The 70,625-nt window shown below is 40.0% G+C and overlaps 3 protein-coding genes and 1 non-coding gene across 8 annotated transcripts; 3 read left to right on the top strand and 1 right to left on the bottom strand.

Moving 5' to 3' along the window:
• Positions 1–20,931: 20,931 nt before the first annotated feature.
• Positions 20,932–30,499, top strand: LOC130914259 (nuclear inhibitor of protein phosphatase 1-like). Its single transcript, XM_057833275.1, has 7 exons — positions 20,932–21,064; positions 21,445–21,505; positions 25,730–25,883; positions 26,987–27,201; positions 27,268–27,412; positions 29,755–29,819; positions 29,956–30,499. The coding sequence occupies exons 1-7, from the start codon at positions 21,012–21,014 to the stop codon at positions 30,307–30,309; spliced, it is 1,047 nt and encodes a 348-aa protein (XP_057689258.1). The 5' UTR covers positions 20,932–21,011; the 3' UTR covers positions 30,310–30,499.
• Positions 25,510–25,677, top strand: LOC130915493 (small Cajal body-specific RNA 1). The gene has a single exon (XR_009063101.1). It is a non-coding gene; the product is annotated as a small Cajal body-specific RNA 1 (non-coding RNA).
• A 2,792-nt stretch (positions 30,500–33,291) lies between the features above and the next one.
• On the top strand, positions 33,292–53,782 carry LOC130914257 (NADH dehydrogenase [ubiquinone] flavoprotein 1, mitochondrial-like). The gene is made up of 10 exons (XM_057833272.1): positions 33,292–33,497; positions 33,662–33,738; positions 35,467–35,637; positions 35,699–35,882; positions 40,938–41,127; positions 43,212–43,424; positions 44,632–44,798; positions 46,851–46,932; positions 46,997–47,142; positions 47,206–53,782. Exons 1-10 carry the CDS (start codon positions 33,426–33,428, stop codon positions 47,299–47,301), a joined length of 1,398 nt encoding a protein of 465 aa, XP_057689255.1. The 5' UTR covers positions 33,292–33,425; the 3' UTR covers positions 47,302–53,782.
• On the bottom strand, positions 48,974–59,304 carry khdc4 (KH domain containing 4, pre-mRNA splicing factor). Of its 5 annotated transcripts, none has more exons than XM_057833263.1 (14): positions 59,134–59,304; positions 58,711–58,891; positions 58,486–58,614; positions 56,762–56,841; positions 56,624–56,676; positions 56,382–56,548; positions 56,104–56,315; positions 54,228–54,288; positions 54,102–54,162; positions 53,682–54,013; positions 53,473–53,619; positions 53,091–53,200; positions 49,949–50,034; positions 48,974–49,433 (listed from the first exon to the last, which is right to left on the bottom strand). In XM_057833263.1, the coding sequence occupies exons 1-14, from the start codon at positions 59,160–59,162 to the stop codon at positions 49,207–49,209; spliced, it is 1,875 nt and encodes a 624-aa protein (XP_057689246.1). In that variant the 5' UTR covers positions 59,163–59,304; the 3' UTR covers positions 48,974–49,206. The 5 variants fall into 5 exon arrangements, 3 of the variants coding, with proteins under 3 accessions (XP_057689246.1, XP_057689247.1, XP_057689248.1); XM_057833264.1 differs by having other exon boundaries at positions 48,974–49,430; XR_009062870.1 differs by having other exon boundaries at positions 49,371–49,433; positions 53,091–53,172.
• Between the last annotated feature and the right edge of the window lie 11,321 nt (positions 59,305–70,625).

The raw sequence follows: 70,625 nt of genomic DNA, 5'->3' as shown, positions 1-70,625 counted from the left end.
ACTGGGAATAAACTCTGGCTTGTACAGACGTTGGATCACGAGACGAAACTGAATGCCCAGGTAGTACTCTTCCGGGATGTATAAGCAAGAGTGTTGTTCTTGACTCGGGTGGCCGACTCTACATCCATAACATTCTTGTTTAATAAAGCTAGTTAGCACCCTTTCAAACAGGTAGAATATGGTATTTTTAATACAATCATATTCATCGGGGGTCAACCAACCTTCTCTAATTTCCCGGAAAAATACTCCAGCCCAACGGGGTGTTCTAGCCTTCTTTAGAGAATGATAGGGTGTGTCAACCACCACGTAGTCCTCAGAATTTGTGGAGGACTCGTCATTCTCAGCAGGTTTCTCTGGAGGGGAGGGGTTCACAGTGATCCGGGGAGATGGTGGTGGTGACGTATCCTTTTCCTTTGGGAAGATCGGTGATGCCGGTGACGCGGGCGTCCTGGGCTCCTCCGACGGGAACACAGGTGATACGCAGCCCCCCGTCAGCGCCGCCTCCAGACCTGCGCGCCTTTTTCCAAGTCTCACAGGGCGTGTGGGTGGGGGGTGCTCTTCAGGCCAAAAAGATGGTGAACCAGGCATGGTCACTGCAGCGTTTGAGCCCCCACCCTCAGGCTCGGTGGCAGGGTGGCTAATGGCGACCTCTGGACCGTTAAAAACCGAAGGCGCTGTAGATGGTGTAACAACGCCATCCTCAAAGGGAGTCCATGTTGTTTGTATGCGTCTCAGCGTGCGTGCTTCCATCTCCACAGGTCTCTGCTCAGAAGGTGATGTGATTGGCTCTCTCGTGGTTACTTGGTATACTCACAGTCAGGCTGTGGCCGTTTATAAAAACTGTTGAGGTGGGCGGGTCTGTAGGTGGGTCTTTTTCTCAGGGGGCCTGGTTTAAACATACGTCAGCGTTTTTTTCACACCTATAATGTTATGCCACAACCTCGCATTTTGGAAAAGGGCGGAGATTCGTGTCGCATACCGGCCCATGGTAGCACTCCAGTCAGATAGAGGCAATGATAGGATGGGTTCAAATACACCGCATTCGCTGCTAAACGAGTCCAGTTGGAAATCCAAATCGTCGTGGTCAATGGCTTCGCCATCCTCCTTGTCCAACTCAGGCTGCTGAGTGATCATCACACGGAAAAACCAACGCCCGCCATTGGAGGATCTGGATAGCCACACAAAACTCAAGTCGTCCCAACCCTCAGCTGAGTTCATGGAATTCTCCACTACCCCAGGTATGACATCACACAACACACCCCAATCATTTGAATTTACGTTGGCTGTTTCTGAAGACACCATCTGACCATCCTCGCCTTCACGCCGTGAAAAAAAGCGTAACTCTCCCATAGCATAGTTGAATTTGAAGCCCCACGAACCTGTGTCAGAAATGGGCTTCTCCACTGACAACTCCTCGTTTGGGGGTCGTTGTACACGGCGTAGGTACATCTGAGTCTTGCGTGGGGCTTCTCCATTCACGTTAGGACGCCCACGGGTAATATTCACACATGTCTCGTTGATCATGGTCGGTCCTGTCCTCACGTTGAAAAGACTTTTAAAACTTTTAGCTCAACAAAACCGTGAAAGTCAGGAAATTTGGTCCACAGCCGGGGAGGAAAGATGCTTCGCAGCGCGCTCTTAAGGTAGGCTAACCAGAAATGACTTTTTAACATTGCATGGCTAAACTAACCTAATCGCTGGGACCACCCCACGCCGATCACGTGGTCCTACATAGGTGGGGCTGTCTGGACATGTCTCAACTATTCTTCTCATCAAAGACGCCCCACAACACCTGCATGGCGGACCCCCCGCCGAACGCAGACGCAGTGTCTCACCACGAACACACAGCCCGCTTCCTCCTAAACCCCTCGCCACGTTGGGAGACCCCAAATAACAAAAGACTACCAGACACCCTGGCGCCTCAGCTCCACAGGTTTCCTCTCACACCTACACACGAACCAGACTTCAGAGACACCCAATAACCATAGTTCTTTAACAGGTGTCAAAAGGAACACCTAACAATACCATATTTTTGACTGTTGCACAAAAGGGACGTTGCTTACGTCATCCATCAAAGGTCATTTGCATAAATTTGACAGGTGCTGGCCACGTTGGGAGACCCCAAATAACAAAAGACTACCAGACACCCTGGCGCCTCAGCTCCACAGGTTTCCTCTCACACCTACACACGAACCAGACTTCAGAGACACCCAATAACCATAGTTCTTTAACAGGTGTCAAAAGGAACACCTAACAATACCATATTTTTGACTGTTGCACAAAAGGGACGTTGCTTACGTCATCCATCAAAGGTCATTTGCATAAATTTGACAGGTGCTGGCCAATTATCTTTTTTGGCAGTTTACATGGCGACTCTGCGACACAAAGACGCAATGACTGAGTTGCGGACTCGCCTCGCGTGCATATGGTTTTGGACAAGACGGAAGGCGAAGACGAAAAATTCTGAATCCTACCTCCAAAGTGGAAGAATCCGATAGCGGGGGGTTGAGGGGGGCTTCCCCGGCATGCATATCAAAGGCTCCTGCGGCGCGAGACCGCGTCGTTAACGTCAGCACTCGTACATGTCACATTGGGCGTGCGCAGCAGTGCTGCTAAACATTAAAAACAGCAAATATGGCGGAATGTCGGCTTTATTTTACTGTTTTAATAATATTTTTAAATTAAATATGTTGAACGTTTCAATTTTTGTGCCTTTTTGAGCAAAAGAAAAATGACATTGCTTCGAGTGGGCGGGCATATTTTTTTTCCAGGCTGAGGGAGCTTGGTGGGGTCAAAGTGCATCATTCTCTGTCGCTCAGTAAATACAGTGCCTTGCAAAAGTATTCGGCCCCCTTGAATCTTGCAACCTTTCGCCACATTTCAGGCTTCAAACATAAAGATATGAAATTTAATTTTTTTGTCAAGAATCAACAACAAGTGGGACACAATCGTGAAGTGGAACAACATTTATTGGATAATTTAAACTTTTTTAACAAATAAAAAACTGAAAAGTGGGGCGTGCAATATTATTCGGCCCCTTTACTTTCAGTGCAGCAAACTCACTCCAGAAGTTCAGTGAGGATCTCTGAATGATCCAATGTTGTCCTAAATGACTGATGATGATAAATAGAATCCACCTGTGTGTAATCAAGTCTCCGTATAAATGCACCTGCTCTGTGATAGTCTCAGGGTTCTGTTTAAAGTGCAGAGAGCATTATGAAAACCAAGGAACACACCAGGCAGGTCTGAGATACTGTTGTGGAGAAGTTTAAAGCCGGATTTGGATACAAAAAGATTTCCCAAGCTTTAAACACAAAACTATTGAAATGGAAGGAGCATCAGACCACTGCAAATCTACCAAGACCCGGCCGTCCTCCCAAACTTTCTTCTCAAGCAAGGAGAAAACTGATCAGAGATGCAGCCAAGAGGCCCATGATCACTCTGGATGAACTGCAGAGATCTACAGCTGAGGTGGGAGAGTCTGTCCATAGGACAATAATCAGTCGTACACTGCACAAATCTGGCCTTTATGGAAGAGTGGCAAGAAGAAAGCCATTTCTCAAAGACATCCATAAAAAGTCTTGTTTAAAGTTTGCCACAAGCCACCTGGGAGACACATCAAACATGTGGAAGAAGGTGCTCTGGTCAGATGAAAGCAAAATTGAACTTTTTGGCCACAATGCAAAACGATATGTTTGGCGTAAAAGCAACACAGCTCATCACCCTGAACACACCATCCCCACTGTCAAACATGGTGGTGGCAGCATCATGGTTTGGGCCTGCTTTTCTTCAGCAGGGACAGGGAAGATGGTTAAAATTGACGGGAAGATGGATGCAGCCAAATACAGGAACATTCTGGAAGAAAACCTGTTGGTATCTGCACAAGACCTGAGACTGGGACGGAGATTTATCTTCCAACAGGATAATGATCCAAAACATAAAGCCAAATCTACAATGGAATGGTTCAAAAATAAACGTATCCAGGTGTTAGAATGGCCAAGTCAAAGTCCAGACCTGAATCCAATCGAGAATCTGTGGAAAGAGCTGAAGACTGCTGTTCACAAACACTCTCCATCCAACCTCACTGAGCTGGAGCTGTTTTGCAAGGAAGAATGGGCAAGAATGTCAGTCTCTCGATGTGCAAAACTGATAGAAACATACCCCAAGCGACTTGCAGCTGTAATTGGAGCAAAAGGAGGCGCTACAAAGTATTAACGCAAGGGGGCCGAATAATATTGCACGCCCCACTTTTCAGTTTTTTATTTGTTAGAAAAGTTTAAATTATCCAATAAATTTTGTTCCACTTCACGATCGTGTCCCACTTGTTGTTGATTCTTGACAAAAAATTAAAATTTTATATCTTTATGTTTGAAGCCTGAAATGTGGCGAAAGGTTGCAAGGTTCAAGGGGGCCGAATACTTTTGCAAGGCACTGTATGCACTGCCCCCTAGGGCCTGGCATGAATACTACATCGTTTTCATGTGGAATCGCGACATTGTTCAAATGGAGACGCAAATGCAAATGCAAATTTGACATTTTTCGTATTCTCGGAGAGTCACCATGTAAACGGCCCCTTAATCCACATTTTGAAGCCCAAAAGACAAAAAAATCCCAAAACCTTTTTTCAAAATTTTTAATATTGATGTCCCACTGACAACCAAACATGCTCGACCAACCGTTTTGAAGCTTGATAATATTTATTTAACTTGTTAGGATAAACATTCAATAGAAAAAATAAGATTGAATAGTTTTTTGTTTGACAATTCAACACAAACACCAGGTGTGGCCATAGGCGTTTTTGGCCTTTACACATTGTATGGTCAAAACATGTTATATACAATGCAAAATAGTGAGGGAAAAAAATTATATATATCATCCAACACAAAAAGGGTTTGGACGATATCTCTTTGTGAAGTTAAGTATTGTACCCATCACCTTATCAAAGGTATATATGTATATGCAATTAAGCTTCTCGAACACACATCTATATAAAAATTGAAAAGATTCATAGTGAACAAAAAAATTTATAATAACATTGAAAAAAAGTATTTTCAAAAATATTGACAAGTAGTTCAGTTTAATTCAATTTTTTTCAGGCATGCGGCCCAATAAAGTTTTGTTTTTTTTGCGCACTCAATAAAGTTTGTTTTTGAACAGGTCACTGAGCTGCGTTACATACAACGTCACACAGCCTACTCTTCTGCCGTTTGCGCGCTGCTGTCACTTCTACTCGCCGAGACGCCGACTAATCCGAGGAAAACAATGACAAATACAGCTCATCCTATTCATTGAGTTAATGAAATAATGCATTAGCTTGCGCTATATTTAGTTTTCGATTCATTCTGCACGTTTCAAAGTCACTCGCTCAATCCAACCGGCCGTTGCTTGCTTTGCGTGTCTCCTTTTCCTTAGTTGGCGCCTTGCTCGTCAATTTATTAAAAATGTTCACATTAGGTTCGTCATTCTTGACATCACAACGGCTCTTGGGATATGTAGTCTTTTGTGCTGCTTTCGGTTTTGAAAAATGAAGAAATGTTGGAAATATGGAGATAGACACATGTTCCATGCAGCGTTTTAGTGCATATTTATGATTGCAATAAAACTATAAAACTCAAATACATTATCTCCCGTTTTACTTGGTCGATTGACTTCAAATAAAAACTGGTGTGGACATCAACTTCCGTACTTTCAAATGAGAGCAACCAGGGGCACGTGGGTGACGTAATTACAGCGTTACGAGGCTTCAAAGATGATATGCGTAAACGTGTCGCATTCGACCTGTTCGGTGTTAAAGGGTTAAAGCAGACACTGTTTTTTCATCTGTGTGATTTTGACAAAGATCAGATCACATTTGATGGTGATTTTATGCAGAAATGTTAGAAATTCCAAAAGGTTCAAATATTGCTATTGATCCTGAAAATATAGGTGATTATCTCTGCATTTGGTGATTTTTGTGCATCTAGCGTAAAATCTGAGAATTTTTTTAGCCATTTTAAGTTTTGTTATACTTGTATAAAATATAATTAATTGGGATTTTATTCGGGAACAACTTTGAACTTTTTGATGCCGCTGCTCATGGAGACTCATATGTGCCTAAGGGAGGTGCCTGTTTTGATTGTAGGTTGCTAGCGGCTTTGGTTTTTAAAATATTTGAAGTTTTTGAAAATAGGCCCCCTACGGAGCTGCCCTGCGCGCCATTTTCTGTCAAGTGATAGTGAAGTCTCTGGTCCGGGTTATAAAATCCCGTCCCCCGCCCTCCCGGCACAGAGAGCGCCGAATCACCAACACGGCACAAGTCTGAAAATGTCCAACTCGGGTAATTCCCAGTTAAGCCTGAATGATATATCGTTTAAACATCGCCATCGCGATGTGCGCGTGCGCGATAGTCACATCGCATGCACGTGCGATAGTTTTTAAAAAAAAATTTTATCCACATACGCCTTGCTTTCTGCTCTGCCCACAGTCTCACACCCTCCCTCTCCCAGCCCTTAGTCACTGCGGCACTTGCTTATTAAAGTTAACAATGGCTTTGATCTGGCCAAAGAAGCAGACTTCACACGGGCATCTGTCAATCATCGTTTAACCCTTGAGAGTCGAAGGACGCGCCGGCGCGTCCTCAGCGCACGTCGTCTTTGAAGCGCCCTCACGTTTTAATTACGTCACCCACATGCCGTTGGTTGGTCTCGTTTTAAAGTGCGGAAGTTGCGGTTTCGTCTCGTTATTATTTGAAGTCAATCGACCAACTAGAACGTGAGATATTGTCATTTAAGTTTTATAGTTTTATTGTCCTCTCAAAAAAACATTAAAACGCTGCATGGATCATTTGTTTATGTCTATATTTCCATCATTTCTTGTCCTTTTTCAAAACGGAAGCTCCATGAAAAAACACAAATCAAACGAACCCTTTCGAAGTCACAGTGGAAGCACAAAATGCGTTTTTTTTTTTTTTATAAATATAACTGCCGTGCGAGGTTCTACCGAACGAGAGGGAGGAGTGTTCTGAAGCAGCGAAGTGGCGAGCGACGGCCGTTTGGATCGAGCAGCGACTTTGTGTGACTTTGAGAATGAACGGAAAACTAAATTTAGCGCAAGCAATTGTTCTTTTTGATCAACTTGAGGAAGAGGATGGTCCAAATTCGTCATCATCGTCTTCATCGGAAGAGTCCTCGAGTGAAGATAGTGACGGATTTGAACACGTGGGTGACGCCATCGACGAGCAGAGGTAAGCCAACTCACTTTTTTTTTTTTTTTTATGCTGAAAAAGTTTCTTTTTAACGTTTCTTTTGATATTGCAAGACAAAGTTAATTTTGATGCAATATAAGTGTGTGTTTGTGTATATAATAATAAAATGTGCATATCAGATCGAAGTCATACATGCACTGTGTGTATCCCAGGCAGGAATTTATAATTTGTGGTGTTCTTCTTTCTATATGAAGATTAGGGATGTAGCACATATTCAGCTATGGTGTTCTTTCTATTGTCATACATATAGATTTCCATTATTATTTATTGCTGTATATATTTTTATTTTATACTTTATTATTTTCATAAATACTGACTTTTTTCATGTACATTTGTAGTGACAATGAAAGTAAAGTGAAATGAAAATGGAAGGGTGGAAAGAGGACCGACACCCCATGGAAGTGTGGGCTGTGTGATGTAGCCCTGTGTCTAATTCCAGGACGAAACTGCTTTTGGGAGTGGCATGCCTGAAAAAAATTTAACTTGTTTATTGTAAATATTTTTGAAAATACTTTTTTTCCCAATGTTATATATATTTTTTTCCCCCCACAATCAGTCTTCTCAATTTGTGTATATAAATGTGTGTTCAAGAAGCTTGATTGTGTGTACATAGTTTTCATCAGGTGATGGGCCGCAATACCTAAACTCATATAGAGCACAAAAAACACACCAAAAAAAAAAAAAAATTGAGGGGGTGCGCTAATTCGCGGTTTTTCACTTATCGCGGCGGGTTCTGGTCCCTATTAACCACGAAAAACGAGGGATCACTGTACACTGTGGTGATGGTGAGTCATCCACAGTCTTTCCAGACAGCTATTCAGGTCATCTAGTGAAAATGTATTTTTAAAATATATATATATATATAATTTTTAAAAATAATATCGCAATATATCGCAAACCCCAAAAAAATCGTAACAATAGTTTTTTCCAATATCGTTCAGGCCTATTCCCGGTACATCTCCCTATGTCTGAAAGCCATGACACGGTTAAATCCAGAGTTTCATTACATGAGAAAATTAGTCTGAAAGGGGCTACTACTATGCGACTAAAATAATAATAATAATAATAATAATAATGAAAATAATTATACGATAATGCCTTCATTTCCTGGGACAATAGAGGTATTTGCAGGCTTAGAGACCTTTACATACAGTTGTGGTCAAAAGTTTACATACACTTGTGAAGAACATAATGTCATGGCTCTCTTGAGTTTCCAGTTATTTCTACAACTCTGATTTTTCTTCGATAGAGTGATTGGAACAGATACTTCTTTGTCACAAAAAAACATTCATGAAGTTTGGTTCTTTTATGACTTTATTATGGGTTAACAGAAAAAGTGATCAAATCTGCTGGGTCAAAAATATACATACAGCAACATGAATTAGCAATTTCTTGTGAGTTATTATTGACTTGAACAAGTCAGGAAAGTCACTTGGAGCCATTTCAAAGCAGCTGCAGGTCCCAAGAGCAACAGTGCAAACAATTGTTTGTAAGTATAAAGTGCATGGCACTGTTTTGTCACTGCCACGATCAGGAAGAAAACGCAAGCTATCACCTGTTGCTGAGAGAAAATTGGTCAGGAGGGAGAAGATTCAACCGAGAATCACCAAAAAGCAGATCTGCCAAGAAGTAGAAGCTGCTGGAACACAGGTGTCAGTGTCCACAGTCAAGCGTGTTTTGCATCTCCATGGACTGAGAGGCTGCCGTGCAAGAAGGAAGCCCTTGCTCCAAAAGTGGCACCTTAAGGCTCGGCTCAGTTTGCTGCTGATCACATGGACAAAGATAAGACCTTCTGGAGGAAAATTCTGTGGTCAGACGAAACAAAAATTGAGCTGTTTGGCCATAATGCCCAGCAATATGTTTGGAGGAGAAAAGGTGAGGCCTTTAACCCCAAGTACACCATGCCTACCGTCAAGCACGGTGGTGGTAGTATTATGCTGTGGGGCTGTTTTGCTGCCAATGGAACTGGTGCTTTACAGAGAGTAAATGGGATAATGAAGAAGGAGGATTACCTTAAAATTCTTCAAGATAACCTAACGTCATCAGCCCGAAGATTGGGTCTTGGGCGCAGTTGGGTGTTCCAACAGGACAATGACCCCAAACACACATCAAAAGTGGTAATGGAATGGCTAAATCAGGCTAGAATTAAGGTTTTCGAATGGCCTTCCCAAAGTCCTGACTGAAACCTCATTGAGAACTTGTGGACAATGCTGAAGAAACAAGTCCATGTCAGAAAGCCATCAAATTTAACTGAACTGCACCAATTCTGTCAAGAGGAGTGGTCAAAGATTCAACCAGAAGCTTGCCAGAAGCTTGTGGATGGCTACCAAAAGCGCCTAATTGGAGTGAAAATGGCCAAGGGACATGTTACCAAATATTAGCGCAGCTGTATGTATATTTTTGACCCTGCAGATTTGATCACTTTTTTCTGTTCACCCAAAATAAAGTCATAAAAGAACCAAACTTCATGAATGTTTTTTGTGACAAAGAAGTATCTTTTCCAATCACTCTATCAGAGAAAAATCAGAGTTGTAGAAATAACTGGAAACTCAAGAGAGCCATGACATTATGTTCTTCACAAGTGTATGTAGACTTTTGACCACAACTGTAGATAACACATTTGTGACATTTGAACAATTTGTGACAAAATTTGGTATTCCTCGGAATAATTTCTTTAGATTTTTGCAAGTGCGCAGTTTTGTTCGCAGTTTAAACACATTATTCCTTGCTTTACCAGAGGAAAATTGCTTTAGATACTTTTCTAACGCCTCTGCTTTCACTTAAGAGCAGTCTATCGACTATTTACGGCCAAATTTGTAGCTTACAAAAATGTCTCATTGGCACCAATTAAAGCACTGTGGGAACAGGAACTTGGTGTGATGATTTCGGAGGAAGTATGGGAGGCGGCACTGAAAAGAGTTCATTCTTTATCCATTTGTGCACGGCACGGTCTTATTCAGTGCAAAATTATTCATTATTCAAGGACAAGTTGTCCAGGAGTTATAAAGATGTTGCCCCTACCTGTGCACGATGTAACGGTTCACCAGCTAATCATACCCACATGTTCTGGTCCTGCCCGTCTTTATATAACTTTTGGCTGGAGGTATTTAACACAATTTCAGGAATATGCGGTGTACGAATAAGTCCGGACGCAGATCTTTTCAAGTAGGAGAACTCGCACAATTGGTGGTTGACTAAATACTTATTTGCCCCACTGTAAATTTAATTTTCACAAAAAACATAAGGTTGGTGCTGAAATTTTGCAGCCACACAAAATGACATGTCTGGCCCCCAAAGCCGCAAGTTTGACACCTATTTTTTTTTTTAGGAATCTGGCATAACATTGTGCTTGACCTTTAAATGTTCCAACATTTTTGTTTTCAGGGCATTGAATCGATCACAATGGCACGTTTCTATAGACACTACTCACCTACGTCACAAAATGACGTGTCGCTGTATCCGGCCGCCATATTGTCCGTAATTTTTTAGCCCTATTCCTAATGGTTTCAATTAGTCGTGCAATTTATAGAGCAATTCATGGAAGCCCCGGTGTTATCTGACGCTGTAAACTCATTGGATGCGTTGCATAAAAGGCGTTATGTGGAAAAGCTTCAGTTTATCCATCCGCCAGATCCATATTTGATGCCTAAATCGATGTTTTTCGACCTGCTGTCTTCGCCGTCTCTGCCTGACATATGCTACCCTGATATTTACAACTATCTTGTCCACACAAAATCAGCCTATTCTCACGAAAGTTTGAAAAACTTTAAGAGCTTGGAGGCTTATAAATACTTTGTTGCTGGTTGGGTGAAACAGGTCCTTGTCCACGAAAATTCGGCAGGAATCTATCTTGTGCTCAGGAAGGCGAGTTACGAAATTTTCAATTTAAAATCTTTTGTTCTTGCAAACATCCACTGTCAAGTCTAATGTATTTCATGTCATTTGTCAATGGAGCTAGGGCTTTTAATGTTTATATGGTTTAGCGATAGCACTCTCACTACATACATATATAATATGTTATAATTCAATTCAATTCAATTTTATTTGTATAGCCCTCAATCACAACAGATGTCTCAAAGGACTTTACAGAGGCAATATGATACACAATTAGAAATGAAGCAACAAAGATGAATAGATACAGTTCAAGTCCTGGGTATCCCCTATCCTTAAGACCCTCCATGCCGGCAAGGAAAAACTCCAAAAACTCCAGAGTCAATTGGGAGAAAAATGAGAAACCTCGGGGAGTACCACAGTCAAGAGAGATCCACTCCCAGGACGGATAGACAGGAACCCCAGAACTGCTAATGGGAATTAGCAGGCGAAATTACAGTCCGTAAAAATGCAGTGGAGTAAAGGAGCAAGAAGAGGTCCATCTAGCCAGATGAGACGGGGGTAGCAGCGAGGACGTCTATCCAGCCAGGGGTCCGAAATTACAGTCCGTAAAAATGCAGTGGAGTAAAGGAGCAAGAAGAGGTCCATCTAGCCAGATGAGACGGGGGTAGCAGCGAGGACGTCTATCCAGCCAGGGGTCCGGACAGTCAGGAGGCTGCAGCTGAAACATGGGAAGGGGGAAAGGGGACACCGGGTGACTAGTGATGAAGAGACTAGACAACTAGATATTAACATTGGAAAATAGAAATAAAGTAAGACAAGTGGTAGGTAGATTAAGAAAAGAAGATAGAACTCAGCGGCTGTACTTCCCCCAGCATTATAGCTTCTAGTGCAGCTTAGACTAAACTGTGTGTCTACTCCGACTTCAACTAGCCTAACCATAAGCTTTGTCGAATAGGAACGTTTTTAATCTAATCTTAAATGTGCAAACTGTCTTGGCTTCTTTAATACTAGCTGGAAGCTGATTCCATAAAACAGGGGCTTGGTGGCTAAAGGCTCTAGCTCCGACAGTACTTTTATAAACCCTGGGAACTACCAGTAGACCTGCATTCTGAGATCGGAGTGTTCTGTTGGGGCGGTATGGAACCAGAGCATCGGTGAGATAAGATGGCCCCAACCCATTAATGGTCTTAAATGTAAGAAGGAGTATTTTAAATTTAATTCTAAACTCGACTGGAAGCCAGTGAAGTGCCTGGAGCACAGGGGTGATGTGCTCTCTTCTATTGGTTCCTGTTAAAAGTCTTGCTGCTGCCTTTTGGACTAGCTGAAGACCTTTTAGAGAACTTTTAGGACAAGCTGCAAGTAGGGAGTTACAGTAATCCAATCTTGATGTAACGAACGCGTGAATTAATTTTTCTGCATCGCTTTTAGATAAAATATTCCTAATTTTGGCGATGTTGCGCAGGTGAAAGAAAGCCGTTCTACAGGTTTGTTTAATGTGTGCTAAGTCAGTGTCAAATAAAACTCCTAGGTTTTTAACTGTGGTGCTGGAGGCTACACTTACATTGTCCAGAGTGACTATCTGGGCAGCTAAAGAGTCTCTCACACTTTTCGGGCCTATTATAAGGACTTCTGTCTTTTCAGGGTTAAGTAGAAGATGGTTAGTGCTCATTCAGGTATTTATATCTCGGACGCAGGTGCTTAGTTCTTCCACTTGCCTGACCTGCTCAGGTTTAATTGATAAATACAGTTGTGTGTCGTCAGCGTAACAATGAAAGTTAATGCTATGTTTTCTGATGATATTACCTAGAGGAAGCATATACAGCGTAAACAAGATGGGCCCGAGGACCGATCCTTGCGGCACACCATAACTAACTCTAGAGTACGATGATGATTGCTGGTTTACATTGACAAACTGGTTCCTATTAGATAGATATGATTTAAACCAGCAGAGGGCTGCTCCTCTAATGCCTATGTCACATTCTAGTCTCTGCAATAAGATATTATGGTCGATTGTGTCAAAGGCTGCACTCAGGTCCAACAGAACCAGGATCGAGACTAGTCCAACGTCAGCAGCAAGTAACAAGTCATTAGTTACTTTAACTAATGCAGTTTCAGTGCTATGATGAGCTCGAAAGCCAGACTGGAAATGTTCAAATAAACTATTGTCCTGTAGGTGCTGACAGAGCTGTTTAATATATATGAAGTGCGATAGCACTACTCCAGATTGTCCCTAGTTGAATTTATTTTTTGGCTTTTGACCTCAGTAGTGAAATTGTAAATTAATTGAATGACAACTGTCTTATTATCCCCTTATAATTATATATTTTCAGGTAGTTCATTCACAACGTCTGAGTGTATGTTGTCGGCGATTAGCCTAGCAATGATCTTAATTGTGGTTGTCAGCCCAAATCCCTCTAAATATATATTAAATGCATCTTACCAGATATAAAATGACTACTACATAATCTGTGGTAATCGTTTGGAGCCCAGTTTTCTTGTCGAATTGCAGCAGCCCATCTCGCTCTCCTCTCCGGGTCTCTCGGAATCCGGTAGAACTTCAAGTCTCTCCGTCTATCTTCTCTGTTATTGTAACCGACCGCCACACGCCTTCACCATTTTGATTACTAATGTTGACGAGCAGAAAAACACGCCATAATAGAAGGAATTTACGTAGCGGTAATGCATCAACAGTGACGAGTTGACGGACAATATGGCGCGGGGGCGTGGTTGTGACGTCATGTGAGTAGGGTCTATTGCACATGCACAGAAATGAAAATGCTGTTCAATGAATCCCCAAAAATGATCATCAGTGTCTCGGCAGGCATAATTTATGTTTGGGTTCATTGAAAGAATGTCAGCATATGTCACACTTTGAACGTCTCGACGGAATTCTTTTCATACATAATTCCTTCGTATGTCCACCCACTTTTCCCAAAGCAGTCACTCGAAAGTCATCCACATCTTTGATTGACAGGAAAGGGCAAGCAAGATAAAAACGGGATGTGAAGCCTTCACTTTTTGTGATCTGGGCTGGAAAATTTACTCCCCAAAGGTAGTGATGCTTTGGCTACACAATTCTTTGGAAAAGTTGACAGTAATAAAGTTGCGAGTCGGCAGTGACCTTTTATGCTGCTGGTGCAGGTCGATACAGCATGACGTTCATTCACGTTGCATCACATGGGATCACGTACAAACGGAAGGATATCAAAATCAACGGCGAGGAGCTTCGGGAGGGTTCCTTCATTGTTGCAACCTCGCACGTTATTTAGCTTTTTTTGTTTTTGTCAACTGACATTTTGAGATGTCAAGCCTGAGGTTTTCATCTTGTAGGTCACGACTGCAAAGGTAGAAAAAAATTGGAATAATGTTGATCCTTTTTGAGGGAAAAAAATATTTTGGCCAGCAGTATCACACAGAAGTAATGTTGTATCAAATAATGTCATTATGAAATCCCTTTTGTTTCTCATTTTTTAACAATGTCGGTAAAGGAATATTAATCCAATTTATTTTTATATTCATGTGATTAATTCTGAAAATAAGATACCGATCGATCGGGTCCGATCCCGTCATTTTCAAAGTATTGGCAAAAAAATATCGGACGTGCCTTTTTAAAAAAATTTTTTTAATTAAATAGTTTTCTAATTGTATTTAACGTTACAGACATAATATGTTACACTCATCCAGGGTCTTTAGTTTAGGCTTAAGGTAGGGTTATCAAATTTATCCCGATATTAATTTTTTAAAAAATGTATCACGTTAAAATATTTAACGCAATTAATGCATGCGCTGCACGACCCATTCACGCATTGTCGCGCTTAATCTGTAATGGCGCCGTTTAACCTATATAGAGAGCTAAAAGACAGCGTAAAATAAGTATAGTGAATTTTGGCAGCCTTTACAGCCTTATTTTAATTGGCTAAAGCCTTGCAATCCCTCTCCCTACGATTAGAAATAGCGTGGGAAGCAATGTGGGGAAGCAAGGTTGTAATTGATCTTTTTCTTAACACCCTAAGTTATTTCCCAGAAGATATATGAATTGGTAGCACTACGCACAGTCATGGTTGCACTTCCCATCATGCATTTGGGGAGAAGTTAAATGGCTGAATTATCATTTACTGAAAGCTCATAAAAATCCACTAGATGGCAATATTTAGTCACAATATACAAAGTCACATTTGTCCTTTAAGAATTACAAGTCTTTCTATCCGTGGATCCCTCTCACAGAAAGAATGTTAATAATGTAAATGCCATCTTGAGGATTTATTGTCATGATAAACAAATACAGTACTCATGTACTGTATGTTGAATGTATATATTTGTCCGAGTTTTATTCATTTTTTTCTTAATGCATTGCCAAAATGTATATGATCGGGAAAAATTATCAGGAATGATTGGAATTGAATCAGGAGCAAAAAAAAAGCAATCGGATCGGGAAATATCGGGATCGGCAGATACTCAAACTAAAACGATCGGGATCGTATCGGGAGCAAAAAAACATGATCGGAACAACCCTAAAGATAACACTAATGTTGAAATTCCTGAAGTTGGTAATTTGTCATTTTATGTCTTTTCTAAACAAATCACATTTTTTTAAATCTAATTTGCTAAATTAATTTTTAAGTTTAGTCTCATCGCAACTTTTATGAAAAAAAAGAAAAATAGTTTCAATCTTGTTGTGATTTTTATCACTGAAAATACAACTTTGTTGAAGTGATGTCCCTGATCCAATCATGTCATTTTTAAAAGATCAGAATCGGGTGTAAAATATTGTTCTTTTAAGTTTTTATTTTTTTTATTTTTTTTTTATTTAAGGGCTACAAGGCAACAAAATAAGATGTACGAAGATATAATCAAAACAAAAAACAAAATAATTATGCTTTGGACGGCGCAACATTTTTACAAGATTGGAATCAGGTGAAATAGATTGGATTGTTAAACTGAACTTTGGACTTAAAGACTTGAAGACTTTAATAAGCCATAATTTTTCTGTTTTGCTAAAATATGTTATTAGAAACACATATTATTGTCATTGATTTAAAAATCTGTAATATTTAGTACATTTTATGACTATGGAGGGCGCCATGTTTTACGCGCACAACGCACGCTGGGGGTGATGACCCGGTTGGCCTGGACGGGGAGAATAGCTTTGCTAGCTAGCAAGTGAAGCTAGTATGACGACTGGCATTATTTTGTCACATTCTGCTGCTGGTCAGATGGTTTTGTTACAGAGCTGTGGGATGAGTTCCCAACGACATACCTGCATCCAATTCCAGCTCATCAGCAGTGTCTTTAAACCGATCCTAGGCAGCTTGCCGAGATATTGACCTGCTGCCGTTTGACAGTTTGCATATCCTTTCGTTTGCTAGTTGCATCATTGCCTTGTTTTTTTCATTTGTCTGCCTCTCACCGCCGTTTTCAGTTTTTTTTTTTTTTTTTCAATTGATCCCAACCTTCTGTTACGGACCCTTTTTGTGTCTCCCTTTTCGTTTTTGTGTGTTCAATAAACGCTTTTACACAATCCCTATCTTATTTCTGTCTGCTTGCTGTCTGAAGTAAGCCGTGTTTTCTAATTCGTGGTCAAGACAGCCGCACTTTCTTTTCAGTTGCGTTTCCCTTTCAGGTTTTACCGCACAAATCATGCACAGTGGGGCAAAAAAGTATTTAGTCAACCACTAATTATGCAAGTTCTTCCACTTGAAAATATTAGAGAGGCCTGTAATTGTCAACATGGGTAAACCTTAACCATGAGAGACAGAATGTGGAAAAAACAAAACAAAAATCACATTGTTTGATTTTTAAAGAATTTATTTGCAAATCATGGTGGAAAATAAGTATTTGGTCAATACCAGTAGTTCATCTCAATACTTTGTTATGTACCCTTTGTTGGCAATAACGGAGGCCAAACGTTTTCTGTAACTCTTCACAAGCTTTTCACACACTGTTGCTGGTATTTTGGCCCATTCCTTCATGCAGATCTCCTCTAGAGCAGTGATGTTTTGGGGCTGTCGTTGGGCAACACGGACTTTCAACTCCCTCCACAGATTTTCTCTGGGGTTGAGATCTGGAGACTGGCTAGGCCACTCCAGGACCTTGAAATGCTTCTTACGAAGCCACTCCTTTGTTGCCCTGGCTGTGTGTTTGGGATCATTGTCATGCTGAAAGACCCAGCCACGTTTCATCTTCAATGCCCTTGCTGATGAAAGGAGATTTTCACTCAAAATCTCTCGATACATGGCCCCATTCATTCTTTCCTTTACACATATCAGTCGTCCTGGTCCCTTTGCAGAAAAACAGCCCCAAAGCATGATGATTCCACCCCCATGCTTCACAGTGGGCATGGTGTTCTTCAGATGCATTTCAGTATTGTTTCTCCTCCAAACATGAGAACTTGAGTTTCTACCAAAAAGTTCTATTTTGGTTTCATCTGACCTTAACACATTCTCCCAGTCCTCTTCTGGATCATCCAAATACTCTCTCGCGAACCGCAGACGGGCCTGGACGTGTACTGGCTTCTGCAGGGAGACACGTCTGGCAGTGCAGGATTTGAGTCCCTGGCTGCACATTGTGTTACTGATAGTAGCCTTTGTTAATGTGGTCCCAGCTCTCTGTAGGTCATTCACTAGGTCCCCCCGTGTGGTTCTGGGATTTTTGCTCACCGTTCTTGTTGTCATTTTGACGCCATGGGGCGAGATCTTGCATGGAGCCCCAGATGGAGGGAGATTATCAGTGGTCTTGTATGTCTTCCATTTTGTAATAATTGCTCCCACAGTTGATTTCTTTACACCAAGCGTTTTACCGATCTTCCCAGCCTGGTGCAGGTCTACAATTTTGTCTCTAGTGTCCTTTGACAGCTATTTGGTCTTGGCCATAGTGGAGTTTGGAGTGTGACTGACTGAAGTTGTGGAAAGGTGTCTTTTATACTGATAGTGAGTTAAAACAGGTGCCATTAATACAGGTAACGAGTGGAGCCCCGTTAGAAGACGTCTTTGATAGCCAGAAATCTTGCTTGTTTGTAGGTGACCAAATACTTATTTTCCACTCTAATTTGGAAATGAATTCTTTAAAAATCAAACAATTTTACTTTCTAGGTGTTTTTTCCACATTCTGTCTCTCATGGTTGAGGTTTACCCATGTTGACAACTACAGGCCTCTCTAATCTTTTCAAGTAGGAGAACTTGCACAATTAGTTGTTGACTAAATACTTATTTGCCCCACTGTATATGGGTTGCGATTGCTTTATAATGAAAATCATGACTATGACGTCACACAGATGTATAGTCCTGTGGTTTACGTGCTCCTCTGTCACACTGGAAATGGGGGTTCAAATCCTGCTGGAGACCTTCATATATTTGCTTTTGCCTCTTGTTTTGTGAAATATCGACAATGCTGTCCTGCTCATCACTTTCCCGCTCGGGTTCAAATTGGAAAGGCAGACCCGAAGACATGTTTACGTGACTAACGAGTGACACTGTGGATGTACCGCAGCACTGCCCAGTGATGTCACCACATAGCATCATCAACAACATTGGCGACCTACTAGGTAGACTAATTTTTCAAATTCTATAAAAACGAAAACATTTAGAGGGGTTTGAACATCAAATTATTATAACTCATTCTAACATTTATCTTTTAAGAACTACCGTATTTTTCGGACTACAAGTCGCACCAGCCCAAAAATGCGTAATGAAGAGGAAAAAAAACATACACACAAAACACACAAAAAAAACCCATTTTCATTATAAAACAATCGCAACCCATATACAGTGGGGCAAATAAGTATTTAGTCAACCACTAATTGTGCAAGTTCTCCCACTTGAAAATATTAGAGAGGCCTGTAATTGTCAACATGGAGGTCCGTGTTGCCCAACGACAGCCCCAAAACATCACTGCTCTAGAGGAGATCTGCATGGAGGAATGGGCCAAAATACCAGCAACAGTGTGTGAAAAGCTTGTGAAGAGTTACAGAAAACGTGTGGCCTCCGTTATTGCCAAGAAAGGGTACATAACAAAGTATTGATATGAACTTTTGGTATTGACCAAATACTTATTTTTCACCATGATTTGCAAATAAATTATTTAAAAATCAAACAATGTGATTTTCTGTTTTTTTTTCCACATTTTGTCTCTCATGGTTGAGGTTTAACCATGTTGACAATTGCAGGCCTCTCTAATATTTTCAAGTGGGAGAACTTGCACAATTAGTGGTTGACTAAATACTTATTTGCCCCACTGTATTGTATTCTTGTGTTATAAAGTATTTCATATAAAGAAATAGGCCCTTTATTCTCATCTTCCTCCGTTTCTTTGTTTGTTTTTTACAACTTTAAACTCATTATGTTGCCCTTTTATCATGAAAATAGCTTCTTGATTCTCTGAAATCTCACATCAAAAAACAGATTCACATTCTTCTACAATTTTGATCTGTTGAGCAGGGGCGGAACTCAACGGGGTCCTGAGGGTGCGACCGCACACGGGCTGAGGGGCCCGGTTTGCGGGCGTAAAGTGAATGTTGTTGGGCGAGGGGAGGGTCAAACAGAAAGGTAAGATGATGCTGGGAGCTGTAATATAGTGTTTTAAGTGTTAAAATATTTGATTATGAGTTTGTTGCAACAATATGCATCTCTTTAAAAACATTCTTGTAATTATTTTTTTAAATTAATCACGTTAAAATATTTGACGCAATTAACGCACATGCCCCGCTCAAACAAATTAAAATGACAGCACAGTGTCATGTCCACTTGCTACTTGTGTTTTTTGTCTCCCTCTGCTGGCACTTTGGTGCGACTGATTTTATGGGTTTAAGCACCATGAGCATTGTGTAATTATTGACATCAACAATGGCAAGCTACTAGTTTATTTTTATTAAAATGAAACATTAAGAGGGGTTTTAATATAAAATTTCTAAAACTTGTACTAACATTTATCTTTTAAGAACTAAAAGTCTTTCTATTCATGGATCGCTTTAACAGAATGTTAATGTTAATGCCATCTTGTCGATTTATTGTTATAATAAACAAACACAGTAATTATGTACAGTATGTTGAATGTATATATCCGTCTTGGGTCTTATCTTTCCATTTCAACAATAATTTACAGAAAAATATGGCATATTTTATAGATGGTTTGAATTGCGATTAATTACCATTAATTAATTTTTAAACTGTGATTAACTCGATTAAAAATTTTAATCGTTTGACAGCCCTAGTAAAAAGATGTCAACGTTGTGAAGGTGGGGAACACACCACTATTTTTTCTACTGAAAGTCCGACCTGCATCAGAGTTAGTGTGACATTAATCTGTGTGAATTTTTCGAATAAACTCATTCCAATTCACAGAGAGTGTGAAAGTTCGTATGAGCCAATTCAGATTTATTTTGCATTAATTATTTACCTATTATTTAGTTCAGTTCATATTGGTGAGAAATGTAGCCCTGACCCCCGTTCACCCAATCTGTTTGGTCTTATTAATGTCCCGTCCCCAGAAAAAAGTGTACATGCAGGTTATGCTGTTATATCGCCCCTACCAATATTGAGACCAAACCTATGCCCTTGCTTGTAATATCAAAAAAGAAAGAAGTTCCACACATTCCATTGTTTTTCTTTTTTTTTTTTTAATGCAGGTTTACTCTTATTTTATGCATTTCCCACATTTGAAACATTGGCCTAGTAGGAAAAAATGTCTTTTTAACTTTAACTGGATAAACGGATACAAATTAACTTAACTAAAATATTATTTAAAATGAGTAATAAACAGTCTCGTGAAATTAACCTGATTTTCCTTGACAAGCTACTACAAAAAAGTTTGCCAAACCATTTAAAATGTGTCAACACGAGCTACGACGAGCCCCTGTCTCTTGGTAGAACTCCAATTCCCAGCATTCCCGCGTTCTGGCTTTCCCCAGCAAACACCGCGGCTCCGGCAAGATGAGGCCAAGATGGCGACGAAAACTAGCACTGAGAGCGCTCCTCCATTTGATTGTCCAACATGGTGAGAAAATGCACTTGTTTATCGACGAAAATTGGGCCGTCGTGCAATTGGCGATTACCTCTCATACCGTCAACATTGACAAAGTTAGACAAACCTTTTTTCAACGAGACTTTTTGGTCCACTTCGCCCGCGTCAGCGATGCTAAAGCTAAGTGGCTAACGATGTTAGCGGCGAGGGTAGCTACTAGTCAATGACTCGTACGTGGAAAAGATGGGTGCTCTTTAATTACTCTCAATTTGCTACATAACGTTGACCTTCAATTCGTGTGCTTCCGTCTTGTTGAATAAAGTATTTTTTTTTATTGTACAACCTAGGTCGAAAAAAATTTAATGAATACTGTCAATAAAAAATGTCAAATTTGAAAATGCGCTCAATTTCAGGGGAGGCAAGCCACCGGTCGGGCTCCACTTGGATGTGATGAAGGGAGACAAACTGATAGAGGTAAGTTTCGTGTGATAACAGCCGTCCAGCAATTATCGATGCATGGGAGAGGAAATCACTCGAGGATATTCTGCAAAACAAAAGAGAAAAACAAGCTATTTTCATCCATCTGCTGTGAATTGGAGTGAGTTTATATCTAGTAGACGTCTAATCCTGGGGTCCCCAACCTTTTTTGCACCACGGACCGGTGTGATTTGGGTCTTTTTTTCACGGACCGCTGTTCTGTCAAATTTTGCTCCCAAAGCTTTTGTGGCGGTGAAGAAAGCCCTCTTTTATATTCAGTTGAACTCTCAATGTTATCCAACGGTGCTAAAAAACTACCGTATTGGCCCGAATATTAGACGGCCCTGATTATAAGACGACCCCCTCTTTTTCAAGACTCAAGTTTGAAAAAACGTTTTGAACACCAAATTAATTTTTATACAGAAAATAATTACAGTACATCTGAAACAAATGATTTTGGGCGACGACTTACGTCATACGTTATTATCGAGGCCAAGCGCACATAGATATACAAAACCAGATATACTGCTAACAGTTCAATCAATGCATTTCTATGACGACCTCCCATTCTGTAGTTTTATATCTAGAGTAGACAGGGATATTGGTGTGTTAAGCAGCACAGGCCAAGGTCAATCGGCCAGAACGCAGTCGTTAATGAATTATTATTAGTGCTGCAACGATTAATCGATTAACTCGAGTATTCGATTAGAAAAAAATATTCGAATTCAATTTTGTTGACTCGAGTATTCGTTTAGTTAAATTAGGGTTTGAATGGTTTATTTCGAAATTGTTGCATTTAGTTTTATTGATTAGGCTGGATACACTGCCCTCTGGTCTGCCTCTTTTCACATGGCTGAATCCAACCGCTCCCTGTTAAGACCAACGTAAGTTACGTTTTTGTTTGAGCTAATATTTTTTAATGCATTCGTAAATCGTAATTTAGTTTATAGGCATATTTGGCCATTTTTTGTGGGAATATGTGTCTGAACCATTTGTTTAGAGCATTGTAAAAAAAAAAACTTTAGTATTTTGTAGCATTTAAGCTAGCGGACTTTTTCTATGTAAGTTAGCCAATTGTTCTTTTGTTTTACATAGATCCTCATTTTTTAAAATAAACTTATACCGTTTGGGGTTCAGCTATGGTATTTTAATTTTACATGTTCAATTCAGGGTGTCCCCTGCCTACTGCCCGAAGTTAGCTGGGATAGGCTCCAGCACCTCCGCGACCCTCGTGAGGAATAAGCGGCATGGAAAATGAATGAATGAATGTTCCTTATCCGATTACTCGATTATTCGAACTAACTAGTCCATCGATTAATCGACTACTAAAATATTCGATAGCTGCAGCCCTAATTATTATTTCTGCGCGGCCCGGTACCAAATGCATCACGGACCGGTACCGGTCCACAGCCCGGTCGTTGGGGACCCTTGGTCTAATCCATTTGAACTGCAAGAGTGGCAGTGAATGGACATTCAATGCCAACTTCAAACGGCTTGGACATCTCTGGCTGTCATTGGCAGACAATGAGTTAATTTTAGGGCATTTTATGTCATTTCCTGTTAATTTTTGGTCGCTTCTTGTTCCTTTTAGGGCATTTACAGGTCACTTACTGTTGATTTCGGGGCATTTACGGGTCATTTCCTGTTGATTTTGATTAATTGATTAACTTGAGCAATTCAATTAGAAAAAAGCTTCGAATCAAATTTTCCTGCTTCGGGGATTTGAGGAGAGTGGCTTTGTAATGGTTGGTTTCAGAAGTCTTTGCATTTAGTTTTATTGATTTGCGTGGGTACACTGCCCTCTAGTGGCAACAGTGAATATGACAACTTATCCAACATGGCATGATCCAGCTCCCTGTTCAGACCAACATAAGGTTGTCAGTTTTTGTTTGCACTAATGTTTGTTCATGTGTTTGTAAATTTGTTTAGGAGTGTCCCTACAGTGGGGCAAATAAGTATTTAGTCAACCACTAACTGTGCAAGTTCACCCACTTGAAAATAATGAGAGACAGAATGTGGGGAAAAAAACAGAAAATCACATTGTTTGATTTTTGAAGAATTTGCAAATCATGGTGGAAAATAAGTATTTGGTCAATACTAAAAGTTCATCTCAATATTTTGTTATGTACCCTTTGTTGGCAATAATGGAGGCCAAACGTTTTCTGTAACTCTTCACAAGCTTTTCACACACTGTTGCTGGTATTTTGGCCCATTCCTCCATGCAGATCTCCTCTAGAGCAGTGATGTTTTGGGGCTGTCGTTGGGCAACACGGACTTTCAACTCCCTCCACAGATTTTCCATGGGGTTGAGATCTGGAGACTGGCTTGGCCACTCCAGGACCTTGAAATGCTTCTTACGAAGCCACTCCTTTGTTGCCCTGGCTGTGTGTTTGGGATCATTGTCATGCTGAAAGACCCAGCCACGTCTCATCTTCAATGCCCTTGCTGATGGAAGGAGATTTTCACCCAAAATCTCTCGATACATGGCGCTATTCATTCTTTCCTTTACACAGATCAGTCGTCTTGGTCCCTTTGCAGAAAAATAGCCCCAAAGCATGTTTCCACCCCCATGCTTTACAGTGGGTATGGCATTCTTCGGATGCAATTCAGTATTCTTTCTCCTCCAAACACTAGAACCTGTGTTTCTACCAAAAAGTTCTATTTTGGTTTCATCTGACCATACCACATTCTCCCAGTTCTCTTCTGGATCATCCAAATGCTCTCTAGCGAACCGCAGACAGGCCTGGATGTGTACTATCTTCAGCAGGGGGACACGTCTGACAGTGCAGGATTTGAGTCCCTGGCGGCGCATTTTGTTACTGATAGTAGCCTTTGTTACTGTGGTCCCAGCTCTCTGTAGGTCATTCACTAGGTCCCCCGTGTGGTTCTGGGATTTTTGCTCACCATTCTTATCATTTTGACGCCACGGCGTTAGATCTTGCATGGAGCCCCAGATTGAGGGAAATTATCAGTGGTCTTGTATGTCTTCCATTTTCTAATAATTGCTCCCACAGTTGATTTCTTTACCTATTGCAGATGTTTTACCTATTGCAGATTCAGTCTTCCCAGCCTGGTGCAGGTCTACAATTTTGTCTCTGGTGTCCTTCGACAGCTCTTTGGTCTTGGCCATAGTGGAGTTTGGAGTGTGACTGACTGTTGTGGACAGATGTCTTTTATACCGATAATTAGTTAAAACAGGTGCCATTAATACAGGTAACGAGTGGAGCCTCGTTAGACCTCGTTTGAAGAAGTTAGACCTCTTTGACAGCCTGAAATCTTGCTTGTTTGTAAGTGACCAAATACTTATTTTCCACTCTAATTTGGAAATAAATTCTTTAAGAATCAAACAATGTGATTTTCTTTTTTTTTTTCACATTCTGTCTCTCATGGTTGAGGTTTACCCATGTTGACAATTACAGGACTCTCTAATCTTTTCAAGTAGGAGAATTTGCACAATTGGTGGTTGACTAAATTCTTATTTGCCCAACTGTATATTTTTGGAAGGGGTGAATATGTGTTTGAACAATTTGCATTGTTAAAAAAAAAAAGTCTGCATCTTGTAGCATTTAAGCTAGCAGACCTTTGCTATGCAAGTTAGCCAATTGTTCTTTTGTTGTACTTTGATTGTCGTTTATTTTTATATACCGTTTGAGGTTAAGCACAGGTATTTATTTTTAAATGCATTTATTGCTCGTTTGACGTTAAGCTCAGGTATTTTAATTTATTTCTAAATGCATTTTTCTCTTGCGAAATGAAAGTGCAATTCTTCTTTGTTTGATAAAAGTCAGGAAATTTATTTTGTATTCCCATTTGATGCTTTTTTGAAAGTGCAATATTAGCAAGCCTTTGTTTTACATCTCCTGAAATTTATTCTGCAACACATGAAATGTTCCGAATGCAATTATTCGATTTTTCCTAACTAATTAATAGATTAATCGTTTACTTAAATAATTGATAGCAGCAGCTCTAAAATATAACACTATCTCTGTGAAACACTGTAATGGCACATGATACAAGCTGGGCAAGCCAGAGAGTGCCAGTTGTTGTACACTGGCCTCCATCTCCATGGCTGCACGGCTCTTTAAAGGTGCCAGAGCAACAAAAAGCCCTGATATTTAAGCTTCTCAGTAGGGAGTGGCGCTGTTGAGTTATGGCTCAGAGGCACAGCACATACAGTTTAAATGTTCGAGTCGGAAGCTGCATTTTCTCTGTACTCCACAGAAACTGATCATAGACGAAAAGAAGTTCTACTTGTTCGGAAGGAATCCGGACTGGTGCGACTTTACTATCGACCATCAGTCCTGTTCACGCGTCCACGCCGCCCTTGTGTACCACAAACACCTCAAGAGGCTCTTTCTCATCGACCTCAACAGCAGTAAGACATGGTTAAAACTAGAGCTGTCCCGACTAGTCGACATAGTCGACGTCATCGATGACGTAAATCCGTCGACGAGCACAACATCCCGTCGACGGTTAATGAAGGGTTAAAAAAATATATGCGTGGAAAGTTAAAATGTCGGATGCTCTGTTTGCAAGCGGGGGAAGCGGCACAAAGCCAAAAAAAGCGCACCAGAGTGTCCAAAACATTGCCTTATTTCAAAGAAACAAAGGAGAGTACACTCTTCTGTCCTGTCTCTTCAATGCCAAGCTTGGCTGCACGTCGGCCGTGAATAAACACCTCAAGCGCCTTCACGCAGTTTGTAATTTTTTTTTTTTTTTCATTTTTTGTACACCAGAGGGTGCTGTCGCCTTACTAAATAATAATGTTTCATTGACAATGGGCCTATAAGTGCTATTAGTATTGTTCTTAATGCTAATTGAAAGGTTTATTTCATGTTATGGTTTATTTTATGGTATAGAAAATTAGGTTAAAATAAGGTTAAAAGGTTATAAATATATACAGTATATAGAGTGATTGCACTCAAGGGAGAGATTGTCAGTGATAAGGTAATAAGGTAAAGGCAATTCATATAGGCAATTCATTGATATATAAATAAGGTTTAAAAGGAAAAAGGTGAAAAGTTTTTGTTAATTTCTAATTGTGTTGCTTTATTTGTGTGTACCGTAGCTCTTACAGTGTGTTTACATCAAGGATGGAATAAAAGTTGTAAACCATCAGTTTAAGAGACCATCTTTTCAATCAGGATGCTACACTAGTTAATTCTATCAGCATTTGAACTCATTGTTTATTTGTGATTTATTATTGTTATTTACGTGTTTATTTGTACTTTAATAAGTAATTTGAGTGTTCCAATATGTTTTTTGTGAATTGATAAGCGTCAACAAAAATTTCATTGCTAAATTAGTTTAAAAAAAAAAAAAAAAAAAAAATTAATTATTAGATTAGTCGACTAATCGTAAAAATAGTCGGCTGACTAATCGGGAGAAAATTAGTCGTTTGGGACAGCCCTAGTTAAAACACATTTGTCATATCAAGGCTTTCTTTTTGAGGAAATAAAGTCATTTTTATATTTCTAGCGCACGGGACTTTCCTCGGGCACATCCGCCTGGAGCCTCACAAACCTCAGCAGGTTCCCATCGACTCCACTTTGTCTTTTGGGGCGTCCACGCGCACATACACCATTCGAGAGAAGCCCCAAAGCCAGTCGGGCGCCAGCGCAGAAATTAAAGTTGGCGACGAAGACGAGCTGAAAGGACTTCTCGGGCTGCCTGAAGAGGAGACTGAACTAGAGGTGCGGTTGACTTGAACGGCGTGATGTTACGTCATGAATTGATGTTGTATTCGTCGATCCCGTTAGAACCTGACTGAGTTCAACACTGCACACAACAAGCGCATCTCCACGCTGACCATAGAAGAAGGTAACCTGGATATCCAGAGGCCTAAGAGGAAGAGGAGGAATTCCCGAGTAACCTTCAATGATGAGGACTCCATCATCAATCCTGGTACATTACGTCAATCTCCCGTAGTCGCGTAAACTCCCTGGCTGTTACTCGTCATTTTGTGACATGAAATCTTTTTGAGTTTTTGTAAAAAAAAAAATTTAAAAAAAGAAAGACTAAAACTGTTAGCTACTAGTGTTGCACCGATACGATTTTTCTTGCCTACCAATACCATGCAGGGTTTCCCCTAGGATTTTTTGAAGCTGTGGTGGTAGTGTGCTGCATCAAAGTCGGACAGCCCCACATGTTGTGCTGCGGTGAAATTGCTTCATATCACGACTGATGAGATTTTTTTTTTTTTTTTTTTTTAAACAATATTTTTTCGAAGAAGAACCATAACAAAGATCTATTTGAAATATTTCATTAGCCAGGTAAATAAAATACTTCGAATGTGACGGTCTACATTTATGATGGAGTATTGGGCCAAATACAAAATAAGTCAATAAAATGACTACGAGATTTTTAATTATTTATTTGCTATGGGGGGGGGGATTATTACATAGAGGTAATGTAGCTGTAAACTGCTACGCACCTTATGTACATATAACTTAGCTGGGAGCTACGATGAAGCATTGGCATAAATCATTCTATGGATAATAATTTGATGTAGATGAGGCACGAGAAAAAAAGTTGAACTACTACGGGAATGCATGCTGAATTAATGGTATGAGAATAAAAATCTATTACGTAGAGCTAATGTAGCTGAAAAAGCTGCTACATACTTCACGTAGCGCATTGCCGCCTCTGTTAAAATTAACAATATTGAAATCATCTTGTGTTTTAGAATCGGTTTGACAAATAAGGAAATCCTTACCTCATCTACATCAAATTATAATTGATTGAAGGATTTATACTAATGCTTCGTCGTAGTCTCAGCTACAGTACATGTATGTGAAATGCGTAGCTGATTACAGCTAATTACCCCTACTTAATAACTCGACTGTTTTTCCTCATAGCAATAGTACGACTTAATCTCTTTATTTGGTTCTAATATGCAATACATTACCACAATTACCACTCTAAATACTTCAAAAATACTCATCTGAAATTACTACCAATGACATCAGCAACGGACAAATGCTATGCTAGGACATGACGATTCGGGTCACGCCAAAAAGAACCTAAACGTCATGTCAATGTCAATATTAAGGTCGTTTTCACAGGTTTAAACCAGAATTACATTCATTAACTTGAAATACCTTTCTGTGGATTTTTCTCCCGACTCTGCGCCAAAGTAGGTAGACTCACGCCTGCAACAGGAGAACGGATGTGATTTTCAAAATAAAGTGTGTGATTGAACGATTTGTATTTGACGTGCTATTACAGAGGACTTCTGGCAAATAGTGCGTAAATAACGAGCTATAGATATTCAGTTAGATGTATTATTAAATAACACAAATTATAAATTAGAATGTATCTTTTAAAAAAAGCATACACAAAATGTAAATTAGAATGTATCTTTAAAAGAAAAAAAAAATCTAGTTTGCAAGGGGTTGCGGTGCGCCACATGCTTTTATATCTAGGGGAAACCCTGCCATGCGCTGTGGTACCAGCCGATGCCGACAAGTATTTCAAACAGATACACTAAATTTTCCATGTCCCGAGCATATATTTTTGCATGTGGTAAATATCGGATCTGCCAATAATGAGTCTGATCCCATACATTGGAAATGTATTGAGAGGAATAAAAAGCATATCAAAATGTCTTTTTTTTTTTTCCCCCAATCTGAACAAAGCTATCCTAAAATTATAGCCATAAAAAAGGCTTATTAATACAGCAGTGGTCTCAATAAATTGAAAAAGACAATGAAGCGAGAGAAAAAAATCCACAAATCCTTTATGAAGCAAACAAATAAGGCTGCAAACAAATTACCTTTAAATATTTCGTTTAAATACACTAAAACAAAAATGAAGTTGGTGATCGAATGTGATAAATGTAGCTATTTTGGTTGTGATTTTCATGACTTTTTTTTTTTTTTTTTTTTTTTTTTTTTTTAATGTGGTTGCTGAAATTTTTCTTCTATGAAGTTTGTTTCATGTCTCCAAACCCGGGAAAACTGGCTGTGAATGCTCTGGTTTCAGTGCCATTGACGCCACTAGACGTCCAATTCATTTTAACTGGGAGGGGACGAATGATCGAACGACTGAGTTGACATAGAGGCTATTCTAGTGGAAAATTTTGCTAGCAACCTGTCAACAGACACCTTTTTAAACGATATGTCGATTCTCGGCGGAAGTGTATCGATAACCTTTTAGAATACCAAGTATCGCAATATACCACAATTTCAATATATTGTCACACCCCTAATCACGAGTGAATTCTCACCACCGTGTTGTTGTTGCAGAGGACATCGACCCTTCGGTGGGGCGTTTTAGGAATATGGTGCAGACGGCCGTCGTCCCCATCAAGGTAAGAAGCTTCTTATCAACTGCCCCTGACAGTGCTAGATCAAGCCATTTTAACATTAAAATGGATTGGTTGTCTAGCGCCGTCGTATTAGCCAGGAGTGAGGGGATAGAAAACATTCTCTTTTTTCTCGGAGCAGAAACGTCGCTCTGAAGGCCACAACACATTAGGTCTGGACGACTTCACCGCCAAGCGTATGCACGGTTACTCCATGAGCGGCGGTCTTTACGGCGACCTGCCCCCAACCAGCCACGAAAACCAACCCACGGGCGCTCCGGGCGGCGCCTCCATGCAGGGCGGCCTCCCGTTGCCCTTCCCCAACCCCGCGCCAGAGGTGGACCTGGCCCCCGAGGCTCCTCGCCGCCCCGTCACTCTCAACCCCACCCCGGTGTCCGTGCCCTTCCTCCAAGAGACCCTCAATGAGCCGCGCAAAAAGAAGTACGCCAAAGAAGCGTGGCCGGGCAAGAAACCCACGCCATCGTTACTTATCTGACCGCGGACTGAGTCTTATTTTAGCGCTTGTGACGCAAAATGGCGAACAAAGAAAATAAGACTATATTTCCAGCCACTGTTAGAATCGTTTGTGTCACAGACTCCAATGAGTTTTTTTTTTTTCTTTTGTTTTCCACTCTTTTCAATGTTTTTTGCAAACGCTATTAATAAATGGCAAAAGAGTATTTTTATATCCGATATTTTACTGTGGAAGGAAAGCGATGTTGTTGTGATAGCAGATACTCTGAAGAAAAGTTGAGTTTATTTGGTTTTTGAGTGGAATTTTAGGATTAAACTGAAATGCTTTAAAAATCAACTTTTCACAAATGTCAACATGCATTTTTTATCCCCATAACGTAGTTAAGAAGTTTGTATGCGTCATGCTAGAAGCTAGCATATAGCTACTAGCTGCATGGTGTTCTAGCTAGCATCTATAACATTTACAAACTTAATTTGACCTGTTTAATAATGTCCTAATACTTTTTCCGTTACATGCTGTTATCTAACAAGGTGATTTAGCGAAGTAGTTAAAAAAAAAAAAAGCATCAAGGATTTTTATTTCTATGCCATTCTTCTAGTCTGTGTGTCTTTGCTACAACCTACATACGACTCTGTAAGGTCAATGGCCATTTAAGAAGGTCAAATTATGTTTGCCTACATGAATTCTAGTGCATTTTAGCTTTGTCAAGGGAAAAATGTTGGCCTGGTACAACAGAAAAGAGTCGATATAAAACATTTTCTAAGCCCTGAGAAATGTGTTTTTCTCACATTTTATCGAGAAATTTCACTCAAAAACTGAATTCCCCTAAAGCAGGGGTCTCCAAATCGGTCCTCAAGGGCCGCTGTGGATCCTGGTTTTTGTTCCGACTGCAAAGGTGTCTTGTTTTTTTGGAATGAAATCCTGCGCCCACTGCAGCCTTATGTGGAATAGTTTGGAGACCACTGCCGTAAAGGTTTAAGGTAGTATGAACTGTATGCTCATAATATTGTACGTGTATGTGCTGTGTTGACTATTCTAATAAATATCTTGCAGTTATCATTGCAGCTACAAGACGGTGAGATACTTTTACCGTTATAGTGAATTTTTGTACAAAACGTTGGGCAAACTTAAACCATTTGTACTATGGGATATTTACAACAAAAGATATTAACCGGTAACGCTTTATTTGACAGCAGTATCATACGACTGTTATAAGACCAAATGAACTACCATGAAGCTTTGTACCAATTGGCTGCCAAGCTTTATTGCTTCAAGAAGCTTCATTTGGCCATCACTGCTCCCTTGGGGGAGACACTCAACCTCTTCTGCCACCTGCTGTCAACACTTGTCGTCCAACATGCCTCCTAGCATGCATTGCAGTGCCACAGATGTAAATAACAAAATTCATGTTCTGTTCTAATCAATTACTGTTCCCGTTTCATTCATTATTTGCTAGTTAGGGTATTTGGTAACACTATTTGACATTGGCGCCATAAAACTGTCATTACACAATCATAACTATAACATGATACTGTCATTAGCGTTAATGAATGCTTATAACAGATGTAATTTAGTGTTATCTGGCAAATTATCTCACTTTTGAATGGATGTCAAAGAGCCAAACTGGACATAAATGGAGTTAGTAGCAAAATTTGCCGGATGACTCATAATGACATCTGTCATAAGCATTCAGTAATGCCCATGCATAAACTTCATAATGCATTATGAAGTCTATGGCCCATGATAGTGTCATGTCATAATTATGACAGTCTTATGACGCCACTGTCAAAGTGTTGCCAAATACCATAACAAGCCATTAACGAAACAACGAACAGTAACTGAATAAATAATTAGCACAGAACATGAATGTTGATTGTTACTTACATCTGTAGCGCTGGAATGCATACTAGGAGGCATGTGTTGCCTATTAACCCAAATCAGCAAATAAGCCACAGGATTCAAAATGAAGGGAAAAAGTAGCAGCTTACAGTCAGGAAATTACGGTTGTTGAATGACAAAGCCGATAAAAACTCGGAAGGTAGTTTATGTGTTACGTTAGTTTGAGTTTTAGTTGTGAAGCCAAAATTATGTGATTAATATGAAAACAGTTCAGTTTTAGAGCAGCAGGTTCGCCTTGAACCGTTAAGGCAATACTAGGTAACTTTAGCGGTAGTGTTTTGCCGGAAGGAAAACTGTGTTTTCCATGAGGACCAACGCATGAGCGCACAGTGTTGTAAAATCCTCATCTAATGGTTGCCTGCAGATGAATTAAATGACATTTCTGACGATGTTGGAAATAGAAACATTTGATTTTTTACTGTATTACCCCACCTGCCTCCAACCCCCTACATCCGAACACGTCAGCGCTGACGCTGGGGGGGTTCTCGCCAGCAAGTGAAAACCGGGCCAATGTCAATTCTTGACTCATCCTAGCAGCTTCTCTTTTTTAGTCTCCTCGGACATAACTTTTTGTCTCTATTGTTGCTGTGCCAGCGTTCGCATCGGCTTAACGAATGGGGAAAAGCGTATGCCGTAAAGCAGCCAGCACATTTGTAGATTTTTTTTCTGTGGCAGGGTTCCTGCCACCCTCCTCAAAGTTAACTAGTGCCGGTGGTGTCATTCAACTAGTTGTCAGTCGACATACCATAAATGTGAAAATATTTAATGAGGGTTGAGAAGTTACCTAGTGTTGCTTTAATGTCAGCCATCTAGATAAAAATAAAATAAAATGATGGAATACATTTAAATAAACGAATTTAGGGGGGATACTGGCTAAATTATTTGACAGCTACGGCTGTAACCGCTTGAAAATTTTGTTTTGAATGCGCAATGTATGACTTCACTAGTTTTATTACTGCATTAGTAATACACCAAGGAAGGAGATTAATCGTATGAAATATGGAACTTTTGGTCAAACTAAGAAAAGAATAGTCTTTGAGATTCTAACGCGTTGCGTTACACCGTTGTCTTGGTGAAGACCGTGAAGTGGTCCGTGACCGGAAGTGACGTAAACGCCTTTAATCTTCTTACGCTAATGAGCAGAAGAAGCCACCTTTCGCTAACTTTCGTCTTTGGCTTTTGTAGTCAAGTAAGTGTAAAAAAAATACACAAATTGAACAAGTGAAAAATTCTTCAGAATGTTAATTTCCCGAAAATTGTGGACTACCTTGAGGCGTCACGTGACCTACTGTACTACAGTTCAGTCTCAGGTACAGGCTTTTCAAAATCGTATATTTAGCATTTTTACGACGCAGTTGAGTGTGTTACTCTTTGAAACTTGTATAGTTATTATTTTAAATGGTTTTTTATATGCGTCTGTATGAATATACATCAAATACTGTCATGATATTTTACATTCCTTCCTGTGTTAAAGCCAAAAAAGAGCAAGTTTGGACCTCTAAACGACGAAGACCGAATTTTCACGAATTTATATGGCCGACATGACTGGAGGTGAGCGTACTGACTGCTTGGAGATGCTCCCAAAGTTGCCTCAACTCACAGCCATCCCTTCTAGTTTAAAATTAAAAGAATAAGCTAAACACACTTGTAGACATTGTACTGAGCGGCTGTTGCTGGGCAGAATATGTGGGGCATATTCATCTGTGCCCCAAATTCCAATTTTCTATGCCAATATGTTTTTAGACATACAAATATGACAGATAAACCTGTTAAGATTGATAGGTCACTCCTTTTGACAAATTTTGCAATTAATCGATGAATTGAAACATGATTGTTGAATGATCGTGAATGTTGTTTATATAATTTTAATTCACATAAAATTGCTATTTAAGATTTTTTTATGGTGTCATATTTTGAGACGATTCGTCTATATACAACAATTTGGCAACTTGCAAATGATGAGAAATGAGTCTGCCGTTTAGCTCTTCCTGTCATCACGGTCGGTCTCTACTCCAATATTTTTACAGGATATTCTTTTTACTTGAGTATTTTTCCCCAAATGATAAATAAATTGTATGGTCATGACAAATAACAGTCTTGTGCGGAATATTTCATTAAAAATGCATTTATTCAGTAGGACAGGGCTAAATTACTGCATAATCGTCAAAACTGCCAACTTCTTAAACCTCCTGAAATGTATTTTATGCCACCGGAGTTAGTCTGGCTTTTGTCATTTCCCCTCTCCGGAGGAAAGAGCGTAAAAAAACAGGAGGCGTGAAAGCTTGGCGACATGTTAACCCAAACCGAGCAGCTTTCCCACCTTTTGAAAACGAAAAATCACACAAAACTAAACCGACCCATGTCACCCACGGCGGTTGAGGTAATTGTCTTTACCGGTCAGCCAGCCCCCGGCTCGTCATTGAACGCCGAAAATGGCGCATTCTTGGTGGACTAACTGGCCGACGTTGAAGCGCATGGCTGCTGGAGCCCAAGCCAAGGATAACGCTTTCTCAGCGGGCACACGAAGAGGGCCGAGAGGGGTCTAAGTCTCTACACAATCGAGAACCACAGACAAGAGTGCGTTTCTGCTCGAGCACGGGCACTCATCGGCCAGCGACCATGGTGTGCAACAAGCCGCCGGTCGTCGGCCAAGGGAGGCGGCCACTCCCGCCTTTTTGGTGAGCAGGGAGCATTGTCACCCACAAAATGCGAGCAACTTCCTTATTAAAACGTGTGCCATGATCCCAGTATTTGACATACTATAAAACACGTTGCTTACTCACTTCCTTGTCCGTCCAATGGTCCCACAGTGGTCGGACTTGTTTTGTCCATTCTTCGCAGTGAGCAGGATCTTTTTGAATCCCAAAAAGGCTCACACACTTCTCCCTGGTGCAGCAACAAAAGCCTGCAGCACATTGGGCTGGTGTAATGCGAAAAATAAACGAATTAATCCGCAACATCAGCTGAATCCGCAGTCCTTCTGTCCACTATATTTATGGTGGTATCGTGAAGATGATTAGTCCGCTGACGTCACATTCGACTTCTTCCTCAATCCAGACTCTGGCCGGAAGTCACTCATTTTAATGGCGGGGGATTTAAAAAAAACAATAAATATATCGATTGCTTCCAACCACATCCAAGCGGTCCATTTCATTCAAGGGCATAAAATACCGCGTGAATTTTGAAATGAAAATGCTTTTTGCTGTGATAGGCACTTTAAATGAATTTGATGTCTATAGTTGTCATTACAGGCAATGAGTTTTTGTCTTGTTGCTTTAGTCTGAAAGGAGCCCTGAGGCGAGGTGACTGGTACAAAACCAAGGAAATTCTCCTCAAAGGACCCGACTGGATCATCAGTGAGGTAAAGACGTCCGGCCTGAGGGGCCGAGGTGGGGCTGGATTTCCCAGCGGTATGAAGTGGAGCTTCATGAATAAACCAAGTGATGGCAGGTAAACACACAAATATGCAGGTATAAGAGAAGAAGTCCACACACATCTGTTTTTCTTTTAGGCCCAAGTACTTGGTGGTGAACGCAGACGAAGGCGAACCCGGCACCTGTAAAGACCGTGAGATCATGCGTCACGACCCGCACAAGTTGCTGGAGGGTTGCCTGATTGCGGGGAGGGCTATGGGCGCCAGGGCTGCGTACATCTACATTAGAGGGGAGTTCTACAATGAGTCCTCCAATGTTCAGGTATGCACTGAAAAAAATTGCAGTGTTCATAAGTAGGGCTGCAGCTATTTTAGTAGTCCTTAAGTCGATGAACTAGTTAGTTTGAATAATCAAGTAATCGGAATAGGAACATTTAATGCATTGCAGATATATTTTAGTCAAGTTTTAAAGTCCTGTAGTCAGGTAAAATACCTTGGTCATCTGCTCACGGACACTCTGACTGACAACGAGGACATATTGCGACACTGTCGCTCATTATATGTCCAAGCCAATGTTCTCTCTCGAAAATTTGGTCCATGCTCTGATAAGGTCAAGCTCGCCCTGTTCAAGGCTTATTGTACTCCCCTCTACACTGCGCATCTGTGGTCAAATTACACTAAGACAAGTTTTCAGAGACTGCAAGTGGCGCATACAATGATTCTTTGAGAATCTTGCTGAAAAGGCCCAGATGGTGCAGTGCCTCTGAAATGTATCTGCTCGGGTGAATACTCTCCAGGCCCTTCTAAGGGTGCTAATGTTTAATTTTATTCATCGTTTGAAATGTTCTGAAAATGTGATTGTCTGGGGCCTGACAAACATTTTGCATAGTTCTACTCGCTGCTTGTCACTGTTCTGGAAGCACTGGAATAGGTGCCTTTTAAGTCTGGGCCAATAGATGACCTAATTTTTGTATCACTGTAGTTTACCTTCTTTTATTGTTATGTTGTTTTTAATTTTGTATGGTTTGTTCCCTTGTATTGTGTGGTTGTGGTTTGGACCTTGAGTCTGTTAATAAATCTATCTATCTATCTATCTATCTATCTATCTATCTATCTATCTATCTATCTATCTATCTATCTATCTATCTATCTATCTATCTATCTATCTATCTATCTATCTATCTATCTATCTATCTTAGGAGATATAAAATATTTCTTGAAAACTGCAGAATTTCACTTTCATTTTAAAATGAATGTAAATACCTGAGCTTAGCCCCAAATTGTATAAAAAAGTAACTAAATGAGGATCGAAGTACAAAAGTACAATTGGCTAACTTGGATAGCAAAAGTCCACTAGCTTGAATGGCAGAAAATGCTAAGGTTTTTTTTTTTTTTTTTTTTTACAATGCTCTTAGCAATTCGTTCAAACTCATATTCCCACAAAAAAAACGGCTAAATATACCTCTAAACTAAATTATGAATGTATAAAAAAATATTAGGTCTAACAAAAACTTACCTTATGTTGGTCTTAACCGGGAGCAGATGGATTCAGCCATGTTACATGAGTTACAGGTATGTCATAGTCATTGTTACCAGTAGAGGGGAGTGTAGCCACCTAAATCAATAAAACTAAATTCAAACACTTAAAAAAAAGACATTTCAACACCACTCTGACTAAACGAATACTTGAAGCAGCAAATTTTGTTTCGAAGCTTTTTTCTCATCGAATTACTCGAGTTAATCGATTAATCGTTGCAGCACTACTCATAAGTTTACTCATTGATAAACCTCCTTTCCATTTTGACTGATAGTGGGCTTCATATCAGAGAAATGTTGACTTGAAGTTGGGTGGTCTGTGGATCATAAGTTTCAAAATTGGGAAAAAAACAGATTAGGCTTTTATTTTGATAACAACCTTCACTTGTCCTCAACAAACAGCATGTTAGTGTTACCGGACTGCCAACAGATTTGGCATAAGAACGAAGGACAAATTGAGGAACAATTTATTATATAATACATTTCAGCTATGAAATCATTATGTAAATATATTTATAAATACATTCTGATTGTGTAATTGAGCATCATTAACAACCAAGGGGTATTTTAATTGAGTGGTCATTATTATGTGCATTGTTGGGTATTTTTATACTTGATCATAATTTTTGCAATTGTAATGTATGCCACTCTTTGTTAAGTTAATGTGGGAAAGAGTGACATTCCATGTAGTCACCATGTAATATTTTTTTCGACCGCTTGATGGCCTTATTACTCACTCTCCTTCCCTTGTGAGTGTATTTAGTCAGTTAATTTAATTGTTGTTAAGTGAAAGCTCACATTAAAGCTAGTCCAGCATTAAAATGTATTAAGATGTGTAGAAAAAACAATTAGACCTGATATAATTTAGTACAGTGCTACCTGTACATACGAAGTTAATTCGTTCCAGGACCTTGTTTGTAAGTCGAAATTGTTGTATGTTGATTTTCGCAGAGCAATACATTATAATTCCATTCATTTGTTCCAAAGCCAGAAAACCTACACTAAATTTTTAATAAATACTGCTGCTACCATTGCAAATAGCAATTACACAGAGCAAAAAAAATAAATCATGAATAAGCAAACTAATAATAATATAACAATAGTAATAATAATAACTGTAATAAAGTAACAAATCGAGTTCTAATGTGGTGAATGTGTTTGCGTGGTGTACCTGAACGCATCGCGTGGCTGACTTGACAGTGAGATAGGAGTTTTTACTTTTAACCAGTGTTGTTAATCTTACTGAAAAAAAGTAATTAATTATAGTTACAAATTACTTCTCCCAAAAAGTAATTGCGTTAGTAACTCAATTACCTGAATGTAAGAGTAATTAGTTACTTGGCAAAGTAATTGGTGATAATTACTTTTTTTTTTTTCCCCTCAAAAAAAAAAAAAAAAACATTGGCCACACTATGTGAAGTTTTTTGTGAAGGTTTTTGGTACAATTGGCCCGAGCCCAATTCTTTACCCTAATTTACCCTTTACCCTGGATCAACTGTTAAAAGTTGTTAAAATTGCTCCCATTATTGCATTTCTTCCCTTCTCTCTACTTTCGACATATGAAAGTTTTAAAACTGTTTCATCATTTAAAGATAGATTCAAGTCAAGATTTTGCCGATTTAGAAGTATTTTAGATAAAAAGTTACTTAGGTTCGCTAGGAAGGTTCTCTACAACAGAGCCGTCCTAAAAAGTCTACTGCTTTAAGATGGCGGCTGTCTACTAACGCATTTAGTGCCATGCAGTGTTGTTAATTTTACTTTAAAAAAGTAATTAATTACAGTTACAAATTACTTCTCCCAAAAAGTAATTGCGTTAGTAACTCAGTTACCTGAATGTAAGAGTAATTAGTTACTTGGCAAAGTAACTAGTGATATTTTTTTTTCTCAAAAAAAAAAAAACAAAAAAAAAAAAAACACACAGGTCACACAATGTGAAGCTTAAAGTGTTTGGGGGACAATTGGCCCTAGCCCAATTCTTTACCCTCCACTTAACTAGACGCAAGGGTATTGCGATAACTAGCTAGTAACCTTTGCTATGTGTGGAAGTCATTTAAAGTTGTGAATCAATCGTTAAAGTTGTTAAAATTTCTCCCGTTATTGCATTAGTTGCCTTCTGTCTACTTTAAACATGTGTAAGTTTTAAAACTGTTTCATCATTTAAAGATAGATTTAAGTTAAGATTTTGCCGATTTAGAAGCATTTTAGATTTTAAAAAATTACTTAGGTTCGCTAGGAAGGATCTCTACATCAGAGCCTTCCTGAGAGGTCTACTGCTTTAAGATGGCGGCTGTTTACAAACGCACGTAGTCCTTAAAACATGTTGGCAGTGCAGTCTGTCATTTGCATCTAGTTTTATAATATGATATCTACCGTGTCATGTGGGCGTAGTTTGTCGGCTATGGCTGCAGTCAGGTATTATTGGAGCAATGGAGCCACCTAGCATCGCGGTTGGAACGGCGTCTTCCCCACTCCTGCTCTGCTCTCGTCCCCGTGAGTCCGTTTCTCTCAGACTTTTTTTTATTCAACTAACTTAGTAACGCATAGTAACGCACGCCTCAGTAACGGTAACGGCGTTGCCAAGATGAGAAAAGTAATTAATTAGATTACTCATTACTGAAAAAAATAACGCCGTTAGTAACGCCGTTATATTGTAACGTCGTTATTAACAACACTGCTTTTAACTTTGTATACTTTGCTCAGTTCCGGCAGACAGTAGGCGTGTTGTGTTGCACAAGTAGATGGAATAAATGATTAGAAACCTGACGAAGCTGATGATTTATTTGGCGATGTTACCACAATAATAATTGTCACTTTAACTTATAAACTTGGCACGGTGGCTGAGTGGTTAGCACATCTGCCTCACAGTTCTGAGATCAAGGGTTCAATCCCGGGCTTCGGCCTTCCTGTGTGGAGTTTGCGTGTTCTCCCCGTGCCTGCGTGGGTTTCCTCCGGGAACTCCGGTTTCCTCCCACATCCCAAAAACATGCATGGTAGGCTGATTGAACACTCTAAATTGTCCGTAGGTATGAGTGTGTGCGTGAATGGTTGTGTGTCTCCTTGTGCCCTGCGATTGGCTGGCAACCAGTTCAGGGTGTCCCCCGCCTACTGCCCGTTGTTAGCTGGGATAGGCTCCAGCACCTCCGCGACCCTCGTGAGGAATAAGCGGCATGGAAAATGAATGAATGAACTTATAAAGACTAGCGAACGGAGGTCGGAGGAAGGCCGTCGAGAGTAGACAATGCCGTATTATCAAGCCAGTTCACGGATGCGGAGACCACGCTCATATTTTTCTATCATTTCCATATTCATTTCAATTGTAAGCATCACCTTTTTTTGCTTTTTCACCACCTGCACGAACATTCTTGGAACCCATGTTGATTCCTCTAACAAGAAAATCCGCCGCGCGTCCGTCTTAAGGGGAAACAAAGAAACTGCAGCGCTGGCATAAATCATATTTCGAGCATGTCTTTGGATGTGAAACAAATGGCGAGTCAAATCTCGAAAAGATCGTGTGTTTGTTGAAGCGATCGTATGTCGAGGTACCACTGTAGTTTTCTTTTCTAGAAAATAATTTATCAGTTTCCTTAAATCTTATGTTTTTCCTTTGTAAAGCAAAATACTACTGCATTTTGTTTTTTGGTAAAGAAAATTAGAATTTCGGGAACAAATAGAGATCGACAGGTTTCTATTTTCACAAACGTTTGATCAATCAGAAAATTGTACAAAAGAGGTGGTTACAGACATTCAATTTTTTACCAAATAAAACAGTTTTCCCTTTTAATGTCGGAATCTGTGAACGTTCTGGCTCGTTTTCCCATGCCATAAATGTCTCTCAACATAGATGGCGATCAACGAGGCCTACAAAGCCAAGCTCATCGGGAGGAACGCGTGTAGCTCCGGGTACGACTTTGACGTGTTTGTCATGCGGGGTGCCGGCGCTTACATTTGCGGGGAAGAGACGGCGCTCATCGAGTCGCTGGAGGGCAAACAAGGAAAGCCGCGACTCAAACCACCTTTTCCTGCAGACATAGGTGACCTCAGCACAACATAATATTTGAATTTGTATGAGGAATTCACTATTCACCAAGAGCTTTCATCAAACAGAACTTGTTTGCTCTGAAATGTCACTATTATTGCACCGCTAATGCCACAACATTGTCATATGTATGTCACTACATTATATGTTCTGAGCCATCTGTCTAAATCTGGCTACTGCATAATCGGGGTACAGCATATGCAATATTTGCACAGTTACATTATAGCATTTTTGCACTGTTACATCAATATCTATGCTAATGCTGTCAACCGATGAAAATTTTTTTTGTATACATCTTTTTATTTGAATTTTTTAATGCAGTACATCTCAGCCAGAACAAAAATAACAGATCTATTAATCTTAGCATGGTCATCTGGTATACGAACAAAGAGTGAACGTTTAGACTGACACAATTCCAGAGTTGTGATTGGCTGTTTTGTGAGCAGGTTCTTCATCTATTTTACACAGACCATGCATACATCACTAACAAAACAAAATACAGCAAGACCCACATACACACGACAACAACAACAACAAAAAACCCCAAAACAACAAACAAACAAAAACAAAAAAAACAAAAAAAAACCTTAATAGTTCAACGTTACCATAGATAACATTGATATTATAATGAGCAAGAAGTAAGATGACGTATTAACTAACTAAACTACATAATTTAAACAAAATAAAAGAGGAAGGTGGGGGTGGGGGGGCAAGGCTTTTAGTTGCTTTCTTGAGAAATCGTGAGTCCATCTAAGTAGTCTTTAAAGGGCTGCCAGGTTTTTTGGAAGGTACTTCCCCTTCCAGATAGTGAGAATCTTATCTTCTCTAGCTTCAGATGAGTCAAAACCTCTTTGAGCCAACTATTGTATGATGGGGGATTTGCATGTTTCCACTTGAGTAAAATAAGCCGTCTTGCTAGTAAAGTCGTGAAGGCAATTACATGGCGTATTGGTGCTGATAAAACGGGTAATGGAGGAGGGCAACCAAAAAGTGCTATGCATGGGTCCTCCCCCAGATCTGTGCCAGATACAGTTTCCAGTGTGTTGAAGATCTGCCGCCAAAAATTAGTGAGGTTAGGACAAGACCAAAACATATGTGTGTGATCAGCGGGTGATTGTTTACATCTATTGCAGCTATCAATGATAGTGGGGTAAATTTTTGATGAAAATTTTTAATTGAGTTAATCACAGCTTAAAAATGAATTAATCGTAATTAATCACAATCTATAAAATATGCCATATTTTTCTGGAAATTATTGTTGGAATGGAAAGATAAGACACAAGACGGATATATACATTCAACATACTGTACTTAAGTACTGTATTTGTTTATTATAACAATAAATCAACAAGATGGCACTAACATTATTAACATTCTGTTAAAGCGATCCATGGATAGAAAGACTTGCAGTTCTTAAAAGATAAATGTTAGTACAAGTTATAGAAATTTTATATTAGAACCCCTCTTAATGTTTTCGTTTTAGTAAAATTTGTAAAATTTTCAAACAAAAAATAAACTAGTAGCTCGCCATTGTTGATGTCAATAATTACACAATGCTCATGGTGCTGAAACCCATAAAATGAGTCGCACCCAAGTGCCAGCAGAGGGCGAAAAAACACCAAAAAACACAAGTAACAAATGGACATGACACTGTGCTTTCATTTTAATCAGTTTGAGCGGGGCATGTGCGTTAAATGCGTCAAATATTTCTACTGGATTAATTTAAAATGTTAATTACCGCCCGTTAACGCGATAATTTTGACAGCCCTAATCTATGCACAAACTCATATCAGGCCAGCCATCTTCCGTCTTATATGAGTACTGTAAATTGTCATATACCCACTGTTGCGCTCTTATATTACCACTGCTGTACATCACTACTTATTGCTAGTTACTTTTTCACTTTATTCCCAATCTTCGTACACTGTAACAGTGTATATTAGCCTTATTGTATTTTTGCCTTTGTCTTTTGTGGTGCACATTATGGCGAAGCTTTACATTTTGTTGTACTCTGTAAAATGACTATAAACGCTTTCTATTCTATCTATTTTATATAATGTATTTTTTCCCTCTACATAGGAGTATTTGGGTGCCCGACGACTGTTTCCAATGTGGAGACGATCGCCGTGGCACCTGCCATATGTCGCAGGGGCGGAGCTTGGTTCGCCAGCTTTGGCAGGGAGAGGAACTCTGGAACCAAGCTGTTCAACATCTCGGGCCACGTGAACACACCTTGCACTGTGGAGGAAGAGATGTCCATCCCACTCAGGGAGCTGATTGAAAGGCACGCAGGTACATGTTCAGCAGTCCACGTTACCAATCCCAGAATCCTCTGCACTGACGAGCTGTGGGTTGATGATGTAATGGTTTCAACTAGTTTTGCAAAGGTAGCATTTTTTGGCTCCCGATTCCAACACGTGGCTGGTGGTATTGAAAGATGCTGTACCAATATTCTGTGTTTTTTTTTTTTTTTTTTTAATCTTTTCATAAAAAAATGCTGTATACTAACTTGACTGTAAAGTATATACTATCATCGCCTGCTTAACTCGTTGTCTGCCGTTGACATCCATGGATTGGACGTCTACAAGTGATGAACGAATTGGAGGGAAGTTGTATCTTGGCCAGAGGAAGAACAGAATTTTCTAATAATTTCTCTTTCCTGCAAGAATTACCGTCAGCACAAGATTTCAATCTGTTTGGAGTGGAAAGATGGCAGCAAATACTGTAAATGTTTGTTCATGGACATTTACAAATAATAAACAAATTGGAGGGAAGGTGCACCTTGACCAGAGGAAGAACTTTTTTTTTTTTTACCTCCTTGGCTGCATTTGACAGCGTTAAATGACCAATCCATTTGAAGGGTGGCAGCGAATGAAGGTTCATGGATTGGATGTCTACTAGTGATAAAAACATTGAAATTCACAGCAGAATGACTATTGGACACTACACGATTAGATGTCCATCACCATCTTGGGAAGGGCTCTTTTGTGTGCACAACTTCCGGCCATCTTGGACCGGGAAACTAGATTTCCAATAGTACATATTGCAGAGCATTGGCAATTTAGCATGTTGTTTATCTTAGTGCTCCCAGGTACCGATGACATCATTTTAGTGCCTTGTCGGGACCGGTACTAGTATCGATATTGGTGTAACTCCAGTTTTAAACCAAACTAAGCACATTTTAGATCAGATATGTAGTAAATCTGTTTTTTATTCAGTCAAGTCACATTCCAATTTCTCCATCAAAGCCAATGTGAAGTTAATTTTGGCTGAATGTTCATTCGACCCTCTCAGTCAAAATGGATTGAACGTCCAGCACCGTCAAGATTAAAAACAAGTCATACTTACGTGAAAGGGTTCAGGTGAACTATAGCAGTCAGCAGCTGACTAAAACACACATTTGTTTATTCTCACATAGCACAAACACAGTTGTTTTATATTTGTGAACACGGAGAGAAACTATTTGTGCTAACTGCAACCTTAATATGAATTGTGACAGGAGGAGTGAAGGGTGGCTGGGACAACCTACTAGGGGTGATCCCCGGGGGTTCGTCCACTCCCATCATCCCCCGGCATGTGTGCGATGACGTGTTGATGGATTTCGATGACCTCGTGCGGGCAGAAAGCGCCCTCGGCACAGCCGCTGTTATCGTCATGGATCAGTCGGTAAATACTGCGGCTCTTTAAGGAGCCTTAAAAAGTATTGAAGTAAAATCCGTGTAATAAAGGTCTTAAATGGTCTTAAATTTATTGTAAAATCATTGTAGTGAGGGTGTAACTGTACACCAAAGTCATGGTTCGGTATGTACTGTGGGGCAAATAAGTATTTGGTCAACCACTAACTGTGCAAGTTCTCCCAGTGAGGGTGTAACTGTACACCAAAGTCATGGTTCGGTATGTACAGTGGGGCAAATAAGTATTTAGTCAACCACTAATTTTGCAAGTTCTCCCACTTGAAAATATTAGAGATGCCTGTAATTGTCAACATGGGTAAACCTCAACCATGAGAGACATAATGTGGGGAAAAAAAAACATAAAATCACATTGTTTGATATTTAAAGTATTTATTTGCAAATCATGGTGGAAAATAAGTATTTGGTCAATACCAAAAGTTCATCTCAATACTTTGTTATGTACCCTTTGTTGGCAATGATGGAGGCCGAACGTTTTCTGTAGCTCTTCACAAGCTTTTCACACACTGTTGCTGGTATTTTTGCCCATTCCTCCATGCAGATCTCCACTAGAGCAGTGATGTTTTGGGGCTGTCGTTGGGGAACACGGACTTTCAACTCCCTCCACAGATTTTCTATGGGGTTGAGATCTGGAGACTGGCTAGGCCACTCCAGGACCTTGAAATGCTTCTTACGAAGCCACTCCTTTGTTGCCCTGGCTGTGTGTTTGGGATCATTGTCATGCTGAAAGACCCAGCCACGTCTCATCTTCAATGCCCTTGTTGATGGAAGGAGATTTTGACTCAAAATCTCTCGATACGTGGCCCCATTCATTCTTTCCTTTACACAGATCATTCGTCCTGGTCCCTTTGCAGAAAAACAGCCCCGAAGCATGATGTTTCCACCCCCATGCTTCACAGTGGGTATGGTGTTCTTCGGATGCAATTCAGAATTCTTTCTCCTCCAAACACAAGAACGTGTGTTTCTACCAAAAAGTTCTATTTCGGTTTCATCTGACCAGAATACATTCTCTTAGTCCTCTTCTGGATCATCCAAATGCTCTCTAGTGAACCGCAGACGGGCCTGGACGTGTACTTTCTTCAGCAGGGGGACACGTCTGGCAGTGCAGGATTTGAATCCCTGGCGGCGCATTGTGTTACTGATAGTAGCCTTTGTTACTGTAGTCCCAGCTCTCTGTAGGTCATTGACTAGGTCCCCCTGTGTGGTTCTGGGATTTTTGCTCACCGTTCTTGTTATCATTTTGACGCCCCGGGATGAGATCTTGCTTGGAGCCCCAGATGGAGGGAGATTATCAGTGGTCTTGTATGTCTTCCATTTTTTAATAATTGCTCCCACAGTTGATTTTTTTATGCCAAGCGTTTTACCTATTGCAGATTCAGTCTTCCCAGCCTGGTGCAGGTCTGCAATTTTGTCTCTGGTGTCCTTCGACAGCTCTTTGGTCTTGGCCATAGTGGAGTTTTGAGTGTGACTGACTGAGGTTGTAGACAGGTGTCTTTTATACCAATCATGAGTTAAAACAGGTGCCATTAATATAGGTAACGAGTGGAGCCTCGTTAGACCTCGTTAGAAGAAGTTAGACCTCTTTGATAGCCAGAAATCTTGCTTGTTTGTAGGTGACCAAATACTTATTTTCCATTCTAATTTGGAAATAAATTATTTAAAAATCAAACAATGTGATTTTCTTTTTTTTTTTTTCCACATTCTGTCTCTCACAGTTGAGGTTTACCCATGCTGACAATTACAGGCCTCTCTAATCTTTTCAAGTAAGAGAACTTGCACAATTGGTGGTTGACTAAATACTTATTTGACCCACTGTATGTCAGTACAGGGGTCACGGTCTGGTACGGGTTCGGTACAAAAAGGAAAAAAAGTTTGTTTTTTTTCTAATCACAGCATTTGAAAGTTTTGTTCTATTTGTTAAAACAGTAAAAAAAAAAACAGCCATTATTAAACTTGCAAGAACATCTTACTGAAGAGGAAAATGTTCTTGTGAGATATGATTCTTTTGTTTTATTCGTCCTTGCAGACGGACGTGATTCGAGCCATCGCGCGTCTGATCGAGTTCTACAAGCACGAAAGCTGCGGCCAGTGCACGCCTTGCAGAGAGGGTGAGCAAGCGTCAAACTATGCAAGGTTTTTCCAAAGAAAGATCTTTGTGAACTCGCTCCTCAGGCGTGGACTGGATGAACGGAATGATGTGGAGATTCGTGCGAGGCAAAGCTGCCAATTCCGAAATTGACATGATCTGGGAGCTGAGCAAGCAGATAGAAGGACACACCATTTGTGCTCTGGGGGACGGAGCCGCGTGGCCTGTGCAGGTGAGCTGATACGACACATAAAAAGCTTGGGAGAAATCTTAATTGTGTTTTCTACTTCCACAGGGACTGATTCGCCATTTTCGTCCAGAGATGGAGGCACGCATCGCTCAGCATAACAAGAAAAATGCTCCGAGGCAAACGGAAATTGAGATGATCTGAAACCAAGTACTTTATTGTTGAAATTCTTTTTAAGTACTGAAAGTATTAAAGTATGCAAATGAGGCATTTCTTACACCCCTGATAATGGAAGAAAAAATTTCTAACCCTTTCCTGCACGAATTACGACTGGTCGTTGTGGCCTTAAAGTGCCTGTGACACAAAAAAAGCATGCTTTTCATATTACACGCGGTATTTTATGCTACTGAATGAAATGGACCGCTTGGATGTGTGTGGAAGCAATCGATGTATTTATTCCATTTTTTAAATCCCGCGCTACAAAAATGATGACCTCCGGCCACTGTCTCGGATTGAAGAAGAAGGCGAATGTGACGTCAGCAGACTAACAAGCTTCAGGACCCCGGCTCTCGATTGTGTCCAGACTTCCAGGCCCCTCGGTCCTCTTCGTGGCTTGGGCTCGGGCAGCCACGCGCTCCGACATCGGCCGATTTGTCCACTGAGAATGTGCCATTTTCGTTCATTCCCTTCTGCATCCCGGTGACCAGCACTGCCTGCCTGCCAGGGCTACAGCAGAACGACAAGCCGAAACTTGCTTGCTGCCAGCGGCTGGCCAATCGGAAAAGACTATCAACCCCACCACTGTGTGTGACATGAGTCGGGGTAGTTTTGTGTGATTTCTCGTTTTCGAAAGATGAGGAAAAGGCTTGGAAAGCAGCTCGGTTTGATTTAGCATGTTGCCTAGCTGTCATGCCTTCTGTTTTGTTTACGCTCTTTCCTCTGTCATCGAAGCCGGGAAACTCTTCCTCTGTCTCCGAAGCCGGGAAATGACAAAAGCCGGACTAACTCCAGTGGCATAAAATACCGTTCGGGAGGTTTAAGAAGTCGGCAGTTTTGACCAATATGCAGTAATTTTGCCTTGTCGTACTGAGTAAATGCATTTTTTAATATTTCATATTCCATTTAGCACAATACTGTTATTTGTCATGACCATACCATTTATTTAGCAATTGGGGAAAAATACTTAGATAAAAAGAATATCCTGTAAAAATATTGGAGATTGAAACAATGATGACATTTTGCTGCTCTCTTAATTGGGCTGGATTCAAAATAAGCTGAAATTGTTACTCTGCTGACATCATCACCCAGCTGGAGGCTCTAGAGCACTATAATGACAGGTGGGCTAAATGGCAGATTAAAAAACAAATTTCTCATCATCTGCGGTTTGCCCAATTTTTGTTTATAGTCGAATTGTCTCAAAATATTTTAATTCACATAAAAATGCTATTTAAGACTTTATGTCCTGTCTCAGGCACTTGAAATCATTGGTCATAGTCCATTTTGACTGGATCGTTCATTTGGATTGGACAATTCTGCATAGTTTGAAGAAACACTCGGGAATTTTATTTTTATTTGCATTTCATGCTCTAGCAAGTGTAGTCTTAGCAAGCCAAAATAAATACTATGCCAAGCATAAACACTTATTTCATATATCCTAAAATTTATTCTGCAACGCAATAAATCTTCATAATCCCAATACTCGAACTAACTACTTGATAGATTTATAGATCACCTAAATAATCGATAGTTCTTAACTCTTTACCATTGTTGGCAACAGAAGTCCAATCCATTTTGGCTGAGAGGCCTGGCAGTGAATGATTGCCATATTAATGACACACACACACAAAATAACAGGCGGTTTAATTTAAGATGCTTTATTTAAGCAATACATTAGTCTGATTTTACAACATAACTTCAAAAACTGTTCATCCAACAAAGTAGGGTCCATGTTTTTTTTTTTTCACAAAGACAATATATTCCAATTTTCGCAATCTGTCATTGTTCATGTGACCATCCAATCATGTCAGTCCTAAAATTCAACTGTACAGATTTATGCTCACCAAAAAAAAAAAAAAAAAAAAAACAGCTACAAGTCGTCCATGCGTATTTTCACGGCGCCATCCAGAAGGGCATGGACTGCTGTGACTGCGCTTTAGCTCGAGGCGGAGGCGGGGGTGGGCAGCGGTACCCCTGAATCCATTCTAAGGAGGCCGACGGTGAGCCCCCCGGGTTACCTGACCCTGAGGCTTTGGCGCTCGGGTGGTCTTCCTCTTCGTCAGAAGAGTCGCCGGCGTATGCAACCAAGCCTGTTTTTAGTCTCTTTCCTGCAGGTTCTGCTGGGGAAATTCAGGGAAAGAAAAAGACAAGACAAGAAAAAAACAGCAGCAACAACATTTCAAAACAATCCAAAATCGGAAGAAACACATTAGTACGGCAGAGAACGGGCGGGGCATCCCAGAGCCGCCATTGGTTGGTTGGGGGGGCGTCCAATGGCGCGGCAGGATGGCGTCAAAGCGGCGTTACCCCCCGCCCCCCAGGGGTGACATGGAAGAGAAGGAAAAACAGAGAAAAAAGAGAAAACACAAAAACAGGAGAGAGGCTCGTTAGTGAGGGAGGCCAACACGGCACAGGGATGATGATGTCATCAGAATGAGACAAGAGACTGGAGCTATTTGGAGGTTTTTAGGCACTGCGGGAGAATCCTGGAAGAGTCATCGATATCGTCAACGCTTTGCTGAGGTTGATCCGTTGCAGACATTTTTAAATTTTAAGTAAAATTACTGAAGTGGGGGGGGGGAGAAATTAAACTTTTCCTGACAGGGGGATTTGAAATGTGATGTAATGTACTTACCCACAGGGCCTTGAAGTGGCCTTCTCTCCTCCATCTTAGGTCTGGCGCCATTTACGGGAATCATCGGTGGAGGCATTAGCTGCCGACTGGAGAAAACAAACAGCCAATTTCAAGTACAATACATTTGCATTTGATCTTTGACAAAAATCACATCATGTTAATTGGTGCATTGAGTAAAATTTCTGAAATAATGCATGTCTACTGAAAAAAAAAAAAAAAAAAAAAATGCTACCGTAAAATTAAGTGTAGCACGGTACCAAAATTATACATAACAATTATAATAGCAAATAAAAATGGTGTTTGTGTTTTTAAAAATGATTTAAAACAATAGTATTCAATTATTACAATTTGTCAAAAAGTGATTTGTAAAGAAAAAATCCATTAAAAAAAACTAAAATTGCCGAAATTAAAAGAATTTGAAAGTGTACAGTAAAATATGAACTACTGTTATGTGTAATATGGAAAAAAGGGAAGAGGAAAAATAATTCTAAAAGATAAACAGTTATCCCTCGCTATTTCGCGGCTCAACTTTTGCATCTTGGTGCATCCATGATTTTTTAATCTTGTTATAAGTAAGAGTTCTAAAAACATTTATGTACACTTTTTCATATCTATGTCTGTATGCACAATTACACACACGTATCGTGAGTGAGAGATTGAATATACAGTACGTATTTTATTTATTCATACATTATTTTATGTATATTTTTATATTTATATGAATATATAATACGTATTTATAATATTTATACATTATTCTATGTATGATATTTACATTATTAATATCTTCATGTTTCAAACTATTCTTTCAAATTCTAATGATGACGTATGCATTTATAGGGTTTTATATAGAGCTATTGATATAATACTATTATATACACAAAATAAATGTAAACGGTCAGTTCTGGTTCCTAATAACAGCGATAAGTGAGGGATCACTGTAGATGCATAGACTTCACCATCAGTTGACAAGACAGCTCCTACAGACTATGTGTAACGGCCTCCCGGAGGAGGCAGAGCGCCGCGGCAGCTTTCACTGTGATAAACTCGCTGCGTTCTAATGCCGGATTTAGGTGGAAACAGGACGAAAATTTTAATGCATTCAAGCAGGCCGGAGTGTCTCGAGAGTGGTTTGGTCGAGGATTCAAGTTGATTAAAATGAATGGGAAAAAAATTGCTTAACTTTAGCTTGAAATATTTACTTAAAATGAATGATAACTGCCCGTTTTTTTGCTTTGAACCAAGATTCTAGACTGTCTACGTTCATATCTATAGAAATTCCGGGATTTACGCATTTGTTTACAAAAATTTTCAACTTAAAAAGGTCATTGTTTTGTGATGGCCGCTAGGTTGGATTTTGTATCCATACACAATAGCGTAACTTTACATTCAGATAAATCAGGTAATTTTTAGCCAAATGCCCATTTTTTCAGAAAAAATAAAAAAAAGTTTTTCAGACTTTTTGCGCCCATACAAAAAAAATCGGCTTTAACGCGTTTTATTTTATAACATTTCAATCTAAAAACGACGAGAACCAGATAGCCATCAAGACGTGCTGAGGCAATAGTGACATCGGAATTCAACCTAAATAAGTTGTAATTGTATGTAGAAAAATGCAAAATTTGCTCTTGTTGAGTAAAATTAAGGTAACTGCATACTTTCCTCAAGTATTAAATTTCTAATGTGAAAATTGAGTGATTTATTGAGAACTAACATCAAAATTGCACTAAATAAAAATGTAAGTTGTTATTTTGTGCAAAAACTTATATATGGCGGAAAACAGATGACTTGAAGTTCCGCTCTGAGACCCCCAATTTGGCCAAATTTCAAAATTGTCCAATATTCATGTGTGATACATCATTGGAAAGCTTAAAATCTAAATTTTCTGGGGGAATAAAAATTTTGAACAGGAGGGCATTTAAAAAATAAATAAATAAAAAAAATAGCAAAGCCCTAACTGGCGGTGTGAGCACGGCGCGCGAGAGCAGGATTAAAGACGCCATGATTTTAACGAGATATTATCACATACTTACCCTGTTTCAATCCAAAAACTCTATGTAGCATATATCATCGAGTGTCAAGACACAGATGTGAATGGCCAAAGCCAGGTTTTTGGGAGATTTTATGGGTGAAACATGGTAATATAACAAGGGTCGCAGTGCAGAAATCGCAGACATCAAGGAGTGGTCTAGATGTTCTTTTTCATATATTTGCCCTTTTAAATGTTTTTGTTTTTCTGTGTTTGGATCAATTATTTATCATCTAACATATCGGGGAAAATGTGACAGTAAATAAAAAAATTCCAATTAAGGCATAGTTAAGAGGTAGATCTCCATGACCTTTTTTAGAGACACCATTTTTTTCATTGTGACGTAATTTGTTTAAAAGTTTTAAAATATGCGAGTGACTAATATTTTAAAGTTTGTTTTTTTTAATGAAATATTATACATCAATTAATGATTCTAAGCTAAAAATGACAGACATTTTGAATAAGAAATATAATTACTTAGCTTCTTTTTATGGCTGGGTTGAAACAAAAGTGGTTGCGCAACGTCTGTAAACGGGAATTTCCAGGGTAAAACGGACAAATTAAAAATAGTTTGGGGGCCTAATGCGCCATGAATCCGCTATGGCAGCATATAGACATATTGTTCTATCAAACACAACAGTTCTTTTGGCTTTAAAAAACAGCAGTTTATTTTAAAGAAGGGTGCAAGAGCAGAAACTGATTTTTCAGTCTTGTCTGTGTTTTCCGCCATATGTTACAGTAAATATTGCTAATGATCCTGAAAATATAGGTGATTATCTCTGCATTTGGTAATTTTTTGCATGTACTGTAAAATCTGAGAATTTTATAGCCATTTAAAGTTTTGTCATACTTATATCAAAAATAATTAATCAGGATTTTTTTAGGGAACGACCTTGAATTTTTTGATGCCGCTGCTCATCTAGACTCATATATGCCTAAGGGAGGTGCCTGTTTTGGTTTTAGGTCGCTAGCGGCTTTGGTTTTGAAAATATTTGACTTTTTAAGTTTTGAAAATAGGCCCCCTATGGAGCAGCCCTGTGCCCTGTTTCCCATCAACTAATAGTGAAGTCTATCGGAGATTAAAAGATTACAGATTCTTAGAATACTGCATACCCGTCCCTCTCACTCGGCAGGCCCGAGGAACTCGTCACTGGGGGTCCTGCTGTCTCGGGGCTGCCAGCGGAGTAGCCTGCACCTAAATTAGTCATATGAATGGGTCCATGCTATGAGCAGAAAGACACACAGGCACCGTTAGCAGACATTCTCAACATGACGCGACTGGCCACAGTATCAACTAAGTGTCATTTTTGGCGTTTATTACTTCTTACCGTGTGTGACCGAGATTTTCCTGGGTCACAATTTAAGACATGACACAATTTAATACATGTGTATAGATATATTTTACCACTACACAGGATGTTTCGTCAGTATTATAAGGGAAAAACAATAAAAATATATCGAAAGTAACGAATGACGCGTCGTATGTGTCGCTTACCTGATAGCCGAGAAGGTTACTGTCGCACTCGTCAGGTACTTCTTCAGTGAAGCGTCGTTTCTGCGCTGGATTGGTCGTCATCGACGGAGGAGGCAGAACTTTGGGCGGAGCCACAGCCGATGGGACGTAGGTCACCGGGGGAACTGTCTGTGTTGAGAAAGGAAATGCGTTGTAGCCGAAGTTTGGTGCCAATATAATTTTACTTTTACCTGAACAACTGAAGCAGGAACAGGAGCAGGAACGGAAGAAAGAACAGGAGGCGGAATAGGTGTCGGAAGAGGAGCTGTGACGGGCGGAGCCGGACAAATAGGCGGGGCTATATTGGGGGGTGGCGGGGGAGGACCGGGAGTGGGCGGGAACTGAGGCATGACAACCTTGGGGGGTGCGGGCGGAGGAATGGGAGGGGGCATGGAGTAGGGCATGGGTGGAGGCTGGTGCTGAGGAGGGGGCACTGGCATGGGGTAGCCTGGTTGGAAACCAGCTGGTGGGTAGTAAGCAGGTTGCGGAGGCATCCCGTTCATCACTGGGGGTGGTGGGAAGCCTGAGAGAAGATTGCAGCGCAGCGAATAATGTTTTAGTGACAGTGACTGCTATGGATGTCTGTTAATCTGATTTTTAAAATAATTTACCTTGCTGTGATGGCATCATCGTGTTCATTTGACTGAGGAAGCGGGAATACTCTGCATGGACCTAGCGAGAGGAAAAAAAGTCTCATGATGATGATACATTAAGAAGTGGTTGAAGGTGCTACTTACAGTCTGAAGAAGGTTCTGACACAATGTTTTCGCTGCTGCAAGACCTTCAGGTTTGGGATGGCTGGAGAGGAACATCAAAAATGTGGTAAGCGTTGACTTCCTTTCAACTCATGCTGGTCTAATTTTTTTTTAATACGATAATTACTTTCTACCACCATTTATTGGTCATACTATATTTCTGATTAAAAAAAAAAAAAAAAAAAAAAAAAAAGGCTGTCATAAGGCACCACAAAACCCAAGGTCGCGGTGCATAAACAAAACAACCACTTAAAGTCATTGTTTAAAGGGAACCACGTATAGAAAGACTTGTACAGTGCCTTGCAAAAGTATTCGGCCCCCTTGAATCTTGCAACCTTTCGCCACATTTCAGGCTTCAAACATAAAGATATGAAATTTAATTTTTTTGTCAAGAATCAACAACAACTGGGACACAATCGTGAAGTGGAACAACATTTATTGGATAATTTAAACTTTTTTAACAAATAAAACACTGAAAAGTGGGGCGTGCAATATTATTCGGCCCCTATACTTTCAGTGCAGCAAACTCACTCCAGAAGTTCAGTGAGGATCTCTGAATGATCCAATGTTGTCCTAAATGACCGATGATGATTAATAGAATCCACCTGTGTATAATCAAGTCTCCGTATAAATGCACCTGCTCTATGGTAGTCTCAGGGTTCTGTTTAAAGTGCAGAGAGCATTATGAAAACCAAGGAACACACCAGGCAGGTCCGAGATACTGTTGTGGAGAAGTTTAAAGCCGGATTTGGATACAAAAAGATTTCCCAAGCTTTAAACATCTCAAGGAGCACTGTGCAAGCCATCATATTGAAATGGAAGGAGCATCAGACCACTGCAAATCTACCAAGACCCGGCCGTCCTTCCAAACTTTCTTCTCAAACAAGGAGAAAACTGATCAGAGATGCAGCCAAGAGGCCCATGATCACTCTGGATGAACTGCAGAGATCTACAGCTGAGGTGGGAGAGTCTGTCCATAGGACAACAATCAGTCGTACACTACACAAATCTGGCCTTTATGGAAAAGTGGCAAGAAGAAAGCCATTTCTCAAAGATATCCATAAAAAGTCTCGTTTAAAGTTTGCCACAAGCCACCTGGGAGACACACCAAACATGTGGAAGAAGGTGCTCTGGTCAGATGAAACCAAAATTGAACTTTTTGGCCACAATGCAAAACGATGCAACACAGCTCATCACCCTGAACACACCATCCCCACTGTCAAACATGGTGGTGGCAGCATTGGGCCTGCTTTTCTTCAGCAGGGACAGGGAAGATGGTTAAAATTGACGGGAAGATGGATGCAGCCAAATACGGGAACATTCTGGAAGAAAACCTGTTAACCAGCATAGTAACAATTAAACTAAAGCACAAACATGCCATGGGGCTTTCCTACAATAACACTATTCATTAAATAGATAATAACCAAATAACCCTCTCTGGGTTCTTCTCAGAAAAAAAGCCAGGAAATAACACTATTGGAAAAAAAAAAATAAATAAATAAATAAATCAAAATGCTCTCTGGTATTGTTCAGGGGGCCGGACCAAATGTGGAGGCGGGGCGTATCCGGCCCGCGGGCCGTAGTTTGGGGACCCGTGCCCTAAGCGATGCATTAATAACGCAACGAACAAACGATCACTGCCAGCCCGCCCAGTCGGATTGGACGTCTAGCAACATCAATGCCACCTAATGAGTTAATATTATTGTCTAGGAAATTATGCTAAAACCACTGCCAAGTACTAGTGGATAATTTATATATCTTCACATAAGCATTTTTAAATGTTGCAATACTATATGATGCATTTCACATTTGTGACAGGTCTGTTAAGTATTGATTCAAACGAGTGAATGATCCCCACCTGATGTAGATATACATGGGCTCAAAAGCCTCTCTTCCGGACGTCGGTTCCAGACAGCCCGAGCCTTTACCCCTAAGGAAGACTTTGGCTCCCGTCTCCGCCTGGATGTGCTGCAGGTATGAACAGTTTGGACCTTCCACCCGCTCTTTAACAGCGAAGCCCGGGACGGCGTGCTCCAGGCCCACGAAAGTCTTATCTTGAACATAGTGCATCTGTGGACACGTGCCGCAAGTACAATTACACCGCCACCGGACATTTTAGCACGTTATCGGTCGTACCCCGGTCTGGAAGTGTGGTTTCATGGGGGGCAGCGACGGCGGAGGTCCTTGCGGATAAGCGGTCACTGATGTGGCAGTGGACGAAAAAGACGAAGACACGGACGAGGAAGCGGTCGCGGCTTTTACTACTCCGTTGGTGATGATTTCCTTGATTTTGTTTACAGCTCCTAAAAGCGCAATGAAATGAACACCTCAAGTAGATCAGAGTAACTTCAGAAATTTGACATGTGACAAGTACTGACGGTCCACGAGCTCTCGCGTCTGTCCTTGAACGTGAAGATACAGAGGCCGATCCCTGATAGGAAAGAGCAGAAGCTGTGTTGAGAGGTAAATAATGACTTATAGCAACTAACAATAGGACAAGAAGTAAGTTTTGTCACCCTGGTGGCGCTTTGCCCTTCTCCTCTGCAGTCATGTAGCGCCCCCTTGTGGACACCGCAGCACTGCTCACTTTACTGATCTGGAAATTAAAATTATTAATCAGATTTCACTGATGTATTATTTTTATTTTGTAATGATTTTAGCTATATTAGCAATGGGACCATTTCGTTGTATCACTGGTATCAAACTACAGGCTCTGGGGCCAGACGCGGCCCACAACATCATTTTGTGTGGCCCGTGAAAGTCAATTCTGTGCTCTAATTTCATCTTTTTTGGTCAAATAAAATTGAAACAAACTTTCGCTGGTGCAAAAATCAAGAACTCCCGAAATCAAAACAACTATAAAGACTTTTTTTGAGTGTTACTGGGGGCCATAGCCAGAGTATATTTCTAATTTTATTGGTATTGATTTTGTTCATAGATGTATTTATTTAAAAAAGAACAATAATAGTTAAAAAATATATTATAAAAAAATATTTATTTAAATCATATTAAATGAAAATAATATAATGAAAAATTAATTATATAAAGGTGTTTTCTTTTCAATTACCCAAAATAGTCAGTTACAATATAAAGGGATAAACTAACAGCTTTAAAAAAATTAACAAAAATATTTACTATTTTCCCCTTTTTGTGTCAATTTAAAACAAAAATTAGAACTGAATATATATAATTTGCTGTCCCCCTCTTTTTAAGAATAATGAAAATATTAGAGATTATTACTAAGATGCTCAAAAAAGCGGATTTGAACAGTTCTTAGGTCACCAATGTTTCTAAACGATTCTTTGACAATCAAAATTAGGGCTGCAGCTATCGATTATTTTAGTAGTCGATTAATCTATCAACTAATTAGTTCGAATAATCGCGTAATCGGATTAGGAACATTGAATGCCTTGCAGAATCAATTTTAGGAGATGTAAAAGAAAGGCTTGCTAAGATTGCACTTCCAAAAGAGCATTAAATATGGAGACAAATAAAATCCTGAGGGTTTCTTAGTTCAAACAATGCAGATTTGCACTTTCATTTAAAAATAAATGAAAATAACTGAGCTTAGCCTCAAATGGTATTTAAAAAAAATGAATAGTTGAGGGTCTAAGTACAACAAAAGAACAATTGGCTAACTTTTTTCTTTTTTTACTCTTAACAAATTGTTCAAACACATGTTTTTGCAAACGACAGTTAGATATACTCATAAACTAAATTACAAATGCATGAAAAAACATTAGTTTATGTTGGTCTTAACAGGAAGCAGCTGGATTCAGCCATGTTAAATGAGTTATGCCATATTCACTGTTGCCACCAGAGGGCAGTATATCCACCCAAATCAATAAAACTAAATGCAGACACTTTTCAAAACAAACCAATATACACGACTCTAATTAAACAAATACTCGAAGCAGCAAAATTTGATTTGAAGCTTTTATCTAATCGAATACTCGAGTTACTTGATTAATCGTTGCAGCACATGACTTTTCATTTTGTAATCCATTAGTTGTTGATTAATTTTGGCAGCCTTAAATGGCAGACATATTGGCCCTCCGAATGAAACCATTACTACGATGCAGGCTACAACAAAGATGAGTTTGAAACATTCACTGGAGGCCAAAGCCTCTGGAGACTCTTGCTTCCAGCGAATAATCACTGCCAACCCTCCCGGGTAAAATGGACTGGACGTCTAAGGCCGTCAATGGCTGACAAGGAGTTAACTAATCAGATTTCACACCTCATCCTGTGTCTGTCCTCGTGTTAAGAGATTCCGGCATGTGATTGGGACATCATTGATCTCGACCTCTGCCACGACTAGGTCATCTTTGGCCTTGGGTGCTACCTGAGGTTTCCCCACGCCCATAATCTGTCATGGAAGAAATGCATAGAAAAGGTTCAAAGTTAATTGGCAAAACTCACTTCCTACAGCAACTAATTTTGTCTTTGCAGCATTGTCGTGCACCTTATCAACAGGCCCAGGTGCGCCTATCTGCGACGGGTTGAGTTTACCCTTCGCTACCAGCATGGCATTAATCTTGGCGGCCACGGCGGCAGCAGCGTCCAGAGCCCCGGTGGGTGCCGCCTCAGCCTCCCCCGGAGCACCGGGGTCGGGACTCGGCTGGTCCCACTTGCTCGCGCGGCGGCTAGGAGGACAACAAAACGACTTTTAGCCATAAACAGCCACGCGGAGTTTGTGCATGTTATTCTACTTGAAAACAATATAAAATAATAGCTAAAAACGCAGTGTAAATACAGTTTTTCTGAGACGTCTGATATACAGAACTACAAAGAGCTAACACGGTCCAAGAGTCCTCCATGATTACATAAACTAGCTGGCTGGGTTACGGAATACAAGCCGTTATTACAACGCAAACGCCAAACTCACCCGCCGTTTTGACTACCACCAAATGACATATATGTCCTGAAAAGTTTGTCTTTCGCTGTGTAAAAACACGCGAGATCAATCTCTTGTCCTATATCTAGCACACGTATGATAGTACAGTAGCTAAGCTAGGCAAGGAACCATCGATATCATACATGGAAGGCTATATGTCTAAGGACGAGTCGGCGGCGTTAGTAACTGGCAGCCATCTTTCGTCGGGGTAATTTATATACTGGGCTGTATTATAGTGGTTATAAAGCGAGCGGTTTTCTCGACTAAAAACTCTTAACTCTAGCTGAATTCATCACGGATTTACACATAGTTTCCTTTATAACTAAACATTAAAGTAGATATGATTCAGGCTGGATTTTGAAATTAAAAAAAAGACTAATCATTTACTGCATCGCTAAAGTTGGTGAAAAAATAGTCGTTTAAAAAGGTTGGAAAACGGTAAATTTACATCGATTTTAAAGTTCAAGCCATTATGATATAATTGTCGAACGGCTCCGACGCAAAATGGCCGACAAGTGACGACGTTGGCTCACCCCACGTTTTAGCAATCTAAAACGCTATATACACATATCTAAAAAGTAAATGCTTCCGTTTCCGGTTTGATGCCCAATATCGCAGCTAGAAGACGCCAAAGGAAAGCTTGGCCATTTCTAAAATGGTGGCGTTTACCTGCTGGACTTTGGAGTACACATGTGTTTTTTAAATATCGAATATTAATATCAAAATATATCTTTCAAACGTGTGAAAATGCACCAATTTCTGGCAAGCGTTTCAATTCAAAATATTTGGTCAAGAGATTTTAGGCCCTTTTTTGTTGTTGAATCCGAGTTTCAAACAGCAGAAGGCCAGAAACTTTAATCTTCATCCTGTGTTCGAAATGCATCATTGGACAGATTGTTAAATACAAAACTAGACAACATTTAGTAATTGGTTAGAAATTTGGAAAGATAATATAAGTAGGCTAAGTCAAAGGCCCAAGTCGTGATTGTTAATTTTGCGCACAATCATGCATGTAGAACACAAAAGTTAAGAATTGACTCCAAAAAAGTTGTTAAAATACATAGTGATATTGTACAGTTAAGAGGTATTTGAAGTTGATAAAGTTCACAAAATTGGTGTTTGAAAAAACAGAAAATGACCTTTTTTTTTTTTTTTTTTTTTTTTTAAACCTGTTTAGTTATAGTTGTCACTTTCCATTGTAATTTGCACTTGATAGTTTTGAACAACCTGACGTTGTCAAGATAAAGTTGAATGATATGTTGCTATTTTCAGGTGAGACTGCAGTCAGGAGACTACAGCATTCTGTCTCAACCTGTTCTAATAAAAGGTTTCTGCAAAAGCTCTTTCACACCAGAATTATGGCTGTAAATGGTAAGTGTCTTTTTGTTATGTTATGGTAGTCGGCAGCACGGCACAGCTGTCAACAGACTTGCAGGGGCCCAGGGGCAACAGACCATTATTAGGAACCCCCGCCACCAGCTTGTCACCACAACATACACAGTACTTTTAACGCTTTGCAAGCAATGGTGGTGTAAATTATTTAATTTGAGATGGACAGTTATATTCAACAGACCGTAATGTGATGTGAATGTAAACGTTCAGTGTTAGCGGCTGTTGTTCACTTACCGACATCACCGTCCACAGCCAACTCTAGCCCTAATTCTCTGGCTTCTTGTCCCACTTTTAAAAACTTCATCATTTTTTTCTTGTTCACCTCTATGATCTCCATCTCTTTTTTTCTTTTCTTTTCTTTTCTGCGCACCCGATTTATGACGACTTGCCATGTTGGAGTATAACAATGACGGATTTTAATTTCCCGCTTCAGGGCACGTACGTAGTGTAGCTTTGAGTGCGCCAGAGCGGGGTCAAACCATTCTCTGCTAAGACAGAGGGTGTGGGTGGGGGGCGTTGTGCAAAATAAGGGGAAGAAAAAAAAATTGGAAATATTTAATGTTAAGGTTTTTAAGTATATATCGAGTAGAACATAATATTTAATCAGACAATGATTGAAATAAAAAAAGAAATGATGAAATGTGAATGTAAAGTAAAATAAATCGGGGGTCATTCAGGGGCCCTTATGGTCCTGAGGCCCGGGACAACAGACCCGCTCCCCCGTCGATGGACTTGGTAGTCAGTAAGGTGAATTTTGGCCCCACAAGCAAAAAAATATGAAAGTAAAATGCCAGTCATCTATATATAGTTTGTCTCAGCATTTTTAGAGAGCCATTAGGAGCCATTTTTTAAATCAACTGTGAACAAACGTTCATTCGCCCCTCGCAGTCAAAATGGATTTGACGTCTAGTATAGTCAATGGTAGACAGTAAGTTAAATAAAATGCTTTTTTTTTTTTTTAAGTCGTAATTTGTGCATGAAAGTGTTAATTTAATGTGAGTGCCCATGATCTACTGTTTTCCTGCTGTATTTCACTACTAGTCATTGACATGAATGTTGATCTAAATGATATGCAATAATTCCATATTTTTATGACCAAAATGGATAATTTTCTGAGTTGGGAATCAACTTCCGTTTAGTAACCCTGTCAACCCAAGGCCGTTGGTAATCTTACAAATAGTGACGTATGACCATACAAGTTGGTGACTAATCTTACAACGTCGTATATAGCGTGCAATATGAAACAAAAATAAAACTCAATTTTTAAATTAATATTAATTTATTGGTAATATTGTAACATATAACCTGGTGCAATCAAAGAACAATCAGTATCTTCAGCAACATCATGATTGCTAAAATTTTACAGTGACTTTTGTTATAATTGTATGCAGCTCTTTTGGCAATTTCTATCATGTCTTTTGATGCAATTCAGTTTGACTTGAAGGTAGTTTGTCAGTGTGTCCAATTATAAATGAAAAAGGTCAATTGATAAAATTAACTTACCGATGCACTCTTCGAGTCAGGGAACATTTCTTTTGCTAATTCTTAGAAGTGATCAGCAATAGTTGCGGGCAAATTGTGTTCGGCAACAATTTGGCAGAATAAAATCTCCGCTTTTGTCACTTTTTATTCTGCAGACTTAATCTTTATGACCAGTGTTGTTAATCTTACTTTCAAAAAGTAATTAATTACAGTTAAAAAATACTTCTCCCAAAAAGTTATTGAGTTAGGAACTCAGTTACCTGAATGTAAGAGCAATTAGTTACTTGGCAAAGTAAATGGTGTTACCTTTGTTGGTTTTTTAAAAATGAAAAAAAAAAAACAAAACAAACTAGGCCTGCAAGCAGGACTGAACGGGCCCTCGCAATCTAGCGCAACTCGGACGTCACGCAACTCGGACTGTGTGCAGGTCAGGGTGGTGGCAGATCCTCCTCTCTAATCATCTCATTAGAACCTAACATGCTCGAAAGTCGCCTATTTACATTCCCACACCCAAGAGATAAAAACCCCTATTGGAGAGAGTACTACAAAAAAGGAGCCACTACTGAGCTGTGCAGCCAAGCCCTTATTCAAAACCAAAATTAATCTTCTAACTGGGCCAATTCGACCAAGTGTGCCAACTATTGTGGCTCTATAAGCTCCCTGAGTCTCTGAAAAAAAATATTTCCTTTAAATGGCGAACAAAGGGTCGTCACGGCAACAGACAGAGACACGTGGACATGGGCCGTAAAAAAGTATTTTAATAGGTCTTGAAACTACAATGACCAACATGAAAAGAACTGGACATGTTTTGGAAAAACGAGTGACTTTCTATCGCCACTAGTTGGCGCTGTAGGGTTGATGCAAATGACCCCTACAAGGCCCTTCAGGGTATGACTCTCAACAAGCACGGGAAGTTTGGCGCAGATATCTTGTATATCTGCCGAGTTATGACTGTTCAAAGTTTTTGGAGAGAAAAACTGTTGACAGTCATTTTCACTTTCCTGTTTGGACCCCTCCGCTTCAACGAAACTTCAATATTTTTCATCAGGCACCTGAAGACAGGTCTTAAGGTTTCCCTTATGCAGGTTTGAGGTAGATTGATTTTTTCCCTTTAGAGGAGGAGTGTGTCCCGTAAAAAAGGGCATTTCCTGTTCCCACTAGGAGGCGCCAGGCACAAATGGTAAATTTTCAATCCAGTCCTGCTCAGGCTGGTATACCTCACACACATGCCAGATTTAAAATAGATTGAACGTTGTATGAGGGAGTTATCAGTCATTTTCCGAATTCGGTGTTTTGGCGAAAAAATGGAAGAATTTGGCGCCCCGCCCAGGTCAGGCCCGTGAATGAAAACACACCATTTTGATAACTTAAGATTTCATATGCCTCATGAACAGTCTCACCAATTTTGAGAATGATCAAACTAATTCCCTAGGTGCCAAGGTGTAAAATGTGCACACTGTAAATCGATAAAAAGTTCACATTCAATCCAAAATACCCGATTTCCTGTAGGATTTGGAATGTGTGTGCAAGAGACTTTTTGGAGCAGTTTTGCACAAAGTTTTGACTCTCCAAATTTCATCACTCTATGTTAGAAAAACCTAAATGGAGAGGCCTTTTTGAAAATTTCAAGGGGGCGCCGCTGAGCCATTTTGTTAAATTGTTTCGTAACGTTGCAAGATTATCGAACGTTATCCAAAGCCGCATGTATGTGCAAATTTTGGTGAGTTTTTATGCATATTCAAGCCTCCAAATGTAAACTCTTACTGTGAACCCATGAAAATTTCACATTCGATCCAAAATACCCGATTTCCTGTTGGATTTGGAATATGGGTGCAAGAGACTTTTTGGAGCAGTTTTGCATAAGGTATCTACTCCCCAAATTTCCTTGCTCTATGTTGAAAAAACCCAATAGGAAAGGCCTTTTTTAAAACTTCTTTCTGTCGCCACTAGTTGGCACTGTAGAGTTGATGCAAATGACCCCTACAAGAACCTTCAGGGTATGACTCTCAACAAACACGGAAAGTTTGGCGCAGATATGTTGCATATCTGCCGAGTTATGACTGTTCAAAATTTTTGGCGAGACAAATTGTTGACGGTCATTTTCACTTCCAGTTTGGACCTCTCCGCTTCAACGAAACCTCAATATTTTTCATCAGGGACCTGAACACATGTCTTGAGGCTCCCCTGAAACAGGTTTGAGGTCAATAGATTTTTTTCCCTTGGAGGAGGAGCCTGTCTCGTAAAGAAGGCCATTTCCTGTTCCCACTAGGGGGCGCCAGGCCTAATGGGTAATATGTCAATGCAGTCGTGTTCAGGCTGGGATATCTCATATACATGCTAGAAATGAAAAAGATTGAACGTTGTATCACGGAGTTTTTAATCATTTTCTGAATTTGGTATTTTGCCCAAAAATGGCCGACTTTGGGACCACGCCCAGGTCAGACCCTTGAGTGAAAACTCACCATTTTGAAAACTTAAAATCTCATATGTCTCCTGAATAGTCTGACCAATTTTGAAGACGATCCAACTATTTTCTTCAGCGACAAGGTCTCAAATGTAAATCGATAAAATTTCACATTTGATCCAAAATTTCCGGCTTCCTGTTGGGTTTGGAATATGGGTGCAAGAGACTTTTTGGAGCAGTTTTGCACAATGTATCGACTCGCCAAATTTCATTGTTCTACGCTGAAAAAACCTAATAGGAAAGGCCTTTTTGAAAATTTCAAGGGGGCGCCACTGAGCCATTTTGTTAAATTTTTTTGTAGATTATCAAAATTTACGCAAAGTTGCATGTATGTGCAAATTTTGGTGAGTTTTCGTGCATGTTCAGGCCTCCAAATGTAAACTCCAACTGTGAACCGATAAAAATTTCACATTTGATCCAAAATATCCGATTTCCTGTTGGATTTGGAATATGGGTGCAAGAGGCTTTTTTGAACAGTTAGGCATAAGGTATCTACTCCCCAAATTTCATTGCTCTACGTTGAAAACCTGAGAGGAGAGGCCTTTTTGAAAATTTTAAGGGTCAAGGGGGCGCCACTGAGCCATTTTTTGACATTTTTTCAAAACGACACAAGATTATCGAATTTTACGCAAAGCCGCACGTATGTGCAAATTTTGGTGACTTTTCGTGCATGTTCAGGCCTCCAAATTGGCCATTTTCATTTGCCCTGAAAAAAGAAGAATAATAATAATAATAATAATAATCCTTTGCAAAACAATAGGGCCTTCGCACGCTCAGTGCTCGGGCCCTAAAAACAAAGTAACCTTTGCGATGTTTGTAAGTCATTAAATGTTGTGAGTCAACCGTTAAAGTTGTGTAAATTGCTCCCGTTTTTGCATTGCATTTGCATTCGGTCTACTTTCGACATGTGAAAGTTTTAAAACTGTTTCATCATTTAAAGATAGATTCAAGTCAACATTTTGCCGATCTAGGAGTATTTTGGATAAAAAAATACTTATGTTAGCTAGGAAGGTTCACTACTACAGAGCTGTAAGATGTGCTTTAATGCTTTTGCACACTAACGGTATTTACAATAATTAAACCAATTACAGTGCTGCTCGAAAGTTTGTGAACCCCACAGCGATGGTCAGATTTTTTGTAAAAAAAACTAAAATAACCTTATTAAATGTTAAGTTATACCCAAATCCACAATACTGACATTCCAAATAATGGACTGAAACAAAAGAAATAGTTATATTGTCATTCTTTATTGAACAAAAGTGGTTGATTTAAGAAAAACTCAGATATCATGTGTGCAAAAGTTTGTGAACCCCTTCAGTTAATAGGATATTGCGCCTCCTTTTGCAGAGATTACCTCAACCAAACGGTTTCTGTAGTGACTAATCAGCCTCTCACATCTACTTTGGGGGATTTTTGCCCATTCTTCCTTGCAGAACGCAGTCAGTTGAGAGAGGTTTGATGGGCGTCTGGCATGAACTGCTCGCTTCAGGTCCCGCCACAGCATTTCAATGGGATTTAGGTCAGGACTTTGACTGGGCCAGTCCAGAACACGAATCTTCTTCTTTTTCAGCCATTCCTTGGTTGTATTGCTGGAATGCTTTGGATCATTATCATGTTGCATGATCCACCTTCTGCCAAGCTTTAACTTCAAAACAGATGGCGTCAGGTTATGTTCTAGGATTTGACATTTTCCTCAGAATTCATGATTCCCTGGACTATGTGGAGTTGTCCAGGTCCTGAGGATGAAAAGCAAGCCCAGATCTTGACATTCCCACCTCCATGCTTCACTGTTGGGAGAAGGTTCTTTTGGTGGTATGCAGTGTTGACTTTTCGCCAGACATGGCGGTTTTGGTTGTGACCAAACAGTTCAATTTTGCACCTACATCAGTTGATGAAAACTCTTTTTAATTTAGTCTCGACAACACAACTGTTAAAAAAAAAAAAAAAAACTACTGAATTGATTGATTAGGAAATCAGGTTGAAATAATAGAAAATTCCAAAATGTTGAGGGGGTTCACAAACTTTTGAGCAGCACTGTATGTGTGTTTAAAACTAGGTGTTATGATTATGTTTTCTCATGTAACAGTCTATTCGCTTGTGCTTTAGTGCTTATACAATGAAAAGAGTAAGGTTTCTGTTTTCAGTAAACGTCACCATAATGTTTCATTCACGGTTTCTGTTCTCAGTAAACGATACCATAACAGCTGTCTCTCGGTAAACGAAACTTACGCATGTGCAATGAATGCTCTCCCACTTGTCAATAAAACACGCGACCCCCAGGGAGGGGGCTGAGAGAGACACACTGACCTTGCGAATGAGCGTATTACCCTGTCAGCCCTCTCCCTGGTGGCTGCCGGTGAAACTCAGGATTCCGTCTCCTGTCTGATCCTTGCCTTCGTCCTCCTCTTGGTCTTTGTTATTTTGCTAGATACAAGTAAATTTAGACCTAACAAGAGCCTTTCTGAGAAGTCTACTGCTTTAAAATGGCGGCTGTTTACCAACGCCGCCGAGTCTGTCATTGCGCATGTAGTTCTATATGCATGTGATATCTGGCGTAGATTGTAGGCTGTCGGCTACATTTAGGAAATATTGGAGCCACCTTGCCTAGCATCGCGTTTGCTACAGCGTCACAACAAACACTCTTCTCTCTCCGTGTCTCTGACTTTTCTTGCGCCATTCAACCAACGAAATGCATAGTAACTAACGCACATTGTTTCGTTGCCGAAACGGTGACAAAATCCGAACGGAGAAAAAAAAGACGTAATGCACGTAAAACGTACAGATTTTGAACGTACGGCATACACATTTAAAAATCAGTGCTCACTTGTACAAATTACCCCGAAACCGTACAATTTGACAGGTATGTAACTAAACCGGGGGTCAGCAACCCAGGGCTCTGGACCTGCATGTGGCTCTTTAGCGCTGCCCTAGTGGCTCCCTGGAGCTTTTTAAAAAATGTTTTAAAAGGGAAAAAGATGGGGTAGGGTAATATATTTTTTGTTTTAATATGGTTTCTGTAGGACGACCAACATGATTCATATTCATTAACATTGTGATGAAGTTAAATTTGAGGCGGCATCGTACAACAGAGTGTTCACGTGGGGCGTCGTTCTCTATAGGATTCACTGCAGGGAAAATAAACTGTATTTTCTGCACAGTGAGGCGCACCTAAAAGTCTTACATTTCTCAAAAGCCCACTGTGCGCCTTAAAACCCGGTGCGCCTTATACTACATATGAATCAATATTGAGCCGCAAAAGGTCTCACAGCAACTCGGAGCGCAGCTCCATCTAATGAATGCATAATGTAACTCCAGCCTCTACTTTAGTGTCCATTCTATGCGCCTTATACCGTATTGGCCCGAATATAAGACTGTGTTTTTTGCATTGAAATAAGACTGAAAAAGTGGGGGTCGTCTTATATTCACGGTCTAGGCGTTATACCCATTCACGATGCTAGATGGCGCCAGATATCATTGAAGCGATGTTCTGTCATGACAGATCTCAGCTACTCTGAAGTTTAACCACTTTGCATTATTTTATTGCAATGTTTTTCCTTATTCAGATTTGTTTCAAAACTACAGTTACAGTTAGACCTCACTTTGATGGTTATTGCAGTTATTGCAGTTTTGTTGTTTTATCACAATAGCTTGGTTTATGGTAAATGGTGTTATACTTATGTAGCGCTTTTTCCACCTTTCAAGGCGCTCAAAGCGCTTTACACTATCTCTCCATCCACCTACTGGTGACGCAGCACCAGGAGCAATGTGGGGTTCAGTGTCTTGCTCAAGGACATTTACATTTCAAAAACCAGAAGCCATTCATTTACGAATGTGATTGCACTTTAGTTGACATATTTAAATGTTCAGATATTAAGATTTAAATGAGGCAAAATAGCATGCTTTTTCTCTCAAATATATTGTTATAATCATTTGTTTCAGATGTACTGTAATTATTTTCTGTATAAAAAATAATTTGGTGTTCATAAAGTCTTTTTTTTCAAACTTGAGTCTTGAAAAAGAGGGGGTCATCTTATAATCAGGGCCGTCTTCTACTCGGGCCAATACAGTAATGCGGTGCACCTTATATATGATTTTTTTTTTTTTTTAAATAGCCCATTCATGAAGGTGCGCCTTATAGTGCGGAAAATACGGTAATCATGAAGGCTTATTATGTATTTGTAGCCAACATATCGGTAGTCATTTTGATTATAGGCTAATTTAGCTAATGTAGATACATACAGCATGTGTTGCTTTCATTATAAGCCTTTAAACTTTTGCAGCTCCAGACATATTAGTTGGGTTTTTTTTTTGGTCCAATATGCAGAGGCGTAGCCTCCCATTAGGCATACGCAGGCGATTGCCTAGGGCCCCCAGCCAGCAGGGGCCCCCAGAGGGCCAACAGATTTTGCACGCAAAGGTTTAGCACACTCAGCTTCACCGCACTGTCGTAGTTACAAGTATTAGAAAAGATTCAATACCATGGAATAATTCGGCAGATTATCCAACAATTCTATTTTCAGGCCTAATGAGCATATGTGTTTAAGCAAGTCCAATAAGTTTTAACACTACATGTATGTGCAAATAGTGATTCCCCAAGAACTTTATGTAAAGTCCTTGCTGTTATACTTTGTGTTGGTTTTCACAGGCCACCTCATTATTCATGTGACTACTTAAAGAAATGGTGATTTTTCCAAGAAAGTCTATTAATGGGTCTATCGTATTCCTCGTTGAATACTCTATAAGGAAAATATAACATATATGCATCTAAAATAATCATAAACGATTTTATTAGCAATTTTCATACTCCTTTTAGCAAGGTTCCTTGGGTATGCGGTATGCCGCTGCGTACTTTCCCATAGCAACCAATCCTGTTACTTCACAAGCGCTGCATATTCTGAGAACGAGAATAGGCGTAAGCGTAAGGTGCGCATTTCGAGCAGAGTACGGCCACCCCACCTTTTAGAGGATTAATCTGTGCGTCCATGAACGAATGTAAGTATTTCCTCTTCATGCCATAAAGTTCTTATGATAAGTTAGAGCCGTTATCAGCGCTCGGCTGGTTGATCTCACTCGTTCTCGCTGCGTCGAGGAGAGCGTTCTTTACATTATATTCGCATTGCACATTTGCTTTAAGAGGGAAGGTGTTAGTCTAGCATCTTAAAATGATGTTGTACATCCATGTTGTCCATCCAGTGTAAAGTGCTTAGTTTTCGCCACTTTTATGGCCAAGATGACCGCACTCGACCCCCCCCACCTTCGTGTTCATTTTACTGCACAAATATGTATGTGTGTCACGTGACTCAGAGTGAGAGTGGGCGGGGATCAGGCCTTTTTTTAATTGGCAAAATGAAGTTATCCGTCTGGAAATGAAAAAAGAAAGAAAAAAAAGCAGAAGAGGAGAAAAGGAAGCAAGACAGCGGTGAGTGTACTATGTTACTGTAGTTTTATGTCCTAATGTAGTAGAAGCCGGGCACTTTGAGTGTCCTAAAAAGCGCTCTATGAAGGTGAGGCGTTATTAGACTTTTATTAAATATGCTATTACTCCAAGTCCAACTGTCTCCCTTACTTGCACATGCTCAAAGGGCCCCATGTTGCCTGGGGCCCCCGGGGACCCTTGCTACGCCTCTGCCAATATGGCTCTTACAACATTTTGGGTTGCCAACCCCTGAACTAAACCATCCGATTCATGTAATGACGCAGTTCGCCTGTGGGTGTCGCTGTACACTCAAATGCGAGCAGAACAGCTCGCTTTTAAACTATTATAAGTGCTTCACCTAACATAAACTCAACATCGATGTATTTGCAGTCGTAACATTGAGTAATCTCTAAATGCCACCAAAGCGCGTGTTTCTAAATTCAGTCATGGAAAGACACGATGTGTTCTTTTGGAAAAACTTTGGCGCGTCCTCCTACACGTACACACATGGCGTTCACATGAGTCAAGTGTCAAGAGGTCAGAGTTCAGGCCAAGCCCGACGCCCGACTTGACACAGACGCCTGTTCATGTACAAGAAGGGGAGGAGGCAGAAACTCAGGGAGGGGAAAAGCAGACATGTCATATTTACTGTCTTTGCAAGTAAGAGCCCAGGTGCGAACCGTAATACGTATGTCGGTTGATGTAACCTCCGGCCTCTAAGGCGTGCGA

This window comes from Corythoichthys intestinalis, chromosome 4 (genome assembly GCF_030265065.1).
Source record: "Corythoichthys intestinalis isolate RoL2023-P3 chromosome 4, ASM3026506v1, whole genome shotgun sequence".
Taxonomy (NCBI): Eukaryota; Metazoa; Chordata; class Actinopteri; order Syngnathiformes; family Syngnathidae; genus Corythoichthys; species Corythoichthys intestinalis.
The sequence above is the reverse complement of the archived record's forward strand: the minus strand, read 5'-3'. Positions and strand labels throughout refer to the sequence as shown.

Coding starts and splice junctions, on each gene's coding strand:
- LOC130914259 (XM_057833275.1), top strand. CDS start 21,012: ATGGCGACGAAAACTAGCACTGAGAGCGCTCCTCCATTTGATTGTCCA. Junction 21,065..21,444: donor CCATTTGATTGTCCAACATG/GTGAGAAAATGC, acceptor GCTCAATTTCAG/GGGAGGCAAGCCACCGGTCG. Junction 27,202..27,267: donor AAGAGGAGACTGAACTAGAG/GTGCGGTTGACT, acceptor CGATCCCGTTAG/AACCTGACTGAGTTCAACAC.
- LOC130914257 (XM_057833272.1), top strand. CDS start 33,426: ATGTTAATTTCCCGAAAATTGTGGACTACCTTGAGGCGTCACGTGACC. Junction 33,498..33,661: donor GTACTACAGTTCAGTCTCAG/GTACAGGCTTTT, acceptor CCTGTGTTAAAG/CCAAAAAAGAGCAAGTTTGG. Junction 41,128..43,211: donor ACCTTTTCCTGCAGACATAG/GTGACCTCAGCA, acceptor CCCTCTACATAG/GAGTATTTGGGTGCCCGACG.
- khdc4 (XM_057833263.1), bottom strand. CDS start 59,162: ATGTCATTTGGTGGTAGTCAAAACGGCGG. Junction 54,289..56,103: donor CCCATGTATATCTACATCAG/GTGGGGATCATT, acceptor GTTCCTCTCCAG/CCATCCCAAACCTGAAGGTC. Junction 49,434..49,948: donor GCCACTTCAAGGCCCTGTGG/GTAAGTACATTA, acceptor GAATTTCCCCAG/CAGAACCTGCAGGAAAGAGA.